Below are 60,948 nucleotides of genomic sequence, written 5' to 3'. Positions count from 1 at the left end.
AACCTACAAATTTTACTTCAACATTGTGGCTTAAAAAACAAACATCAGTATGTTTTTATGCTTTAATCAGAATTGACTGATTTTGAGTTTTAAAAGCTTTTCAGGTGAAACAGAGCAAAGTCCACCTCAAACCAAGGCCCAGACAAGCCTACAAAACTCCTCTTTGTTACACCTGCCAATCCGCCTCAGTGCACCAGTGACTTTTGAGCTTGACAACATCACTCCCATCCTTAGCTTCTAAAGTAAAAGACAGGAACAGTCATGTGAAGAATTCAGATCAAAAAGGAAATCTACAGGGGCACCTGGGAGGCTCAGTGGGTTAAAGCCTCTGCCTTCAGCTCAGGTCATGATCCCAGGGTCCTGGGATCGAGCCCCGCATGGGGCTCTCTGCTTAGCATGGAGCCTGCTTCCTCCTTCTCTCTGCCTGCCTCTGCCCACTTGTGGTCTCTGTCAAATAAATAAATAAAATCTAAAAAAAAAAAAAAGAAATCTACATATTCAGAATATCATTTTGAAAGAAAAATGAAATCTATACATTCAGAATGTCATTTTGTGCTTTAGAGTTTTCATTTGCTTTTTAGTCTGGAAATTCTCCATACTCCTAAGTGAAGCTTCTATATTTAGGTTCTGGGACCCAACTCAGAAAGAGCCAAGGAAGTTTTCCAGCTTTCTTAGGCTACCTCTGGTTCCTCACTTCTCAGACAATGAACATGAGACTATTTGCTTTCCTCAATGTTTTTTACTTTCACTAAGCTTCCTTGGGAAAAAAAAAAAAATTGAAATATTTGTCACCTTTTTTGCCAAATAAGAATTCCTGATTAATATATGCAGGAAAACTCAAGATTTATTTTCTTCTATTCTCAAAAAGGTGATAAGATGTGAATATTTATATTGGACCATGTTCCTTCTAACAACAAACCTTTAAATAAAACGTAAAGACAGAAAACCAGTCGACCATGAAAACTGAGATTGGAAGATACACACTCCACCAACTTTACCTTCTTGGTTTCTTTTTTCGTTTGTCTCTGCAATAAAACTCCGCATCATTCTTAACACTCAGTATTTTCCTCATGTCCTACTATTTTATTTGCAAATTACCATACAGCAATGTAGCTTCATCATGCTGGTCTGCTTCTGTGTTTTTCACATCAATTACCCACCACAAAATATCACCCACAGCCATTTTAATTTCACTTCCTCACCTGCCAATAACCATTGGTTCTCCGCTATAAAACTGCCAAGAGTCCTTGGGGATAAACTTATCAATAACTTAAAGCTAACTGGTGAAGGAGTTATGCAGGCTTGTTCCCTTTAATTCTCTATGACTCCAAAATTTACATAGGTACATACACCCACACATATAACCAATTTACATTGTCTGCAAAAGTGAACTGCAGATAAAATTCCAAACACGCATGTAGAGATTCACATTTTAATAGCAAACTTACATGCAGATATAAAGAAGTATAGTTTTATATTCTTAAATTACATTAGCAAGCTGAAATATAGAATGCTTTCATGTTTTAGATTTATTCTACACTATGAATCACAGAAATAAGCGAAAAGGAGACATAAACCTCTTACTATGTAGCATGGTCAGCCAATATGGTATTATTTTTACTGACACGTTATCCAACTTGCTTACTCTATACAACAGTACATAAACATACTATATACAAAACACAGAGTTAGAGCTAACAAATGGAAACTTTACACAAAATACTTGCTACTGTCAGTATTTAAGTTTGTGTGGGTTTGACCAAAAGACTCAGTCTGTACATAACTTTTCTGATATAAAGGAGTAGTAAGAATGCTATATAGCATTCTTAGCTACAGAAAGAGAATAATGGAGACCAAGGGACACAGCTGGAATACGAAAGTGCACTGTTGTAAATAGCCACACAATTTAACATAGAAACACACTTTCATATTATCTGAATTAATGTCTTTTGCATTGGGAAGTTTACCAGTAAGTGGTCCAGAATACAAAATATCATCCCAGAGAACTCAGTTTTCACACTTACTCCTTGGCAGAACTATTAAAAACAAACACTTGCAGCTAACACATTGCAGAGCTGTCAAAATACCTATCAGTGCTGAAGAACTTGAAGGCAAGAATCTGTTCCAACAGATTGAATGAAGAATAAGAACCACCAAAAGAAACTCATAGCTGCCCAAGAGTTTTACAAATTACACATATAACACTCAGCAAGTGTGTCAAAGCCATTTTTCATTTGCTCATTCAACTTGAGACTCCCAATAGCTGAATTACATGTATACTGATACCGAGTAAGTACAGCTGAACATAAATATGACAGGTATTTATGAAAAGCTACAATGTAAATGGTTAATACACTTACACTGATTTGTGTACTGATCTAGTGAGTCACAGAGTCACCCCGACACTTGTTTGACCTAGTAAATTTCTTGACATGCTCAGTGAACAAGTGTTTTACAACAATTCAATGTCCCAGCAAGCAATCAGGCCCATCGTCCGCTGGAGGCAAAGCTTCTGCTGAATGAGAAGTTGATTTCAGAGTTCTTGTACTTTCCCCACGCACCAAAAGGCACTACGACCACAGTACTATTATCTTCACTACCATATTGTATTGCCTATAAGGTTTAGCAGGAAGGAAGAAGAAAACATGGGAAATCAGAGTCTGTACAAAGAAAAATAACCAATACTCTGGAAGGCTATAATCTCATTTAAAATAGTTACCAGTGACTTTGCAATCATTATGTATTAATATGTATGAACTTGATACATGTTTATTAGATCATACACAGAATAACAGATGCCCCCCTTTCAAAAAACCATATTAATTATATTCCACTGGAGCAATTTTGGCAACAGAAATACCAATGGACTAAGATCAACGTATGTAGCTCTTGAAGAAGAAAAGAAAGCATTTAGCATAGGGACTAATACAAGGTAAAAAGTAATAACCTAAGGAAATGAAAGTGTGTAAGATGTAGCAACAATAAGGTTTATTATGCTCCCTACAAAATGAAAAGTTGCATAAACTAAATGTCCTACAGTGAGAGAACTGTAAATCAGTTTTAAGAACGAATTCAAATAGCAAATGATATAACACTGTAAGAAGTACTTGGGATTATACTGAACAGCAAATGTATTTCAAAAGAATAAACAGCCTGAGGCTGAAACTGTGAGGGAAACGGTTAATAAAAATATCTGCTGTAAAAAGCATCAAAATATTGGGATGCCTGGGTGGCTCAGTTGGTTAAGTGTCTGCCTTCTGCTCAGATCATGATCCCAGAGTCCTGGGATTGAGTACCCCATCTGGCTCCTTGCTCAGCGGGAGCCTGCTTCTGTCTGCTGCTCCCCCTGCTTATGTTCTCTCTGACAAATAAATAAATAAAATCTTTTAAAAAAATTTTTTTTTAAAGCATCAAAATATAAAAAAGTTTTACAAATAAATTGTAAGACACCCCCCCAAAAAAGGTCAGAACATCAAAGTACTAATATACTTAACATATAGAAAGTTGTTATAATAACCATGAAAAAGACAAACATGCCCATAAGAAAATGGGAAAAACACTATATACACAGACAAGAAATACAAGGGTCTAATGAACCTCTGCAAATGTTTAGTTCCACCAACAAAGAAAAAAAAAAAGCAAATTTAAAACATTAAAATTTGATTTCTCTACCTATCAAATTGGCAAAAAACAATGATCAGCATTTGGAGAAACAGAAATCTATAAACATACTAGAAAACAGTATAAATTGGAATAGCACTTCTGGAGGGCAATTTGGCAAGCTTATTAAAAATTTTTGAATAGGGAGCCTGAGCGGCTCTGTCAGTTAAGCATCTGCCTTCAGCTCAGGTCATGATCCCAGGGTCCTGGGGTTGAGTCCTGCATCGAGCTCCTGGCTCAGCACAGAGTCTGCTTCTCCCACTAACCCTGCCCACCTGCTCATGACCTCTCTCTCAAATACATAAACAAAATATTTTTTAAAAAAGGTTTTAGAATACAGTGTATCCTTTTACCTAGCAATTTTCTAAGAACTTTACCTGAGAAAATAATGTATGAAGGAAAAAGATGTCACAAGTAGATACAAGAATGTTTATACAGCGCTCTCCTTCCCTATATATTATGGGAAAGTGAAAGAAACTAAATGTGCTGATTAGACTAGTAAAAGAATTACAGCACAAAAATATAGCAGAATACAATGCAATCATTAAAATATCATTGGCAGTGTGAATGAAAACTACATATCTGAGAGAGGTAGGTGAAATTAGAAAAGAAGTGATCATTCAAAGGACTGGGCCCATTTCTGTAATCTCATGAACACACAGAGCAAACAAGACAATACTTCATGCTTGCCCATCTACTTTCAAACAAATACTGCTTTTTAAGTGAGGTCTTGGGGCGCCTGGGTGGCTTAGTGGGTTAAACCTCTGCCTTCAACTCAGGTCATGATCTCAGGGTCCTGGGATCGAGCCCCGCATCAGGCTCTCTGCTCAGCAAGGAGCCTGCTTCCCCCCACTCTCTCTTCCAGCTGCTCTGCCTACTTGTTCTCTCTCTCTCTCTCTCTCTCTGTCAAATCAATCAATAAATAAATAATCTTTAAGTGAGGTCTTAAATCTTAATTACAAATATTAGCATTTAAAGGTTTGGACTAAATATGCTTTCCCAGTTGCAAATGTAAAAATTGGGAAATAAAAAAAAGCTGTTAAATTAAAGCATGACTCTAATGATCAGTGATGGCTACAATGTCAAAGAGCTATCTATCCAAACAGAGTATTTAAAGAGCACATGGAGGGCGCCTGGGTGGCTCAGTGGGTTAAGCCGCTGCCTTCGGCTTAGGTCATGATCTCGGGGTCCTGGGATCAAGTCCTGCATCAGGTTCTCTACTCGGCAGGGAGCCTGCTTCCCTCTCTCTCTCTCTGCCTGCCTCTCTGCCTCCTTGTGATCTTTGCTGTCAAATAAATAAATAAAATCTTTTAAAAAAAAAAAAAGGCAACAATTTAATATTAAAAAAAAAAAGAGCACATGGAAATTCTACATTTTATTTACTGGGTATTACTGGGCATTCCCAATTTTAGCTCTGATTGACATATTTATACATGACCTATCCATACATCTTTCTGAATTTTTTTTCCACACACCCATTCTTTTTTTTTTTTTTTCTTTTAAGATTTTATTTATTTGACAGACAGAGATCACAAGTAGGCAGACAGGCAGGCAGGGGCGGGGGGTGGGGGAAAGCAGGCTCCCTGCTGAGCAGAGAGCCTGATGCAGGGCTCCATCCCAGGACCCTGAGATCATGACCTGAGCCGAAGGCAAAGGCTGAACCCACTGAGCCATCCAGATGCCTCTCACACACCCATCCTTAAAAACCAGACAAGGACTATGCTATAGTATTCCTAGACTGGATATTTACTTGCAGCAGTCTAGTTTAATGGTCTAGTGGTTGAATTTGGGAGCTTGGCTGTCTGGGTTTGAAGCCCAGTTCTGCAATTTAATAGTTTTGTGATCTTGAATAAGTTACTTAACTTTTCAGCCTCAGTGCCTTGGCTTTCTGTGGAAAGGGATAGTAGTAGCTCTAACCTCAGAAGGTTACAGTGATGATTACACGAATTAAATATATGTGAAGTGTCTGACACATAGTAAGTGGCATTACTATTGATTATTATAATTTACTATTGCTATTACTGTCATATCAAGCTGTGTACAAATCCAAAAAATTAACGTAGCACATTCCCTGCACACAAGTTTCTGAACTACTTGGGAGAACTGTGAACATTTTTAAAACTAGAACTATTACGGAGTCAAGTGTAAAATTCCTTGTAATACTGAAGCAAAACCACAATTTCAAAGGACTCTTAAGCCCATAGTAGCCCTGAGGGGCTGTACCGAGACCTGCACCTGGGTGTTCTCCCTGCCCCCACCTCCCCCGAACCCGTGCATGCTCCACACCCCCCTCCTTCCCCCGCACCAGCCTAAATTGGGACTTTTCTAGCAGAAGCTCTTGCTGCTGTCACCTGTTCAATCACCGCATGGGCTGCTTCGTTGGGATCATGGCACTGGTTGACAAAGTCACAGATCTCTTGACTATTCACCATGAAATTAATTCCATCTGTAGTGAGGACCAGGAAGCTGTCATCAGCATGCTGTAGCTGCAATCAGAACCAAATAGACTCAACCTTTTAAGAGTATTCAAAATTCAAAGATTTTATCGGTTTGCCAAGTGGTTTGTTTAAGAGCTTAACAGTGGGGGTGCCTGGGTGGCTCAGAGGGTTAAAGCCTCTGCCTTCGGCTCAGGTCATGATCCCAGGGTCCTGGGATCGAGCCCCGCATCGGGCTCTCTGCTCAGCGGGAAGCCTGCTTCCTCCTCTCTCTCTCTCTCTGCCTGCCTTTCTGCCTACTTGTGATGTCTGTCTGTCAAATAAATAAATAAAATATTTAAAAAAAAAAAAAAAGAGCTTAACAGTGAAAATGGAAGGCCAAGATCTTGGGCAAAATTAACATTTGTAGCATCGACCACCAAGGACAAACCTGGCATGTACTTAGTAACACCACAAAGGGAGAATCCAGACAGCCAAATGATGAGAGGCAAGCATGGTCCAATGGTGGTGGGCACTGCGGTCTCTGGAGTCAGGCTTCCTGGGTTCACAGTGTCCCTCTACTTTTTGGCTAGGCAAACACAGGTAAGTTCACCTACACTCTCGATTTGTCTTCTCTGTAAAATGGGGTGCTAGTAGCTATTCTGGACAGAGCCTGGCCCACAGTAAACCCTACTTAAGTATCTGTTAGACACAATAAATCTCAGTGGGGTAGCTCTCTGCCACCATGGTTGGGAGCCTCTATTATATAGGCCTAGGCGCTGGCACTTGCAGAGAAGGAAGTGTCAGCTCACAACTGGGTGTGTGTTGAGGGAGGTGCAGTGTTAACTGGGCCACTGATCGACAGCATGCAAAAGATGTCAGAGAGAGGGAGCGGCCAGGCGCTGCTTTCTCTCAGCTTGCCGAGATGGTGCTCGACCCCGCAGGGCAGCATCTCAGACATGTTGAAAAGGATGTTTTGATCCCTAAAATAATGAGAGAAAAAGCCCGAGAGAGATGTTCTGAACAGGTTCAAGATTTTACCAAATGTTGCAAGGACTCTGGAATCCTTATGGTAGTAAAATGCCGGAAAGAAAATTCTGCATTGAAAGAATGCCTAACTGCTCATTATAATGATCCAGCCTTTTATGAAGAATGCAAAATGGAATACCTGAAGGAAAGGGAAGAATTCAGAAAAACTGGAATTCCTACCAAGAAAAGGCTACAGAAGCTTCCAACAAGCATGCAGGCAAGTGTTCAGATACTTAGAAGCTCTGATACTCACGGAAATCATTATCACCTAAAATAATGGACTCAAGGAAGTGCTTGCTTTATTCTAAATTATGGAAATACTAATTTTATCTGAAATAAAGTTGTTTTTTAAAAAAAAAAAGATGTCAGAGAAAGGGAGGTGGGTGATTATTTAGTTTGGGGCACAAGGGAGGCCAAGGTCAGATTCCGAGTGGTGGTAATGCCGGATATCACGTGTCGGTGAGGAAGGACAGCAGAGCCATTCCACCAGGCCATCGCAGTACAGGGTAAAACAAAAACCAAGCACTTCATCCAGTATCTTATTTTATCTGAAAAGTTCATCTATCCTTCCATAAACTACTCCTTTTGAAAGTCATGTTGGCTTTAAGGAAGGCTTCTTAGCTGGAAGTAATCCTGCTTTCATTCCTTGCACATGTATCAGATGTTGCAGATTGTTACCTTAATCCTCTTTGTTTCTGGTTCTGCTATCACACCACTGGTTTTAAGATCCAAGTCACCAAGACTCCTTGTCATTGCAAGTCTGCCATTCACGTGAGGCTGTCCCAAACTATTCCAAGCCACAAAACCACCACATTTCTTGATCCTGGTCCAAGAAAAAAAGACCGACATGATACCCCGGAAATGGAGGCATGGTTATATTTAAGAGAAATCAGTTTAAAATGCAAGGTTTCAGGGCGCCTGGGTGGCTCAGTCAGTTAAACTTCTGCCTTTGGCTCAGGTCATGATCTCGGGGTCCTGGGATCAAGTCATGAGTCGGGCTTCCTGCTTAGTAAAGAGTCTGCTTCTCCCTCTCCATCTGCCCCTCCCCGCCGCTCATGCTCTCTCTCTCTCTCAAATAATAAAATCTTTCAAAAAAATAAAAATAAAAATAAAATGCAGGGTTTCATTTCTATCTTGAACTACAGAAACAGCCTCCTCATAGAATGATCAGTGGAGCTGGTACCTTTCTTTTTCATCTTTTCTTTCTGGAGTATGGTCAATGGTCAGCTTCATAGGTTTTCCTTTTCTACACAAAATAGCCCGGCTATCCCCAACACTGGCTACAACCAGTTCAATACCATCTCTCACCAGGGCTATTGTTGCAGTAGTCCCAGAGGTCAGAAGGGTTGCTGTAAACATTATGAAAAAGAGTGTAAGTCAGTGACAGTCAAATGATAGGTTATGGAATTTGTATTACAAAACACAGGCATGTTAAACTAGTGCTGAAAAGTGTCATTCTAATCTAACTAGAAGTAACGCAAATAAAATGCAAAGGAACTATGTAAGGAAGAGCATGCAGAGGAAGAAGTATTTAATTCAGTAACAAGGCTCCATGCAAACAGAAAAGGTTGGTAACCTAATTTGGTAAAAAATACAATACTGTCTCCACATGGCCTCTATTCATATAAACTAGAGCTGACTTGAACTGATAATTATGACACCCTTGTGTGTACATCAGGTGTCCATATTAAAAGTACTGTATTTTAATTGCATTAGCTAAAATGGCAGAATGATTTTTAGGTCTACTGAGCTCACTTAGGCAAGCTGACTTTTCTAAAATTTTTATGCACTTAGAAGGCTTTTTCTTCCATTTCTTAACTTCTATTTTGTGACTGCATTATCAGTTAATAAGCTAAGTAAGAATGCCAAGAGCGTATCATTTGCTCTTCAAGTGCTGTATTTTATATTCTTTCCTTCTACAATTGTTTTAACTTTACAAATGTTCACCAAAAAAATCCTAAAATGGTTAAAGGTCCACATTCGTTTCTATTTATCTTTGTCCTCCCCAGACATGAAACAAAGTTACAGCCATCGTTTTATTAGGAAAATATGGGGTGTGAAGAACGAAGTTCGTGCTGGTTTCCCAAACACTTAGTGTTAGTTCACACTTAATTTTCTCTGACCAGTAACAAAATTAAATGTCACTTGACTCGAGGTTGCCACTGCTTCCTTCATCCAATCCAAACTCCATTTTTGCCTCTTTCTTTGATTTATTCAAACTGCATCTGCCCTAAGTTCTTTACTACGCGTTAAAAATTTTGAAGATGCATTGAGCCTTGCTGAAAGTGAAACTACTGTGAAATTAAGGGCTAAAAAGTAAAGCAAACTGGAAGAAACTGAAAAAGATAATTTATTTAAAGCAGGTATTGTCTTCAGTAATACGGTTAATTCTTTAAAGCATCTAAATAAAATATTCAGGTGATCATCCAAAGATGATTTCTTCTTCAAAGGTAGATTTAGGAAAGTGCTACTGATTTGACTGATTGAGGCTCAATATTTCCAATTTTTTCTTTCCAAAAAGATGCTTTAAAATGTGTTTAAAAATTTCATCAGTAATACATTTTGGATGAAGATATATATATATATATACACACACACACACACATATATATATTTTCATATTCCAATTGGTGTATTAAAATGCCTGCTTTAATCAGAAATGTAAAATGAAAAAAAATTAATAAATCCTAATCTTTTTTGTCCATGCTGAATCTAATTTATTGAGAAATAGCATTTATAGCTGCACTATCTTCCCATTGATCTTTCGATTTTGGAACTGTTGCACAAGATAGTATCTCAGCAATGCTAAAACATATTACATATTTGTCATTGTGTAACGTGACTGTTTTAGCATAAGAATCAGTGATGTTCACATTATAAAAGTTAAATTTTCAGTTTCCCAAAACATTGTATCATGGAACAGTCAGAGTTTAACCACTGTGATCTTTTCCAATGATGGGAAGCACCAGGCAAGAGAGCACAGGCAGTCACTCACATGCTACCCGTCCAAGAAACTTAGTATTCCTCTCCTTTGCTTAAGTGATCAGCAGCAGCTTTTTAAACAAGTGCTTTTAATTAGCTATATCAAAAGAGTTAAAATTCCATAAACGAACACTTCTAAGTTTCACTCTTTAGGATTCTTGGGGAGGTTCCATAGTGTAGTGGTTATCACGTCTGCTTTACACTGTTTAGGATTCTATTGATATTTACGTCCACCTCGGCCACCCAGGGATTTCAAAGGTCTTGAGTTTTAACCAACCCAACTTCACAGTTCCAAAATCCCAGGATTTATGGGAAATTTTTCAAAACTAACTGTTGATTCTGGTTTGCTAAGGATCTAAGAAATGAAGATTAAATAAGCATTTATTTCATTTAACATTTAACATGGAAGTAAATATTCTCATTTTTTGCCCTAACAACAAAAACTATAAAACTAAGACATCTTTCAATAAGGTCTTAACACTCACTGGACATTTCCTACTGCAAGTCATCTCAACTAATGGGACAAAGAGGATGTGGGAACCTTCCAGTAGTCCAGGCTAGGAACCGCTGGACTCCTTCACCTGGGACAAAATTAAGCAGATCTCTCTTTCCACTGAAGCCCAGCATATAGTGTCCACGGGCTCCAGGTCTAGAGCTGCTGACCAGGCACAGTTCTCTGCCACAAATAACACGCACAGAGGCAAATAGGAAATTCACCCAGGAATTGTGCTCAAACATTACAAACCTGCAACACAGGGGAGGGCAGAGAAAGAGCTGCAAAATAAGGGGAAGCATTTTTATTTGGGTGAAATTTTCACTAGCAAATTACATAATATTTCAGGAGGTGCCAGATCAACGAATTCAAGACTTAGTTTGCCCAAGTTGATGGTATTTTGTAGCTGAATCCGTTTTTTCATTGCAGAGTAAAACCTCTTAGCTTCACAGCTTCCCATGGTTGGGAAAACTATATGCAAACTCAGGCATACCAAACATATATGCAGTGTTAACACAGAAACACATCTATACATTCATACTCTCTTTCACACATGCATACCACTCACATATACTTTAATAGTTAGTCCTGAGAAGTAAGACAGTAGCTCTACGGAGCTGGAAAAAAAAGACATTGTCAATTTGATTGGTATTAGCACCAGAACTGTCCCAATAACTAACGGGAAAATTCATGGGTTCTGCGGTGAATATTTTGTATCTAACAAGCAGTACATAATCAGAGAGGATGTTCACTACAGTATACCACCAAATTACTGGGAGTCAAATATATATTAAGAAGGAATTAAAGCACCTCCTGTACCAGATACAAGAAGTACACATTTGTTAATGACATTTAATTTTTCTTTTCAGTAGACTGATTAATTTAAATTAATTGTTTAACTATCAGCTAGTAAGGCTCTTGAGCTCTGGTGCATATTTTTAAGTTTATGGACGTCACAAAATGGGTATTTCTGCAGCTCTCTTCTTTCCCCGGTGTTGCAGGTCGACATATCAAAGAAAAATGATCAAGTTTTTGAATGGCAACATAAAAGTAAAAGCTCTACTTTTCACAGTATAAACAACCCCTCCCAGTAATTATTGTTTACACCGTAACAATTGTTTACGGTGTAAACAATAATATGTATAAACCAATATGGTTTCCAATAGTTATTAAACACGGGTGTCCAGACACTCAGGACTCATGAACATTGAAATGCAAGTAATGAACTGAAGCAGTAACAGCACAATAAGTATCTCTTCAGTGTCGTCTCTATTGTTCTTTTCCTTTGGCTGCGCCCCGTGTAAGACGGGTACTCAAAAACACCGGCTTTCTAACACTGGTTATTTTGTAGGGATCAAGTAATGTGAAGCACATGGACGTTTCCAATGGGACTCATGATGCTGCCACCAACATCTCACACTTCTCTTTCTGATCCATCTATCTTTTGGGGAACTTTGCTGCTTTCAAGCCTTAAGCAATCCAGAAACACTTGGAAGAGTTTATAGAATGTAAAGGATGTAATCTCAGTTTTCTACCACCCTGTTTGTTTTAAGTGAGATTTGCTCATAGACAGGAGCGTAATGGGAAATCATTTGAATTTGCTGGCTGGTTTCATTAGTTGTCAAAATACATATGACTGGCATGAATTGAATACAAAAATATTTGAAGATAATGAAATTAGCTTCATAAATAAGGGTTATTTCAAAATGTGTCAACAACAAATCCACAGGGGCGCCTGGGTGGCTCAGTGGGTTAAGTCTCTGCCCTCGGCTCCAGTCGTGATCTCAGGGTCCTGGGATCGAGTGAGCCCATTGGGCTCTGTGCTCAGCAGGGAACCTCTTCCCCGCCCCCCTCTGCCTGCCTCTCTGGCTACTTGTGATCTCTGTCTGTCAAATAAATAAAGTCTTAAAAAAAAAGAATCAATAAAAATAGCCAGCAACTTCGAAGGGCAAGATTCTTGCTGTTTTTGGTAAGTGGCATTCTGATTTTCTTCTCCTCAAACCATCGCATTTTTTTTTTTTTAAGATTTTATTTATTTATTTGACAGAGAGAGATCACAAGTAGACGGAGGCAGGCAGAGAGAGAGGGGGGAAGCAGGCTCCCTGCTGAGCAGAGAGCCTGATGCGGGACTCCATCCCAGGATCCTGAGATCATGACCCGAGCCAAAGGCGGTGGCTTAATCCACTGAGCCACCCAGGCGCCCAAACCATAGCATTTTAAATTGAAATAGTTAACTATTTTAAATGGTAACAGAATAATCTGAAGCATTTTATGCAAATGTGATGGCTTTGGACTAAATTCTTGAAAAGGAAAATGTTTTGTTTTGTTTTGTTTTTAAGATTTTATTTATTTATTTGACAGAGAGAGAGATCACAAGTAGGCAGAGAGACAGGCAGAGAGAGAGGGGGAAGCAGGCTCCCTGCTGAGCAGAGAGCCCTATGTGGGGCTCGATCCCAGGACCCTGGGATCATGACCTGAGCAGAGGCTTTAACCCACTGAGCCACCCAGGCGCCCCGAAAAGGAAAATGTTTTATGTTCACTTTATTTTGTTTACTTTCTCTCAAGAAAGCTAATATGGTATAATTGAGGGGTACTCCTCCCATTTATACCCCAAATTCTACCATTACTGATTCATTCCCTTGGTTTAACAAATCTCTTTTCAGGCTTCCCCTACTTAAAATTCAAATCCACACAGGATGACTCATTAAAACACATACACTGTATTAATAATTTCATTAGTTTGGCTCTAGAATAATCAAAGAATAAACTGTAATAACTTTGGTGAGAAAGAACAGACATGGCGATCAATCCAAATAATTGAGTGCCTTCCAGATTCTATACAGGGTGTTCAGCGATGGAGATTCAGAATGAATAAGCACAGTCCCTACCTTTAAATCCTTCACTGGAATGGATCAAGGAGAGAAAATAGGACTGATGGTGATAGAAAAGGCTAAAAAAAACCCACAAAAAACCTGGAAAGGGCAAACTGCACTTACTTCACAATTTTATTTAACTAGCCTGGCTCCTACCCATAGTTCTGCCAAAAGAACATTATCCATTCTTATAATGCTGACACAGCTTCAGTTCTTACTAAAAACAAAAACAAAAACAAAAAAAAGTTTTTAATTTAAATATTAACTTTGAAATCTGAAACATGTTTTTTTAATCCACAAATTGAAAAGGTATATAACTTACACCATCTATCTTTGGTGGCTTTAATATATTTTATAAAATGGGCCCCAAATATCAAAAGGCAGTTTTTAGCAACATTGAAAAGATTGGCAACTTACTAAGAATAAATTTTAAAGCTGTTCCCAAAATACTTATTTAAAAACACACACACAGACCAAGTGATCTCTAAGAATACATACAAAACAAGATTTAAGAACAACAATGTCATGGTAGACCTCTTTCTTTTAGCAGCACACTGGGTAACATTGTTGTGCTCCATTGTACTTGTAAACAAATGGCCATTAAATGAAAAGTAAATTTTAGACTACCTTATGAAATTTCTGAGATCATTAGCTCAAGGCATATGACAGATGAACTAAGTTAAATAAATTCAGTTTAAATTTATTATTAGAAAAATTATATTTTTATGATTATTTACTTTGTACAACTGTCTCTGAGTAAAACACTTTTAGAAAGTTTCTTTTAAGGTAGGCCAATTAAACAATTTTTTTCCTTAAGTTCAAAATTCCCTTTAATTAGAATTTATTATTTTATAAAATGAAAGGGATCCTCTTATACGCCAAATCTCAGTTTGCAGCATCTTTGTCGATTAGATCTTTTACCAAAAGGCTGACTGCACATGTTTGATTGTTGGCCAACACATTCCCCATTATAAGCTTGAGGGTTTTCTTCTGACAGGTAGAGCCCAGTAACAGCTGGGACACACCTCCCGCATTAGAGCCAATGAACACCATGGTGTGAGATACAGCCAACCTGGTTATGGATGAAACCAGAGCATGCCAATCTTCAGTCATAAAAATAAAACTACAAGAAAGTGTTTTTGACTCTTCTCTTCTACCTCCTATATTTGACCCATTAGGAACAAGAGTTCAATCATATACCTACAATTTACCTTCTCTCAACCTCTATTTTCAAAGGTGAGGAGCCAGCTGGAAGGAAAAAAGTCCAAAGGAATGAAGGAGAAGAGAAAATGGGCCGAATGATCTACAAACAAGAAAACAAATCCCTGAACAAAGAGAGTGGACTCTGATGCTTTTCCAAAAAGTATGACAATAAGGTTCTCAAAAGAAAAAAGAAAAAAGAAAAAAAAAGGAAGGAAAAATCTTGTAAGATGGTGAATAGAGCCATCTTACTCATCTTCTATGATCTTCATCATTAAGCATGCCCATGAGAGAGGCTACTGTGGGTGCCAGGGAAATCCCAGTGCTCACTCTGCAGCTGCCCATTGTCAGAGAAATGAGGAGAATTTCCATCCCTGTGCTCTCCAACTGAAAATTGTGAAATGTTATTTCTCTGGTGCTTTGACTTCCTTTAAATGAAAAGGTGAACCAAACACAGATTAATATTGTGCCATTCACTTTCAAATCAGGTATGAGGTATGTATGCATACATTTAAATGGTCATTGCGGAAGTTTTCCAGGAGCAAAAGATTTGGGGGTCAGCTAATTAGAAAACACAAGTTCTGTTTTTCTGAACACTTTTGATAAATTTGGTCAAAATCAGAAACATTCCACTTTCAAAATTTCAGGACATGCAGTAAATAAATTTAAAACTTCAGCTGACATGTCCTTGTGTTTAACAAATAAAAACAAAAACATCCCTGGTTACCACAAAGCTGCAAGACCAAACTCTTCCTTCTAATTAAACAAAACAGTGCATATTAGCCATTGTCTTTTCTTATTTAGGACCAGTTAGCAGTTTTCTTCTTGTCTGGACAGTTACTACATGGCTAAATGAGATCACCCTCCAGTGTCTTTCGGTACTTGCTCATCAGATTCATCTAAAAAACCCAAAACTGTAAACCCTCCCACAGTATGGACCTCCTGTCCATATAAAGAGCAAATTTTAAAAAATTTTAATCTTTTTAAAATTTAAATTCAGAACCATTTTAGAGCTTCAATTTTTGAAAAATTCTTCAAGATATTTCCTTTAAAAATGAGGTTCTAACATTAATTTGTATTCCAAACAGCATTTAAAGTTATTCCTACTATAAAACCACTTTCAACATAAGCATCCTCATAAATAAACTTACATTCCCACCCCAAAGGGCTTAAATTGTTTCCTTTAATTAGACAAGCCCCCTAAGACTCTAAGGAATGTGACTGTTCTACTTACCATCCGCAGACATGTGGGCGTGCCTTGAAAACGCTTTATCTATTTCTAGAAAAGCCAAGGTCAACACAGTTTCCAAGTTCTTCTCCTTAGGAAGCAAGTCCCTTTATGGAGAGGGAAAAAGAGTCCCAAACAACTGTTTTATAATAGTTTCTCTTCTTCATCCAGGTCCCTCTAGCTAGCTGTTAGTCCATACAATGGAACTCCATGGTTTGTCTTTCAGATGCTTAAAATCCATAGATTAGCAAATCAAATTAGGAAATAACTAGACTAGGAAATAAGCCATTAAGAACAATAAAAGTCCAAGTCTCCCTCCTTAAAGATGAATACTCTCTATCCACAACCCTGAGAGGTCAAAATTTCCTTCAAATAAATTTACATTACTGAGTTCAAAACATGAATAAATCAACTGATGAACAGAATAACTATACACAAGAAAACAAGAAATTGTCATGTTCTCCCTCTTTTAATTCAAGCCATATGATCCCCAAAAGACATTAATAACTGCAGTAAATAAACTTTTTTAAGAGCTCCAAAATACCCTCATTAAATGCATTTTCACCACACGACTGTCAATCATCTAAAGCTACGGGTACCACTTGGAAGAAGAATTACCATTTACTGAAAAACCGCAGGTCATGCACTGGTAGGAGTAAATGCTTTTCATAATACATGAGATCGTGCAGCCTGTACGACTCGGCTTGACACGATCACAAATCTAAGTGCTGTTGATCCTGGTCAGCGTCCCCACCAGGCGGAATGGTAATTACCCTCAGTAGTAACAAGCGGCAGGCTTAAGCTACTGCTTGTTCGTCAACCAACGGTATGGAACCACTCAATTAACTAGGGTAACCCCGAACATCTCAGCCAAAAGGCTGACGTTTCAAACCTGAAGTATAAGGTAAACTGCAAAGTCAAGAGTGAAAGCCACTGTACATACATGATGCAATTCTCCATGTGGGTGTGACAGAAATCCGCGGCTGCAGGTCCGCCGTGGCCGTCGTACACCGCGAAGTACAGGACCTCATCTGTCAGCTGAGCGCTGTCAAACCGGTCTTCATTCTCTTTCCGTTTCCCAATATGCGAGGCGCAGCCCACGTTCTCCAGGCTGATTTTGGGAATTGGCTTGCCATACTTAATGCTGGGCGGCAGCAGAATGGGCTCATCGATGCGGTTATCCCAGATCCCAAAATTATCCCAGGTGGCCGGACGCCCACTACCATCCGGATCAAACCGAGAACACCTGGGCTCCGACGTGGAGCTGTGGCAGGTGGGTGTCAGCCGCTTGTCGTCCTGCAGTAGGCGGGAGCTTAGCAGCACTCTCCTTCTCACGTGGTTCCCACCGCTTCTCACCAAAGTAATTAGGGCAGCTGTGGACATAACTCAACTCCAAAGGACTCGGGAATGAGGGAAAGACCAACAAAACAATAATGGAATGTCTTCAAGAAAAATGATGCAACTGAGGAGGGGGGGGGGGGGAGAGAGAGAGAGAGAGAGATTCCATCAGTAATTTCACATGTAACTGAGGTATTATTAGGTATTACCAAAATGTAGGGCATAAAGAATGTGGCACCTAACAGCCCACTTCTAAGAATAGTGGATCAAAACCAAAATTGACTTCCATACCCCTTTCACAGTGTTTAAATTCTATAAACATTTGACAATGTGTATGCATCATGTAGAACAAGTGTTTCTCAAACTTTAACCTACAGTCACCCCGGGAACTTGTTAAAACACAGATTCTGCTTCAGTCTGCCTGGGGTGGAACCCGAGATTCTGCATTTCGAGCCAGCTCCCTGGTGACAGCAAACAGCTGATCCTTCAGGCCCATACTTTGCATAGCAAGAAGGTAAAACACAGGTGTAAATAAATATTCTTCCCTTTGTTAAGGCCATTGCTCTGAAGAAAAGGTAGGGGCAAATATTGACAGTTCCAAAGTCTCTTAAGGAGGAAAGAAGTAAAAGTAATTGGTTATATAGAATAGTTAGGACAGGGGCGTCCGGGTGACTGAGTTGTCCAGTGTCTGCCTTCGGCTCAGGTCATGATCCCAGAGGCTTGGATGGAGCCCCACATCAGGCTTCCTGCTCAGCGGGGAGCCAGCTTCTCCTCTCCCACTCCCCCTGCTTGTGTTCCTCTCTTGCTATCTCTCTGTCAAATAAATAAATAAATAAAATCCGTTTTAAAAAAATAGGACAGTTCTGGGGCGTCTGGTAGGTTAAGCCTCTGCCTTAGGCTTGGGTCACGATCCCAGGGTCTCTCTGCCAGGCAGGGAGCCTGCTTCCCCCCCGCTCTCTGCCTACTTGTGATCTCTGTCTTAGATAAATAAATAAAATCTTAAAAAAAAAAAAATAGGACAGTTCTGTACTCAGAGTGCCCAAGTTTTAACAAAGATACAACCTTGGATCTAAATTCTGTTTTAAGAATTGTCAATTTAGGGACACTTGGGTGGCTCAGTCAGTTAAGCAGCTGCCTTCGGCTCAGGTCATGACCACAGGGTCCTGAAATGGAGTCCCACATCGGACTCCCAGCTCAGCAGGGAGCCTGCTTCTCCATCTGCCTGCTGCTCTCCCTGCTTATGCTCACTTGCTCTTTCCCTCTCTCTGACAAATAAATAAATCAAAATTTTTTAAAAACTGCCAACTAAACTTCACATACTTCATTGTTAATGAAGAATGGTTCATGCAAACACTCCCACAGGCACAAGGAAGAGACAGTTCTGATGTGTGTGATCACTGGGACTGGCGGACCCCACCCTTGTGAGTTATAAGCAACTGATTTATGCATTTACATTAACAGCTGCTGGTCTCCTATCTACCCATCCAGCAGCCCAGCCCTTGCGCGCCTTGCAGACTGGGAGCTACTGCCCAACACCACATTTCTTTTAACCTATTCCTCTGCACCCCCATTTCTGGACTCTGCCCCAAAGCTGAATCCTCCCCTGGGTGTTGTCAGGGGGAATTCCTACACCCTTGCAAGAAGGGCTGTGTTCCTGGCAGTTTTCCATACAAATAAGGTTCCAAGCAAAAATTCAACTCCACACTACTTTGTTCTGTTACTTAATGTATTAAAAAAAACAACTGGAAAAGATAGCATAATGTCAAGATTTGATAATGCTGGTGGAGGGTATACAGGTATTATATTACTCTCAATTGTATGTCTGAATTATTTCACAATAAAAAGTTGAAAAAATACCTCAACAAAAGGCACATATCCACACCACACACACAAAGCCCAACTTGAGTGAACCCGTAAGTACATGCACTGCAGATTTCAAATAAACATTTTCGAATAAATTTTTGAAAATCATTCTAGCTGTGTAAGAACAGTAAATAAAACAGTAGAAAGAAAAGATGACGTTTTAAAGAGCTCCCTTAGGGGGCACCTGGGTGGCTCAGTGGGTTAAAGCCTCTGCCTTCAGCTCAGTTCATGATCCCAGGGTCCTGGGACCAGGGTCCTGGGATTGAGCCCTGCATCAGGCTCTCTGCTCAGTGGGGAGCCTACTTCCTCCTCTCTCTCTGTCTGCCTCTCTGCCTACTTGTGATCTCTGTCTGTCAAATAAAATAAATAAAGAGCTCCCTTAGATATCTCTACAACAAAAAACATGTGTGCCCTGCCTTCACAGAATTTAGTATAAAGAAGGCCTCCCAAAGAATGAATGTATCGTGAAAGACTTAGGAGGCCATTCCTTCTTCGCCTTTTAGCTAATAGCATGTGTAGAAGATTGAAACTCCCTTCTATGACAGTATTAGGGGTGGAGGAGATGTAGTATTCTGGTTATCAAGTATCAAACAGAAACAACACATTAAACTACCCAAAAAAGGTGTTTATCTCTTTGCTTCTGACTGAAGGTGATCTTTTTATTCAGCAATAATAACTATGTTAAATAAAGGTAAGGACTTGGGAAGAATTTTCAAACTATAATACAATCTATGCTAGGGAACTGATTATTGATGGAGATACTTCACAAAGCAGCTTTATACCATACAGAAAAAAAAGAAAACTTTTAAGATACGCTTCTTACAAACCATTCATATTGAAGAGTGCAACAGAAATTAGTGAAGCACAATTCTTTTTTCTTTTACACTGAGCTGTAATTGACAATACAATACTGTACTAGTTTCAGGGGCACAATATAATGAGTCTGTTTTTGTATAAGCAAAGTACTATTCTTTTGGCTTCAGTCTGAAATCATGTGCGCTTTATTCAGCCTTGGGCCTTTTTGCACTTGTTCACCTAATTTAAACAAGAGTTCTAGAATTAGAAGCAAATAAATATTGAGTAAATTCTTTTGCAGCTCTTCTCTCTCTCTCCTCCAAAAACAAACAAAACCAGAGCTGCATTTTTAGCAGGCAACAAATATCCACTGGAACCATTATTTAAGAATGAAATAAAATGGGGGCGCCTGGGCCTGGGTGGCTCAGTGGGTTAAGCCGCTGCCTTTGGCTCAGGTCATGATCTCAGGGTCTTCGGATCGAGTCCCACATCGGGCTCTCTGCTCAGCAGGGAGCCTGCTTCCTCCTCTCTCTCTCTCTCTCTCTATCTGCCTGCCTCTCTACCTACTTGTGATCTCTCTCTGTAAAATAAATAAATAAAATCTTAGAAAAAAGGGGGGGGGCGCCGGGGTAGCTCAGTCGGGTGAGCATTGGACTCTTGGTTTCGGCTCATGTGCTGATCTTACAGGTTATGGGCTCCAGCACCACTGTGGGGCTCTGTGCTCAGCGTGAAGTCTACGCGGGGATTCTGAGTAAATTCTCTCCCCCTGCTCCTTCGTCCCCACACTCCGGCGCTCGCTTTCTCTCTCTCTCTCTCTCTCTCTCTCTCTCTCTCTCGCCCCCCTGAATTAAATAAATAAATCTTAAAAAAAAAAAAAAAAAGAAGAATGAAATAAAATGGAAGTTGGGCAGTTTTCTGTAAAAAAAGCCCCGCTAGGGGGCACTTGGGTGGCTCAGTGGGTTAAGCCTCTACCTTCAGCTCAGCTCCTGATCTCAGGGTCCTAGGAACTAGCTGCATTATCCCCACTCTGCTCAGCGGGGAACCTGCTTCCACCTCCCTGCCTGCCTCTGCCTACTTTCGATCTCTCTCGGTTAATAAATAAAATCTTAAGAAAAAAATAATAATAAAAGCCTCGCTAGACTAAAATCAATCATCAACCTTGCCTTCTTCCTCATTTATTATCTGCACAATCATCTCAGAAAGTAAGCAGAAGAGTCATAGGAAAACATTTACTTTGGGGGATACTTTCGGCATAGATGAAACGTGAGCCAGATATACAACTAGATCAGCACCACTTACTCAAGCAGGTGACTGTATATTTCCAAAGCAATATAACGAAATCATATTAATCTCCTTATTCCCTGGGGAAACATTCAAAGACGACCTGTGTTCCCAAGCTAAATAACTACTTTGAATTAAACCTGCACATCAAAAAAAGTTTCCTCCAGGGATTCGAGCTAAGAATTAGCCATCAGCTGCCCCCAGTTCTCCAAACGTCCACAGAAATGCCTACACACTGACTAGCAGACAAGAAAGTCTAATTTATGATGTGGGGAAGAAACCCAAAGTCTACAGGGAAAACAAAACAAAACAAAAACAAAAACCCAATCAATGTCCTTCATAACAAAAAGAGTGGAGAACAACCTGACAAACACCTAAGAGATATTTTTTTTTTTTAAAGATTTTATTTATTTATCAGAGAGAGAGAGGGAGAGAGAGCGAACACAGGCAGACAGAATGGCAGGCAGAGGCAGAGGGAGAAGCAGGCTCCCCGCCAAGCAAGGAGCCCAACGTGGGACTCGATCCCAGGACGCTGGGATCATGACCTGAGCCGAAGGCAGCTGCTTAACCAACTGAGCCACCCAGGCGTCCCCTAAGAGATATTTTTATTATTTGTCAGCTTGGCAATTATAAATTGGCATGTATTTATCATTCTGCCCTTCCCCCCCAAAAAGTTATTCAGGAATCTTTTATGTCAATCTCTCAGTCAGAAATCAAGACTAGGTTATTTTTGGGCGCCTGGGTGGCTCAGTGGGTTAAGCCGCTGCCTTCGGCTCAGGTCATGATCCCAGGGTTCTGGGATCGAGTCCCGCATCGGGCTCTCTGCTGAGCGGAGAAGCCTGCTTTCCTCTCTCTCTCTCTCTCGGCCTGCCTCTCTGCCTACTTGTGATCTCTCTCTGTCAAATAAATAAATAAAATCTTTAAAAAAAAAAAAAAGACTAGGTTATTTTTTAAACCATTTTAACATTTATATTCAATCTTTGAAAGTAAAAGTCATCCAAAAGAGTCAAAGGGCAGAATTCCACGTGAAAGCTAGTTGAAGACACAAAAATGTCAGAGAAAGAGTTAAATCAACCAAGAGCACAAGAATATATTACCCACACATCATACTCAACTAGCAAATATAAAATGCAAAAACAATCTTAAGAAAAAGATAAATAACTTGGCTGGAATCCTAGTGACAGAACAGGTTATTTATATCAACAACCTAAACTGTATTTTATATATATATAAAAATATATATATAATTTATAAATATATAAAATTTATATATAAATATATATATAAAAACCTATATTTTATATATATATAAAGAATATATATTTTAAGGAATTTTATTTATTTGACAGATCACAAGTAGGCAGAGAGGCAGGCAGAGAGAGAGGAGGAAGCAAGCTCCCTGGTGAGCAGAGAGCCTGATGCGGGGAAGGCAGAGGCTTTAACCCAGTGAGCCACCCAGGCGCCCTCAACCTATGATAGTCATAGACCAAAAGGGGGAAAAAAAGGACAATTTTCCTTCTAGACCAAACTGTTCCAAATTCCTTTTTATTTCCCAATCAAAACAAAAATTTATGACCCACAAATTTACGTTTAATCACATGAATATTTAACAATGTGAGTATGCACACATATATACACACACAAAGAAACCCTATATATTCTACATACTGTCAATAAATAAATGTCTGAAAACATTTTCCTTTTTCATCATTTTCACACTGATTTGTGTGACCGGGGGTTCTCCATCTTCCTCCTTAATGTTTTAACAGTTTAATAGGATACTTGAAAGTCCTGACACAGAACTCGTGACCAGTGAAAAATGTTGGCACCTGGTTTAACAATTCTGACTAGCAGGAGGGATTCTCAGCAAAGGGAGTTACATTGGAAGTAAGCTCTGACACAATGCGAGTAGGCACAGAAATTCTGCATGAGGGCACTGCTGAAGCCCACATACTGCGAGTAGGAAATCTCAGGTGAAATGCATCAGGAAGGAGAAAAAGATGCATTTGGTTTGTAGTGAACTTTTGAAATACATACTTGATTTAAAAATGAAAGACGGTGAAGAAAAACCACAATATATAGCTACAAGATTGCTATGCCAAGTTTGCATCTTCATATCATTCCCATTTTATAACCCCTCAATGGCTTAAATATCTCAAAGCTATCCAAATTTATTTTTGGATAAGAGAGTCACTCACTGTTTCTGGAAAGAGGATACACTTGGGATTTCAGTTAAACTGTTGACTGCTGAAAGCAGGTCAAAAGGGCAATTTATTGTTGAAATTTCAAGTGCATGCCAAAATTATTCAGTCATTCTATGGTTCAGTACTGCAGAAAGCTGTTTAGATCTATCCCTCCAGCAAAAAAAAAAAGTAAGAAAATATTCATATTTGCCCATTATAAAGCAAAATTCAGGTACCTTTACATCAGTAACTTGCACAAAGGATACACATGGAACTTTAATATTCTCAAAGCAAATATTTATCAACTTTTTTAAAGACAAACAACGCATCCCAGTAAATTCAACTATTTCAGGAAATGTGGGCTCCAATATTTTATCAGTACTCCGCTGGAAGGAAGGGAAACAAAGTATAATAATGTTCAAGAGGGAAAGAACAACAATAAAAACCCCAAATGATTCCCCTTGGGTTTGATGTGAACATGTTTAGATGTTTAGAGGAAGTAAAGTGAAAAGTGTTCATTATTCTAATTCCATAGATATATTTTAAAACATCTTTGTTAATGTGGATACAATTCATACACCACGTTCCAAACCTGTACCTTTATACTTCATTTAAGGATTTTCCTTGACATTCTATACTACATCAACAGCACATCTCCCTTCTTCTTTCCTCTTCTCTAAGAAAGATTCTAGTCAAGGGAGGGGCCTTTGTCAACAGAAAGTGCCTATGGTTGCAAGAAAAAAACATTAACAAGAACTCACTGCTCAAAAATTTTAACTATTTTATTACCCAGTGGTGCATCTGTTCTCTTCCTCTAATACCATGACATCACTACTCTTCTTCAAGACCATTATAATCCGTCACTTGTCACTCATTCTGACACCGGCGACAATCTCATTCCTTCCTCCGCACTGGTGGAGGATGAGTGCAAAGGGCTTAAGCGGCCTTGCTGCACGTTTTCAGTCTGAAGCTCAGAAAGGCCAGTGGAGCTTTAGGGACTCCAAATTCCCTGGCTATTTCCACCCGAAGTCTCGTCTTTGTCGCCTCCTGTGAAATCTCTCACCTACATGATGCGGTTACTAAAAAAAAAAAACACAAAACATCACCAGCCACAAGGCTTCTCCTAGCAAGGCAAAACCCACATCCTCAGATCGACACCAAACAGGGCTCTGCATCCTGCTCTATTCCGGTCCCCTGAAACGCTCACCCTCGGACAGTTCCTGGGCTCGCTCGCCGGCTGTGACACATCAGTAGCCAGTGTGATAACACGGCAGGAAGCATACCCTCCCGCCCGCGCAGCGCTGCAGATGGCTAGGCTCCCTCCAGCACCTTCCGCCGTCCGGTCTCCGCCTCCCAACCACCCTCTCGCGGCACAGATCTCGGGCGTCGCCACGTCTCCTTCACTCCGGTTCCATCGGCGGCGGCAACGCGACGCTGACCCCTGCAGCATCCTCGAGTCCGGAGTGGGCGACCCGGATCTTCGCTACGGGGTAACGCGAACCAGCAGCCCCCGCCCTTTCCACCATCCAGTTCGTGGTCCCTCCTGCCTTCCAACCCCGGCCCAGTCCACTCGCAATGGTGGCGTCTCCAGCCTGCAAGTCAAGTTTAAGGTCGAGCGTGGGAGGTCCCGGCGGGAAACGCCCACTGCCGGCAGCTCAGTCGGGGTGGGCCGCGACAGAACGTGCTACTCAGGACCTCCAAAGAGAAGGAAGCGGCGCACAGAGAACCCAGACGCTGACTGTGGGGCTAGGGATTCGGACTTACATTTCCCCTCCCCTCCCTGACGAACCCTCCGTTTCCCCTCCACTCCGCAGACTCCGAGCGCAGGGATGCGACCCCACCTATAAATAATATCATAAACTGTTAGCAATAAATGAAGTGCCCTCTCTAGGCTCTTACCTCGCGACGGGCACGTCCCTGGAAATTTTCTATAATTAACGGAGGGCGGGTAAGGGACTTCCCCGCTAAGCAAGTAAGATTGCTTTCCCCGATGTTTTCGATTTCTGGAGCAAGCAGCTAGCACAGCCACTGGCTCTCCGCTGGAAAATCTCCCCAGTTTTTCGCCCGCAGTGAGCCAGATGGAGAGGGGGGCGGAGTCTGTTCCCGCTGACTGACGGCAACTCTGGCCAATCCGCGCTCGGAGAAGCGGTGCGCCGGCCGCCCGCCCTCGGTCGCAGCCAATCATAGATTCCAACGGAACGAGCCTCCCCGCGACTGCAATTTGGTTTGGCTGACTTTTCGCAGCTCGCGGCAGAGGGACGTCGACCTGGGCCAGTAGCGGCTCGAGGTGACATTCCGCCCTCCCCGAAGGCCTTGACTGTAGGGCCAATGAAGGGGTGCCTGGGAGGTGGGTGGGATCGGGAGACTGCGTAAATCGCCCGCGGGTCGAGGAGGGGTGTGTGTCCCTTGTAGCAAGGGGGCAGAGGTTGTGACAGCTAGGAAACCGAGAACGAATGCCAGCACTTCGGCAGAAGGGCTTGAAAGCATCTGGTTTCACTGCAGTTCTTTGGAAAACTCACAGTGCAGTGTTCTCCGTGACTGCACAGACGTCTTGTGATTCCTTGGGAACGTCGATTCATTCTTTGACAGATACTTCCATGTTTATGGAGGACCTTTTGTATGCCGGATACTGCGCCAGGCATTGGCGCTGCAATCCGGACACAAATACACGGGATTTTTGCCTTCACGGAACTTACAGTCTAATAAGGCAAAGGGAGCAAACAAACAGGTAAACAAGCATATGAAACAAGAATCACGTCAAGGACCGAAATAGACGAAGTGTGGATATAGAGAATAAGAGGAGGTTGACATTAGAGAGGGAGGGTTGTTGTAAGAGAACTTTATAAGATCCCATTCAGTCGGAGACTTGAAGAGTAAGAAGGAAATCCATGGTCAGCGGAGGAACCTGGAAAGCGATAACTATTCTGGGCAGAGAGGACAAAGGTCCTGAGGGGCAAGAGTTTGACATTTTGGAGAACAGAAAGAAGAGCAGTCTGGCTGTAGCGCATAGGGCCGGGCAGAACAGCATGACATGAGGTGGACTGAGGTCAAACCACATACCCAAGTCTTCGAGTTTGCATTACGTTTTAAGTGTAATGGCATTCTACTGAGGGATTTCAAGCAAGGAAATAAAGGGATCTAGTTTAAACTTGACATCGCAGGTTAATGTGTAGAGAACGGGTAGAACAGGTGAGGAGACCATCTTGGATGAAATTCAGGGTGGGAGATGACCCGGCTTAAGCTACGGTGATACCATTTAAGGGAGGGGAAGCAGACAGATTCGAGATATTAAAGGGAAACTATTAGCCTGTTTTGACATATTAGGTATCCTGCTCCTGGGACAGCTGTTCTGAATCCAGTTTGTTAACTACTCTATTTAGAGACTGATTCTTACATTGGTGACCCACAAATTCTGGTAATGACCTGAGGGATTATTATGCTGGGTTGAGATTCCATTTTCATGGGCTTCCTAGAATTTTCTTTCTTTCATTAACTTTTTATTGAATCATAATATATATGCAGAAAAGTACACACATTCCAAGCAATGTGTGCACCTCAATGAATTTTCACATTCCAAACACACCTTTGTTGTATCCAACACAGATCAAGAGACAGAACATTATTAACACCCAGGAACCCCATCATGCCTTCCAGTTGCTGCCTGTCCTGACTGTCAACAACACAGACTTAGTTCTGCCTGTCTTTGTACTTGACATATATAAAATCATTAAGTATGCATTCTTTTGTGTTTGGCTTCCTTACTCAACTTTATACTTACGAGATTCTTCCATATTGTTGCATGTAGTTGTAGATGATTCATTTTATTCCATTTTGTGACTATACTGTAATTTATTAATTCATTCTTTTGAAAGACACTAGAGTAGTTTCCAGTTTGGAGCTATGACCCATAGTGATAATATGTACATTTTAGTACATGTCTTGGCCTTTTATATTGATGGAGCATTTTGGTGGCCGAAGTTTAAATACAGTTAAGTTACTTTTTTTTTTAAGATTTTATTCATTTGGGGCGCCTGGGTGGCTCAGTGGGTTAAGCCGCTGCCTTTGGCTCAGGTCATGATCTCAGAGTCCTGGGATCGAGCCCCGCATCGGGCTCTCTGCTCAGCAGGGAGCCTGCTTCCCTCTCTCTCTCTCTGCCTGCCTCTCTGCCTACTTGTGATTTCTCTCTGTCAAATAAATAAATAAAATCTTTAAAAAAAAAAGTATAAAAAAAAAAAGATTTTATTCATTTATTTGACAGAGAATACAAGAGGGGGGAGCAGCAGGCAGAGGCAGAGGGAGAAGCAGGCTCCCCACAGAGCAGGGAGTCCAATGTGGGGCTCGATCCCAGGCCCCTGGGATCATGACCTGAGCCTCAGGCAGACACTTAACCAACTGAGCCACCCGGGTGCCCCAACAATTACATTATTTTTGACTGTTCATCAATAATGTAGTACCATGTATTGTAATATCTCAAACATTCAGACCAGGTAATGAAGGACTTTGCTCTCACGAATGTGAAAACTTTTGGCAACAACAAGAACTGTTGATGTAGGAAATTTTAAGTTTGGAAACCTAAAACATTTTGAATTATGCATGGCATTTTGACCTTCTTTTTAAGTTCTTACAAACTGCATGCCCACCATTTGAGAACATCATGACGATGCCATATCCTTTTATTCTAATAGACTATAACCTACAGTCATATGATAAACAAGATCAATTAGGTGGCCCTGAAGAATATGTGTATGTTTGATGTTATTGCAGTCCTTGGAATTACATTTGAAAACCTTACCACTGGGACATCTGGGTGGCTTAGTCCATTAAGCATCTGCCTTTGGCTCAGGTCATGATCCCAGGCTAATGGGACTGAGCTCCCCGTAGGACTCCTTGTTCAAGGGAAGCCTGTTTCTCCCTCTCGTTCTGCCCCTCACCTGTTGATGCTCTCTCATGCTCTCTCAAGTAAATGGAAAAAAGAAAACCATACCACTCTGTATCTTACCACAGTTGGTAACAAACAACACCAGTAGTTTACTTCTTTTGAATTTTATGCTAAGGCTGTTTGAATCTCTGAAGTTAAAGGCAGTACAAATGTACATGAACTCAGCATGAGGGACCATTCTATAATGTCCCAAAGAATCAAGTGAACACAACGCTCTATGCCTTCATTAAGGTGAGCTCCTTTGTATTTTACTTTATATTTTAAAGAATTCAGTGGTTTGGTAGTAGTGACTATCGGGAAATTATTCCCAAAACAGGTCATGAGACTTAGGGCAAGTGGGTGGCATGGGGACTTATAAAATATAAAGTGAGGACATGTGAGTCTTGAGAAAGCCATTCGAGATTTGGGCTAATGAACCACCAACATGGAACTGTTAGAAGGTAAACAGAGGCATAGTAAACATTTTAAGAGTTTATTTGAGCAAAAATCAATTGGAATTGGGCAGCCCCAAACCAGAAATCGTTAGGAGTGCTCCACAGGTAGGAGCTAGAGGCAAGACTCTATAGAGAAAAGAGGAGAGCAACGCAAGGAAACTATCTGGCTCTAACTTAAGCACCTACTTTATTTGGCAAAGTCTGATTTGCTGTTTGTGATTGGCTTTCCTTAGGTTTTTATTTCTTAACCTTCAGGCAATACCGACTTGGGTTTTGATTTGCTAGTGTTACTAAGGCATTAATGCCATCTCACTCAAAAATAAAAACAAAAAACACACAACTTCTTTTTCTTCTTGTTAATTTGTCTTTTGTCAGTTTAATTTTTAGGTCCCCAGAGAGTAGAGGGAAAACATTCTTTCTTCTCCTATTTAGAATCAGCAATTTTCCAGGTGACTGTCTCTATGCTACTTCTGGCCTCATGCCTAAGCAGGAGCCTGGAATAATACCAGGATGTATTTTTCCACAGTTCAGCCTACTCTCTCTGTTAGGTCCCCCAATAATGGGTCCGTGATTAAAGGAGTGAGACTGATACAAAGCAAAGGTCAAGCAAAGCTTTATTTTGCGCCAAGCATCAAGAATCAAACCAAACGTTTGGGGCCGCACCTCTTACAAGAGACTAGATTTTAAGGGCAAAGGCCATGTGGTTGGGCCTCGCCATGCACAGGTGGCCAATGAGATTGTAACACACATAGGAAACTCCACAGTCATGCTAGGTCCCACTTAAGTGACCAATTATATTACAATTTACCCTATAGTAGACATTTGACCTAGCCTATCACCTTGGTTAGAATTGGAGCCCAAAAGGTGCCCAAAGGGCAGGGCCCGTACTCTTTGGTAACTAGGGAGACAGTATGCAGTATCCCCCCACTGATCGGATGTCTCCACCTGGCATGACCCACCCTTGTATTTGGGCTTTGTTACCTGAGGCTGGTTTCCGGGAATTGTTTTTCCTGAAGCAGGGCAGGGACTTTTTAAGGGTTAAACAAAAAAGGCTATTGTTTAACAGATGGATGGAAGCGCTCTGGCTAAATATAAGGTCCTTACACTCTCCAGAATTTCTAGCCCAGATGTCCTTTCTCTGTGTTACCCGAATAGCTTCCAAAACACTGACCCAAAGAATTTTTTTTTTTTTAAAGATTTTATCCATCCACTTGACAGAGAGAGATCACAAGCAGGCAGAGAGGCAGGCAGAGAGAGAGAGGAGGAAGCAGGCTCCCCGCTGAGCAGAGAGCCCAATGCGGGACTCGATCCCAGGACCCCGAGATCATGACCTGAGCCGAAGGCAGCGGCTTAACCCACTGAACCACCCAGGCGCCCCCCAAAGAATTTTTTAAATCATTATTTATTGGGGCACCTGTGTGGCTCCATTGGTTGGGCTCATGTCATGGTCCTGAGGTCCTGGGATTGAGCTCTGCATTGGGCTCCCTGCTCAGTGAAGAGGCCTGCTTCTCCTCCCTCTTCTTCTGTCTCCCGTTTGGCCTGTTTGTGCTCTGTCAAATAAATAAATAAAATCTTTTTTAAAAATTTTTTTTAAAAAATTATTTATTTATTTATTATTAAAGGGGGCGGGTACAGAGGGAGAAGAAGAGAGAAAATCCTAAGCAGACTCCATGGTTAGCACAGGGCTCCCCTCACCCCAGGCTGGATCTCACTCACTGAGCCACCCAGGCGCCCTGACACAAAGAATTTGTAAGTTTTTTCCTTGGACCCAGTGAAAATTGCAGCAATGATTTTACTTTACAATATAATGTTGCTTCCCCCCCCATGTATAATTTTCCTCCACAAATACAGAATAAATGAGCTTCATCTAGAACTAGTAGTATAGAGATTTGAATTACCTTTCCATTTCCACCTCTGACTTTTCTATTTGACCTTATTTAAGTATTTAATTTCACCATGCATCATTATTATTTTTTTAAGATTTTATTTACTTATTTGACAGAGATAGACGGCGAGAGAGGGAACACAAACGGGAGGGAGAGAGGGAGAAGCAAGCTTCTGAGCAGGGAGCCAGAAGTGGGGCTTGATTCCAAGACCCTGAGATCATGACCTGAGCCTAAGGCAGACGTTTAACTACTGGGGTGCCCCACCATGCATCATTCTTATACAGGGCCATTATGAGGACAATTATATTTTATAAATATATTGCAGGAAAGGTTACAGCAAAATTGGACTTTATTACTTAAATCACAAAAGCTCAGAATCAAGGAAATAAATTTGGTAGTCATTAACACCACTTGTCAAATATTTCTCCCTCTCCACCATGCAGGGGCTTCTAGCACCTTTGTGGGTGGTGCTATGGGAAGGGGAGGTACCTGTGACTAGTTCAGGTCAATGAATTTGTAAGCAGGGTTTCTGAGTTAGAGCATTAATGTTCCTTGGCAAGACCCTCCAGGACCCACTTCTGTCTGCCATTGCAACCCACACTGTTCTAGATCATGTCCTCTTCCTCAGTCTGGATCACTGAGTGGTTATGAAGAGCAGAATTCTGCTCCAATATATAGCATGAGCAAGAAATAAACCACCATTTTTAGCCACTGATTTTGTTTGTTATGGCATCTTGAGCTAATTTAACCTAGTCTATCCTGATGGATGCAGAGAGTAGCTCCAACTTAAAATCATTTGACTAGGGCACCCTACTGGCTCAGTTGAAAGAGTATGCAGCTCTTGATCTTGTGGTCATGAGTTCAAGCCCATGTCATGTGTGAAGATTACTTACATAAAGCTTTTTAAAAAATAAGATAAAATCATTTGGTTGAGGTTTTCTTGGGGCAATTACAGTGAAAGAGGAATTTGTGTTCCTTTTTTTCAGTAACCTTTTCTGAAGTTCCAGCTGTACATCAAGTACTATGTATATTAGGCTCTGGGTTTATAGCAATGAATGAACAATATGAACATGATCTCTGCTCTTATGAAAATTAGGAGGTGGGAGAGTAAATAGTACACATGTATCTAAGTATAATGAATGCTAAAATGAGAAAAGTATGGGGCATCTGGTTGGCTCAGTCGGTTAAGTGTCCAACTCTTGATTTCAACTCAGGTGTTCATCTCAGGTTTGTGAGTTCAAGCCCCATATTAGGCTGGGCACAGGGCCTACTTAAAAAAAAAATGTATGGCATTCTCTGAGTATTATCCTAGGAGTCTTGTGGCTTATTGTCTTTCTGTCTCTGCCTCCCTTTTAACTTAGGGATATTCAGTTGTGAATATTATACAAGTCTACCTAGAAAGAATAAGAAGGAAAAAACAAATTTCTAACTCTTGAGAAGTATCTTGTAATCAAATAAAATGTTCCTTGCATAGGTCCTGAGCCTAGACTCCAACATCACTTTTGACCAGTGTATGGCCTCAGGTAAGTAGCTAACTTCACTGTGCCCATTTCATCAGATATAAAATAGCACTAAATATAACCTGTCCTGGCCAACTTAGGTAACAGCTGCAAGAATTAAATTAGGTAGTGAATGTAAGTGTCCCCAAAATAATAAACAGTGTTATAACTCTGAAGTTTTTTTTTTTTTTTTTTTAAGATTTTATTTATTTGAGAGAGGGAGACAGTGAGAGAGAGCATGAGCGAGGAGAAGGTCAGAGGGAGAAGCAGACTCCCCATGGAGCTGGGAGCCTGATGTGGGACTCGATCCCGGGACTCCAGGATCACGCCCTGAGCCGGAGGCAGTCGTTTAACCAACTGCGCCACCCAGGCGTCCCATAACTCTGAAGTTTTAACAATACATTGGAGGAGGCTATAAACAGCCAGTCTAAAAAATAATAATAATAATAATGAAAACATTTGGTCCACCTATAAAGCAACCTATAAACAAATTAATATGGCACCCTTCTAGCTATGGGAAATGGTACAGATTAATGCAATGAAAGTATACCTTCAAGGGGTACCTGGGTGGCTCAGTGGGTTAAGCCTCTGCCTTCGGCTCAGGTCATGGTCTCAGGGTCCTCGAATCGAGCCCCCATCAGGCTATCTGCTCAGCAGGGAGCCTGCTTCCCTTCTTCTCTCTCTCTGCCTACTTGTGATCTCTGTTAAATAAATAAATAAAATCTTTTTAAAAAATTGTATCTTCAAGAATCTAAAACTCAGTGTTTATTGCTGAGTAGTAGCCGCTAATGTCCTGTTATTAGGATATGGCTGAAACAGGCCAAAACTTCCCTCGTAATCTTCATAAAGAGCATTCAATACATTTATTGTCAGTGGAATGAAATGAACACACAAATTAGTAGATTTATTCAAGTGGATAAAATCCACGCAGTATTACAAAAAACTGCCATCATCTTCAAAATCTGTAACGACAGAAGTGTGTATGCTTATAAGCTACTAGAAATCTAATTTCTTAAACTCATTCCTCTTTTCTGAGTCTCATTTAGATTAAAGTTCGGAATCTTAGGGTAACATTGTAAGAGATGATGAAAGGCACACTTGTCACTGGTTGTGAGGCAACCAAGAGTATGAGTTATTGGCATGTACAAACACACCTCCCTATTTTGTACAGAGTGGGTGTAGGTGCTGAACTGCTCCTCTATTGGTCAGTTTCTCCACCAATGGCAGCAAAGAAAGTATTCTTTTTCAGCTAATTAGCATATACTGGGAAAGTACCCAGTGGCATTTCTCTCCCTGGCAGTGTTAAATATAGACTAAAACCAGGCTTAGCATTTACCACTTAAAAGTTACTTTGGCTTTGGGTGATCTAGATTTTACAAACAAAAATTCTGCGGGAAAAGTTTTTCAAACTCAAATAAACTAATAGCATGTAATGGTTCTGCTATAGAAAGAAAGCAAAAACACATCTGTTTTTGTTTTTTTTTTTTTGAAGATGCTTTAAAGAAAGAAAATAGGAACTCACACTCCTCCAGGTTGAAACCAGGAAAAATTTCCAAAGGTCAGAAAGGACAAAAGGGGGGGAAAAAAAAAAAAGGCGTTCTCTACGGCCACCCTACCTTCACATAGACCAGGGAACTTGCAGGAAGCTGGGAGCTGTGAGGAGAGCAGAGTTATAGCAAAAGGAAAAAGGGGAAGGGAACTGAGAGAGGGACATAAGCCTGCTCACCTGAGGAAGGACCATATGGCCTAAAATGTGACCTAATGAAAACAGTAAGGACACAGGTGCTAATGCTCTTTGGTGATGAACTGTAGATCACAGCGTTATGCAAGGTCACATAATATTTTCTACCTGTTCTCTGTTTCCCTGGATTCTCCCTCCTCCTGATGAATCCCACACCACTGTTGAGTGTTTTCATCTTACCGCGCTGTTTTCCCAAAGTTTGGGTAGCTTTCCACTTCCAACAGGGGGAAAGAAATCCTGAGCTTCCAAGGCTTGTATTCAGACCTTTCCATGGGCTGCCCCTGCCCTTCTCCAACCTTATGACCCACCACTTCCCTAAGTGGACCCTTATTCCACCCAAACACATCATTTTCTGTACCTGCCATGAGTGTTCTTAACTCCTTGCTTCCTTGCCTTTTTAAAAGGCAAATCTTTATTTTCTCCTCTTAGTTTTCTTAAATCTTCAGAAGTGGGAGGACTAAAGCGAAAGTTTGCCATGTGATTACTCTCACTGAAGAACCAATATAGACAATCACTTCAGGCTACATACCCAAATCATCATTGCTTGCCGTAGCAGGGTTCTCCAGAGAAACGGAACCCATAACAGGGGTGTGTGCGTGTAGATGGAGGGAGAGAGACTGAGATTTAAGAAATCTCATCTCCTGATGTGAGGGCTGGCAAATGCAAATCCGAAGGGAGGGAGCAGACCATGGATATAAGTGAAGGAGGAGAAGTCAGGGCAGAAGAAAGAGTAAAGCACCAACGTCCTGCGGTGCAGTGGCAGGCTGGAGACCCAAGGAGGAAGTAAGGTTGCAGCACAAGAGCCAAGGCAGTCTGGATGGAGGCAGAATTCCTTCTTCCTTAGGGGATGTCAGTGTTTCTTCCTTAAGACCTTTCACTGACTGGATGAGCCCCCCCCCATTATGGAGAGGAATCTGCTTTACTCAAAGTCTATTGATTTAAGCATTAATCCCATCTAAAAATACCTTCAACAGAGACATGGAGACATGATGTTGGGCCAGATATCTGGGTACCTTGGCCTAGTCCCACTGACACATAAAATGAACCATTGCCCTTGCCGATGCAAATGTTTATTCTGTCCAGGAACTGTTTTAAATGCTTTACATGTAGTAATTCACTTAATCTTAATAAGCCTAGGAGGTAGGGTTACTATCATCATCCCCATTTTACAGATGAGGCACAAAGAGGTTAAGTAACTTACCTGAGATCATATAGCTTACAAATGACAGTGCTGGAACTTGAATCCTTGCAACATGGCTCCAAAGTTCGTTAACAGCTATGTGATTTATCTCTCAAGAAAAAGAAAGTGAAAGCACAACTCATTGAGGCCTTGTATGTTCTTCCCACTGGCCCCATCAATGGCTTTGTTTCCCTCCCATAACATCTGTTAGGTGCCAGTGTTTACAGAAAACTCAAGTATGTTCACAAAGCAGCCCTTTGATGTAGGTAACATTATCCCTATTTTACAGATGGAGTAAATTTTGAGGCACAGAAGGGTTAAGGACTTGACCTCAGCCACACAATATTGAGAGGAATAGCCGGGATTTAGACCCAGGAACCTCTGTCTTCAAAGCATATCCCCTTCCCACGCTGTCTGTACATAGTTCATTGATGTGTTAAACATGTTCCTACTCACCTCTGTTTTGAAAACTTAAATTATTATTATTATTATTTTTTAACTTGACAGAGAGAGATCACAAGTAGGCAGAAAGGCAGGCAGAGAGAGAGAAGCGGGGAGAAGCGGGCTCCCCGCTGAGCAGAGAGCCCGATGCGGGGCTCAATCCCAGGACGCTGAGACCATGACCTGAGCCGAAGGCAGAGGCTTAACCCACTGAGCCACCCAGGCGCCCAAAAACTTAAATTATTTTAACAAAAATTGGCTTTACCGATTGCTTAACAAAAATTAGTCTTCTGTTTTAATGTGTTCCACAAGTGAAATACACCATACCTATGAGCATAAATTTCTGACTAATAAATTTCTGACTAAACTTCATGCACCAGGGAAGAACAGAGATTACAGATAAAGTAAATGGAAAGAAAAGGCAGGGGAGGGTGAAGAGCATTTTCTGTTTCACCAGGTAGAGATTATACAGTATCATCTGCTGGGGCCTTCCATGTTTAGAAAAAGTACAAGCGGAGAACAAAGCACTCTGTGGCACAGAAAGGGGAGAAAATGAGCAGTTCAAGTAGAATATAAATTGAACCTGAGGGGTGAATTTACTTAAGACTAGCCAGCTGGCAAGAGCTCCCATTGGGAAGGAAAGCATAAAACAGAAACCATCCGTTTTGCAATGTTGGCTCTCTCTGCTGGATTTTTAGCTGAATTTACTTTCCGTCTGTTTTTCAGTGACTGATGTAGAAAGTTTTATTCCAGAAGAAGGCTTGATTTCCTAACTGGGCCCAAGAGCAGGCGGAGCAGCCCACAGGTTTACTATAGAGAAGGATCACAGTAGAAGAGTGCTGCCAGCCAGGACCTTTCACCTCTTCCTTCTTAACTCACTGACTAAACGGAGCTCGGGAGAGAGAAGGACCAGAAGTCATTTTGCCCGACCAGCAGTCAATGTGTCAAAGAATTTTGGAGCTGGGAGGTACCTTTGGATTTATTTCCTCCTCTTCGTCTCCCCTTCATTTTTCAGAGAATTCAGTGCAAACTCTGAGAGGCGATAGATTTTGCCCAAAACCACAGAGCTGACAACTACAGACTGGGAGTAACTATAGGCCAAATTTCTAGCATCCCAGTCAAGTGCTAAGTGCATCTCTTCACACCATGTGCAATCATAACTCCTAAGAACAGGCAACAAAGCCAGAGATCTATTAAGGATATGCCAAATGGTAGAAAGGTTGTGCAAAACTAACGTGTTTCTTTTTTTTTAAAAGATTTTATTTATTTATTTGACAGACAGAGATCACAAGTGGGCAGAGAGGTGGGCAGAGAGAGGAAGGGAAGCAGGCTCCCTGCTGAGCAGAGAGCCCGATGCAGGGCTCGATCCCAGGACCCTGAGATCATGACCTGAGCTGAAGACAGAGGCTTTAACCCACTGAGCCACCCAGGTGCCCCAAAACTAACATGTTTCTTTATAATACCTGTAGGAAAGACACCAAGACTGTAGGCAGGATTGGCTCTAAACAATATTGTGAAGTAATTAAAGTATGAATTCGGTGGCCTCATACTCAGCTTGTCTGAGAGGCTATGTATTACAATAGTGGAGAACAAGACCCTGAAGATAGCCAGCTTGTTTCAGTTCTGGCTCTCCATTTATGAGCTGTGACCTTGGGCTTGTTTCTTAACCTCCCTACACTCAGTTTCCTTGCATGAAGAAGGAGATGGTAGTATTTCTCAAATCATGGTTTTAGGGAGGATTCCAAAAACTAACATGTGGGAAGTACGTAGAGTCATTCCTGGCTTTAGACAGCCTCGTAAATGCGAGGAATTTTGACTAATCGCTGCCATTACCTGTAACATCCTACCTTGCTCTAGGCTTGCTGGTCTCTGGCAATGTCCCAGCTCACAAAATTTCTCTGTTCTTCCTCCTCTTTTCTATTGCAGCTCTCTCCTTAGTTGTTCAGTAAATGGCTGTTCACTCATTCAAATAATACATATTTAGCACATCTCCTGATGTACCAGAAACTGTTCTGAGAACTGAAGATTACAGCAGTGAACTCAACAGACAAAATTTCTGTCCTTGGGGAACATACTAGAGAAAAGAAGATAGAACAACAGAGATAAATATATTCTTTGCTTTCTGTAACAATGAATGGTCTGTAGAAAAAGAACAGTGAATAATGGGATAGAGCAGGGAAAATGTGCTATTTGAGGTGAGAAAGCCAGGGAACACTTTTTAGAGTCAGGGGTACTCGGGGGAGAGACGTAATAGAAGGGAGGGAACCAAGTACACATATCTTTGAAGAAAAAGTACTCCAGGCAAAGGAAAGGACAGGACAAGTACAAAGGCTCTGTATCCAGGTGGCAAGGAAGCCAACATGACAGGAGCATGGCTAGTGAGTAAAGTTAAGCAGAAAGGCGGCTGAAGAAATACTGGAATCTGTAAGGCATTATACACTAAGATTAGAAATTTGGATGTTACTCTCATAGTTGAGAAGACCTGGGGAAAGAGAACAGATGAGTGTCAGGAATGGATTTATGATTGAAAGGGATCACTCATGTTGTTAAACTGCGGGGGCCCAAGAGGAGCAACAAAGGGACAAGCGAGAAAGTTCTCCAGGTGGAGTTGAAGAAGAATCAAGGGTCTTACTTTGGGGGAGTTAAATTTGTGGTGCCTAGTTGACATGTAATGAAGATTTTGCATAGGCACTTAAATACATTCATCTCTTCTTCTAGGGAGACATGATTGTTGGAGTCATCAGTGTGTGCATGGAACTAAAACCCACAAGGATCAGACCACCTAAGAAGTAAGGAGAAGAGAGGAGGCGGGAGGCCAAGGTACTGAGATTTTGCAGGATGTAGAAGTTGGGAAAAAGAAGATGATTGAGCAAAGAGACAAAAAAGGAGTAGCATTGAGGTTGGAGGAAAAACAACAGAAACTGAGAGAAGGGCAGTATGGATTTCAAGAAGAAAGGTGTCAGCAGCTGTTTCAAATGGAGCTAAAGATAGGTGAGCTGAGGCCTTTGGTATGCAACAATAGGTAAATGATACATATGTCTAAGCTCAGAGTCAAGAAACTAGAGAGGTATACTTGGCATCAGACATGTGTATAGTACCCAAATTTCAATTCCTTAAAATGTAGGTTGCTCTTTAGTTATTAGTGGCTTCTGTATTTTAAATCTGTTTTCTAGTTCCCAAGCAGTTCTATCTTTGTGGTAGCTTATCTCCAGTTCTTCCCTTCCTACATTCACAGGTGGTTGCCCTATCAAGGGTAGAGTCTATTTCTGTGCACCCTTGAATCTGGGCTGGGCCTGTGACTTCTGTTAACCACTAAAATACAGGGAAGCAACATTGTCTCGGTTCCTAGCCTTTTAGAGAACGGGCAGTTTGCATGTCCTGCCTCCTGGAAGCCTACCATCATGTAAGGTACATCTACGGAGAGAAAACAAGTTTTTGACATTTCTTATTGCAAATAGCTAATCACTTGCATATGTTTTATAAAGTTCCGTTCTGCATTTTCCATTTTTTAAAGATAGTGGGTACAAGGTTTTGTTTATTCTTCCGTCAGCTGATGGACATCTAGGTTAGGACATTTGGGGCTATTAAAAAGAATGCTGCTATGAACATTCATGTACAAGTTTTTGTGTGGATTTGTGTTTTCATTATTTTGAGTATGTACCTACAAGTCAAAACGCTGGCCGTATGGTAGCAGCTACACATCTTTGAATCACTTTTCCTGAAAGAATTTTTTTTTTTTAAAGTCTGCATCCATGACACAAAATTTATAGGGCCAGACTTCGTGGAAAATATAAGTCATCTCTTCAAAATACAGCATGTTGGAGCAATTACAAACACACTAGCACATCGTTGAAAAACTTATCAGTAAAACCTATTGCAGAAAGCATAAAATAAAACAGAAAGGAAGCTAGGAATAGAAAATGTGTTGGGTTAATGGAGACGATGATATATGCGTATGCCTGGCTCCTCCCCTGAACACCGTCCACTCTCCCCAGGTTATCTCTGCTCTGCTACTCTGGCCTCTACTGGAGACAGCTCAGGGGACCACTCTCTCCTGTCCTGCAGGTCTCTAGTTACTCCGCAGTACATTAGGGGAGTCTCCCCTGACTACCTACCTAGAATAGCTCTCCCTCTCCTCTACCCGTTTGCATCTTCAGAGCACGGATCCACACATTGGAAGTTTACCCATTCATTCATTTAGTTATATCTGCCTTTCCCCAGACCTCCACGGAAGGTGGATTTTTGTTGAAGTTGTAATATCCCCCCAGGCACCTGAATGGCTCAGTAGGTTAAGTGTTTGCCTTCTGCTCAGGTCCTGGTCCCAATGTCCTGGGTTCGAACCCTGCATTGGGCTCCCTGTTCAGTGGAGAGCCTGCTTCTGTTTCTCCCTCTGCTGTTCCCTCTGCTTATGCTCTCTCACTTTCTTTGTCAAATAAATAAAATATTTTAATAAATAAATAAATAAACAAATAAATTGTAATATCCCCCACACTTAAAGCAGAGCAGTATAAATCTGTCAAATGAATGAATAAATGAATGAATGGATGAATGAATGAATGAAGAATCCTCCATTTCCTGGCAAAGCCTTTGCTGCATTGAGCACTGCCCTAGGGGAAATTATATCAAGCAAATACCATGCGTGCAAAGTTGGCCACCATAAGAAAATCCCAGGGAACCTAAGTGGGTCTACTGCCAGTCATGCAAGCAGAAAAGGAAATAGAACTAAAAATTACCTAAATACATCTGTTCTCACTTTGTGGCATGGTTTCTGCTGCTTTCCCCTTCATCTGTCTTGGTCCTTCATACCTCTCAGCGTTCGCTCCTCTTGACTCTGTTTCACACATTGTGTGGCACAGAACAGTGTGGCTGATGTAAAAATCCCAAATCTGAAGACTTAATGGTTGATGTGGAAAGAGCTCTGCCTGATTAGCTCTAGGGCAGTGCTTTCAAAAATTCTACATTTTTAGGGCAGGTTCCTACAGAATTTCCCCTCCAGGTTTTCTTCCTGAACACTGGTCTCCTTGATCTGTTCTTAAAGTCTTTCTTCTCAACTCTCTTCATTTCTTTTACATTTGCCTTCACTTTTTCCATCTTCTGCCCCAATTAAAACTCAAGGACTGATGTAGACAGCTGTAGCAGGAGATGTCTGTACTTTTGTGTCACTTTCTGTATTCTGCCACATCTTTGACTTCTGTTCTTACCTCCTCAGTTCAGTTATATCAAGCAAATGTTTGTGGAGCCACCTGTGGCAGACATTTGCTAGACCTTGGAGACCCTTCTGCTTCTAGTATTTCACAGTTTTAGCAGCCACCATACCACTCATTTATGTCATAACTGTAAGCTTCTTGAAGTTTTTCCACTCTGAGAATAGCTTGCACATAGATGGTTGTGGTTAATGTGGGAAATGAATTAAATTGAATTGATAATCAACCTGGAATCTGTTTTCTTTCTTCATTCCTCTTCAATGCAACCTATGTCTGTGATACTCTAAGAGATACATATTTGGTCTTTGTCCCCAGTTCTTGAAACAGAGCTCCTAAATCCATTAGAATTTCCCGAGTAATAGGGGTCACCTCTTGTCTGATGAAATGACTTTTGGTGGGCCCCTCCATAGTTTCAGACCAAGATTTGATTTGAGGGTTGGAACTTTCAGTCACACTTCCAGACTCCAAGGAGGGGAGAGAGCCTGGGGGCTGAGGTAATCATCTATGGCCAATGATCTCATCAGTCATGCCTAGATAATTAAGCCTCCATAAAACCCAGAAAGTTGGAGTTTGGAGAATTTTCAGGCTGTTGAACACATGGAGATCAGAAGGAGTGGTATGCTCCAAAGTGGACTGGAAGCTCCATGCCCTTTCTACCACACCTTGCCCTATGCATCTCTTCCAGCTGACTCTTCTCGAGTTATATCCACTTATACTAAACCAGTAACCTAGTAAGTTAAATGTTTCCCTGAGTTCTGTGAGATGCTTTAGTAAATGAACTGAGCCTGAGGAAGGGATCATTAGAACCTCCCATATAGGGGCTCCTGGGTGGCTTTGTCAGTTAAGTGTCCAACTCTTGATTTCAGCTCAGGTCATGAGTTCAGGGTTGTGAGATCGAGCCCTATGTGGGGCTCCATACTGAGCGCAGAGTCTGCTTGAGATTCTCTCTTTCCCGCTCCCTTTGTCCCTACACTACTCTCTCTCTCTCTCAAATAAATAAATAAAATCTTAAAAAAAAGAGAACCTGCCATCTCTAGCTGATTGGTCAGAAGTACAGGTGAAAAGCTAAAGTGAGGGCAGACTTGGGTGACTGAGTCCTTAACCTGTGGGGTGTGTGCTAACTTTGGGTGGTTCATGTCGGAACTGAAATGAATTGTAGGATACCTACTTGTGTCCAGAGAGTTGGAGAATTCACTGGTATGGAGGGGAGCCCACGTATTTGGTGACAGAAGTATTGTGAGAAAAAAATCACAAAAATGTGGGTAGTGTTGGCAGCTGTTACATTTTTTACATCAAAGCTAAGCTAGAAGGCAATTAGCCCAAGAAAATACATAGAATCAGAAATTTAATAAGAAACTTGTATTCAAAATATATAAAGAACTCTTGCAACTCAAAAATAATTTAAAAAACCAATTGTAGGGGCGCCTGGGTGGCTCAGTGGGTTAAAGCCTCAGCCTTTGGCTCAGGTCATGATCCCAGGGTCCTGGGATCCAGCCCCACGTCGGGCTCTCTGCTCGGTGGGGAGCCTGCTTCCCTTCCTCTCTCTCTGCCTGCCTCTCTGCCTACTTGTGATTTCTGTCAAATAAATAAATAAAATCTTTTAAAAAAATAAAAATAAAGGGCGCCTGGGTGGCTCAGTGGATTAAGCCGCTGCCTTCGGCTCGGGTCATGGTCTCGGGGTCCTGGGATCAAGTCCCGCGTCGGGCTCTCTGCTCGGCGGGGAGCCTGCTTCCCTCTCTCTCTCTCTGTCTGCCTCTCCATCTACTTGTGAGTTCTCTTTGTCAAATAAATACAAAAAATCTTAAAAAAAAAAATAAAAATAAAGTAAAAAATAAATAAAAATAAAAATAAAAATAAAAAATAAAAAAACAATTATAAATGGGCAAAAGGTCTGAATAGACATTCCTCCAAAGAAGATATACAGGTAACCCATGAAAATTACATCATGAAAAGATGCTCAACAGCATTAGTCATTAGGAAAATTCAAATCAGGGCATCTGGGTGGCACAGTGCGTTAAGCATCTGACTCTTGGTTTCAGCTCAAGTCATGATTTCAGTGTTGTGAGATTGAGCTGCGTATTGGGCTCAACACCCAGTATGGAGTCTGTTAAGACTCTCTCTCCCACTCTCTCTACCCCTCCCCAACCCCCCTTCTCTCTCAAATAAATAAATAAATTTTTAAAAGGGGAGGAGTTCAAATCAAAACCACCAGAAGATACCACTTCACACCTACTAGGATGGCTGTAATAAACAAAATGGACAATAACAAGTGAGACAAGGTTATGGAGAAATTGAAACCTTAGTACATTGCTGAGAAACGTAAAATTGTACAGTCACCGTGGAAAACAGTTTGGCAGTCACTCAAATTATTATTATTATTTTTTTTTTTTTTAGTCACTCAAATTATTAAACGTGAAGTTACCCTTCTTAGCAGTTCTTAGGTATATACCCAAGAGAAATTAAAACATACCCATACAAAAGCTTGTACATGAATGTACATAGTAACATTCTTTATAACTATCAAAAGGTGAAAACAACCCCAAATCCATCAACTGATGAATGGATACAGAAAATGTGGTACGTCCATACAATGGAGTATTATTCAGCAATAGAAAGGAATGAAGTACACATATGTGCTCCTACATGGATGAACCCTGAAAGCATAATACTTCGTGAAAGAAGCATCTCAAAAGTCCATGTATTGTGTGGTTCCGTTTATAGGAATATCCAGAAAAGGCAAATCTACAGAGATTTGTAGATTCATGGCTGTGGTGTATGAGAGTTTGGGGGGACGATGGAGAATAAATGCTAATGAGCATAGGGTTTCTTTCTGAGGTGGTAGAAATATTCTAAAACAGTGGACACCTGGGTGGCTCAGTCAGTTATGTGTCCAACTTTTGATTTCAGCTCAGGTCATGATTTCAGGGTCACAAGCTCAAGCCCTGCCTCAGGCTCCATGCTCAGCAGGAAATCTGCTTAAGATTCTCTCTCTCTCTCCTTCTGCCCCTCTTCCCACGTCTCTCTCTTTCACTCTCTCTCCCTAAAAAAAAAAAAAAAAGAGTTACAGGTAACTGCTGATACATTTTTTTTTCCTAAAGTTTTTTTTGTTTGTTTAAGATTTTATTTATTTATTTGACAGAGAGAGAACACAAGTAGGCAGAGCGGCAGACGGGGGCGGGGGTGGGGGGGGCTGGAAGCAGGCTCCTTGCTGAGCAGAGAGCCTGATGTGAGACTCCATCCCACAACCCTGGGATCATGACCTGAGCCGAAGACAGATGCTTAACAACTGAGCCACCCAGGCGCCCCCGATACATTTCTTAATAAACATTTGCTGTACATATTTTTATTTATTTTATTTTTTATTTTTATGGTTTATTATTATTTTTTAACAAAGAAATTGAATGTTTTGTTATTAAACTATCTTCATGCAAGGTTGTTGCTTGTTGTGTGAAAAAACACCAGCAAGTATAGTATATTGCAAAATTAAGGTAGTTTTGTTCTTTATCTGATGCTATACAGCTAGCAAACCTTTCTCTACTGCCCATTGTTTCCAGTGGAAAGATTAATATTTCAAGCCCTATCCAGGAATTGATGTAAGCGAGTTATAATACTCCCTAAGGCTTAGGGTAACAATGTTATCCTTGAATTACACAATTTTTATGGCTAGTTTTTTTTTTAAGATTTTATTTATTTGACAGAGAGAGACACAAAGAGAGAGGGAACACAAGCAGGGGGAGGGGCAGAAGGAGAAGCAGGCTTCCTGCCCAGCAGGGAGCCCGATGTGGGCCTTGATACCAGGACCCTGAGATCAGGATCTGAGCCAAAGGCAGACGATTAACAACTGAGCCACCCGGGCACCCTTACGGGTAGTTTTTAACAGCAGATCATTTCAGGATTCTGAACATCAGAACTGGAACATACCAATTAGAGGGCATTGCAAAACAGATGCATATTGTGTTTTTCTGCAATCATTATAAAGTTAAGGGGTATTTTCTTCCATTAGCATTGTTGCAGGTAGTTTTTTCCCACTGGTATTGCTAATAGTTGCTATTTTAAATCCTCCGTGTACCACTAATTTAAGACCACTGTGTTAGACTAAGTTGTTTATTTAGGGGTTCTGTTTTCACGCCTCAGTAGATTTCATGTATTTTTCATATGCTTCTTCACTCATTAATTCATCCAATTCTGATGGATTACGGAGAGCTATCTTGATCAGTCAACCATCTTCATAACAAGATTGCTGGCAAGTCCTGGCTTTTCTGCAAGAGTGTCATTAATTTTGGTGACCTCTCCTGGTAGAGGACAATAGGGTTCACGAGCACTTCCACACTTTCCAAAGCACCAGCCCCGTCTCTTTGTTCAGTTTTGTCCCAATTTCAGTCAGACTGCAGTAAACAACATCCCCTAAAAGTTCTTGTGCAAAATTGCCGATTCCCACTGTTCCAATACCATTTTCGGTTGTTACTCATTCATGTTTGTCTGTGAACTTATGCTCGGAGAGCAGCCCAGAGCTGGTGTGTGTGTGGGGGGGGGCAATGGGTGCCCACCCTCAGCCCCCAGGGCCAAGGCGGGTGGTGGTGGTGGAGTGACGTGCGGGCTGCCTGCCCCAGCCAGCATGCTCCACACTGCCCGCATCACCGTATTCACAGAGATGCCTGTTTATTTTATTTTTTATTTATTTTTTTCAGAGGAGGCAAGGGGCAGAGGGAGAGGCAGAGAGAGAATCCCAAGTAGGCTCCACACCCAATGCAGAGCCCAGCTCGGGGCTCAATCTCACAACCCCGAGATCATAACCTGAGCTGAAATCAAGAGTCCAAAGCTTAACTGACAGAGCAACCCAGGCACCCTGCTATAAACATTTTTTTTTTTTTGATGTTCTAAAATTGATTTTGGTGTTGGTTGCATGACTCTATGAATATGCTAAAAACCATTGACCTGTGCACTTTACATGGATGAGTTATATCTCAATAAAGCTGTTTAAAAATGATATTGGCCTAACCCAGGGAACGGAATAAGGTATGCAAGAGAAACCTGAAACAGCAAGATCAATCTTACCCTTCTCAGCGTATCAGCTTCACTGTGGGCTAGTCAGTTATATAGACACGAGTGGATAGTACTCAGAGAGATGCAAACAAAAACATTCCCAAGGATATCACTTTATACCTTTCAGGCTAACAAAAAATGAGAAATTTGGATCTTGCCAAGGTTGGAAGTGATGGGGGAAAAAGGAACATACTATTCTTCCCTGCTGATGGGCATCTACCTGACGCAGCCATTCTGGGGACCAATCTGGCATGATTTGTCGAATGAAGCATACATATATCTGTGACCCAGAAATTCTGCGTCTAGAAAATTTTCCGAAGAAATTTTGACACGGGTTATACGGGAATGGGGGCAAAGTTGTTTCCTGTGTCGTAGCCAACGGTGGACAGGAGTTGAGTTTACACCGGGTTCTCATCCCTGTGAGAGAGGAGACAGGTAAGATGTGAGGCACACGCCCGAGTCTGCAGCCTCTGTGACTAGTATCAGGTTAGATGGAGGCCAAGCTACGTGGGTAACTCTTAAGTACATAGAGCTGAGTGGGAAAATATAAACACCTGAAGGAGATACGTGATACAATTCTGTTCCCATAAATAAAAATTTGCACACATAAACTATTTTGCAAGAATACATTCAAATAAAAAGATAGCCCACTCCAATAAAAGCAGCAGTTAGTTCTATGCCTTATGAAAGGTCAGAATTTATTGAGCTAGAAAGGATATGATTGTAGGGGAGATTCCTGCCTTGCCTAGAAGATCGTTTATCAGATGACCTAAAGTTACATAAGCCAAGAGAACTCTCTCCTGCAACATTAAGAACACAACCTGAGGGCGCCTGGGTGGCTCAGTGGGTTGGGCCGCTGCCTTCGGCTGGGGTCATGATCCCGGGGTCCTGGGATCGAGTCCCGCAGCGGGCTCTTTGCTGAGCGGAGAGCCTGCTTTCCTCTCTCTCTCTCTCTCTCTCTTTGCCTGCCTCTCTGCCTACTTGTGATCTCTCTCTGTCGAATAAATAAGTAAAATCTTTAAAAAAAAAAAAAAAAAAAGAACACAACCTGAGGGGTGCCTGGGTGGCTCAGTGGGTTAAGCCACTGCCTTCGGCTCATGTCATGATCTCAGGGTCCTGGGATCGAGTCCTGCATCGGGCTCTCTGCTCAGGAGGGAGCCTGCTTCTCTCTCTCTCTCTCTCTCTGCCTGCCTCTCCATCTACTTGTGATTTCTCTCTGTCAAATAAATAAATAAAATCTTTAAAAAAAAACAAAAAACACAACACAACCTGGGAGGAGTTTGTTTCTTTACGATTTTAAGGCTCAATAGCTGGGGATGATTTCTCGGAGAAGGGATTTGAACCTGGGTTCTCTGGAATTCAAGATGGTTGGTTTTGCTCTAAACTGAGGTTGAACCACTGATTCCCCAGTGGTTCTTGGTGTGCCCCCCTCTCCCCACCACGCCCCCCACTCTCCCACCAACGCAGCAATGAAACATAGCCTGGTTTCCTTAAAACAAATGTACCCCGTTCACTCCACCACCCCAGTTTTTGCATCATTGTGCCAATGGCTTCCCGCATTCCCTCACAGACCTTTCTACCTAATATTAAAGAGAACTAAGCCGGGTTCCATGCCAGACAAACTTGGTTACACTCTAGGCTTCACTATTTGTAGCTGATTGTTCTTGGTTATTTACCTTGTCAGTTTCTGTTTTCCCCACATAATCAGGGATAATAATAAAAGGTGTTGTAGTATTTTCCTTGCACCTATCAAACATACATATTACAGTTCAAATTATGTCCTATTTATTATGTATGTTCTTCTGCTGATTTTCTTTTTACCCAATATCTATTATGGATAGCTTTCCATGACAGTATATATAGATAATAGCTGTTATGCATATAGGGGGGCAGAGGGTACACAGGAAATCTCTCCTTTTACTCAATTTTGTGGTACACAGAAATCTGCTCTAAAAATAATCTATCTTTGAGGCACCTGGGTGGCTCAGTTGTTTGAATATCTGACTCTTGGTTTTGGCTCGGTCATGGTCTCATGGGTCATGAGATTGAGCCCCCCATTGGGCTCTACACTCAGTGGGCATCTGCTTAGATATTCTCTCCCTCTGCCCCTTCCCCTTGCTTTCTCTCCTGCTCTCTCTCTCTCTCTCAAATAAATAAATGAATCTTTGAAAGAAGTAAAATAAAAATAAAAAATAATTTACCTTTTTAAAAATATTAAAGTTAATTCAGCAATATACTTGAATTATTTAAAATACATGTTAAGGGGCACCTGGGTGGCTCATTGGGTTAAATAAAGCCTCTGCCTTCCGCTCAGGTCATGATTCCAGGGTTGTGGGATTGACCCCCACATCAGCCTCTCTGCCCAGCAGGGAGCCGACTTCCTCCTCTCTCTCTCTCTGCCTGCCTCTCTGCCTACTTGTGATCTCTCTCTGTCAAATAAATAAATAAAATCTTTAAAAAATAAAATAAAATACATGTTAAAGAATTTCACAGTATGATCATTATGAAATCTAGGATTGTACAATTAGATTATATTAGCAGTATGTTATTTTTGTATTTAAATAGTGTACTCAGGGGACGCCTGGGTGGCTCAGTTGGTTGGACGACTGCCTTCGACTCAGGGCGTGATCCTGGAGTCCCGGGATCGAGTCCTGCATCAGGCTCCCAGCTCCATGGGGAATCTGCTTCGCTCTCTGACCTTCTCCTCGCTCGTGCTCTCTCTCACTGTCTCTCTCTCTCAAATAAATAAATAAAATCTTTAAAAATAAATAAATAAATAAATAGTGTACTCAGTGAGAGAAATGATCACTTTTTTAAAGATTTATTTCTTTATTTTAGAGAGAGAGAAAAACCAAGGGGCAGGGAGGGAGAGAGAGAGTCTCAAGCAGATTCCATGATAAGCATGGAGCCCAGCACAAGACTCAGTCTCATGACTCTGAGATCATGACCTGAACCAAATCAAGAATTTGATGCTGGGACGCCTGGGTGGCGCAGTTGGTTAAACGACTGCCTCCGGCTCAGGGCGTGATCCTGGAGTCCCGGGATCGAGTCCCACATCAGGCTCCCAGCTCCATGGGGAGTCTGCTTCACTCTCTGACCTTCTCCTCGCTCATTCTCTCTCTCACTGTCTCTCTCTCTCAAATAAATAAAATAAAATCTTAAAAAAAAAAAAAAGAGTTTGATGCTTAACCAACTGAGCCACCTAGGCCCCCTGATAGAAACGATCTTAATATGCACATTTAATAAATAATTTTAGATAATACCTGTCCGTGTCAATATATGCTTTAAAAAGTAGACATTGATTTTTAGAGTAGTTTTAGGTTCACAGCAAAATTGAGCAAAAAGTACAAGGAGTTCTCATATATACCATGGCCCCCTCATACATGCACAATCTCCCCCACTACCAACATGTCTCACTGAAGTAGCACATTTGTTATAGTCAGTAAACCTCTATTGACACATGATTGTAACTCAAAGTCCATGGTTTTACATTAGAGTTGACTCTTCATGCTATACACTCTACGTTTTGACAAATATATACTTTTATTTTAGTATAGTTGACACACAATGTTACATTCATTTCAGGTGTACAACATAGTGATTTGTCAAGTTTAAACATTATGTTGTGCTCACAACACTATTAAAGTATCATTGACTATATTCCTTATGCTGTGCCTTTTATTCCCATGATTTAAACATTTCATAACTGGAAGCCTGTATCTCCCCTCCCTTACACCCATTTTGCCCATCTCTCCCACCCCCTTCTCCTCTGGCAACTATCAGTTTGTTGTCTGCATTTATAGGTCTGATTCTACATTCTGTTTTCATTTTTTAAAAAATTCCACACGTGAGTGAAATCATATGGAATTTTTCTTTTTCCATGTGACATATTTATTAGCATAATACCTTCTAGGTCCATCCATGTTGTCCCAAATGGCACAATCTCATTCTTTTTTATAGCTATGTAATATTTCATTACATACATATATACAGCATCATCCTTATCCATTTGTCTATCAGTGGACACTTAGGTTGTTTCCATATTTTGGATATTATAAATAATGCTACAATAAACATAGGGGTGCATATATCTCTTTGAGTTGTTTTTATTTTCTTTTGGTAAATATCCAGTAGTAGAATTACTAGAACATATGGTATTTCTATTTTTAATTTTTTGAGGAAACTCCATATTCTTTTTCATAGTGGCTGTATCAATATACATTCTCACCAACAGTGTATGGAGGTTCCTTTTTCTCTACACCGTTGCCAACACTTGTTATTTCTTATTTTCTCATTCTACCTGTTTTGAGTCTGCCTATTCATAAAGTGATAATCTCATTATGGTTTTGATTTGCACTTCCCTAATGATTGGTGATGTTGAGCATCCTTTCAAGTGTCTGTTGGCCATCTGTATGTCTTCTTTGGAAAAGAAGGTCCTCTGCTCATTTTTAATTGGATTGTTTTTCATTGTTGAGTTGTAGAAGTTCTTATATATTTTGGTATGAACACCTTATCAGATATACCATTTGCAAGTATCTTCTCCATCCAATAGGGTTTTGGGGGGGAGTTTGTTTGTTTGTTTGATGGTTTCCTTTGTGGTGCAAAAGTTTTTTATTTTGATGTAGTCCTGATAGCTTACTTTTGCTTTTGTTTCCCTTGCCTTGCTTAGGAGACTTGTCTAGGAAAATGTTATAGCCGAAGTTGAAGACATTACTGCCTGTGTTTTCTTCTAGGATTTTTATGGTTTCAGGTCTCACATTTAGGTCTTTAATCCACTTTGATTTTATTTTTACTTCTGGTGTTAAAAAATGATCAAAGTTTTATTCTTTTACATGTAGCTACCCACTTTTCCCAGCACCATTTATTGAAAAGATTGTCTTTTCCCCCATTGTATGTTCTTGTCTCCTTTATCATAGGTTAATTGACCATATAAACATGGGTTTATTTCGGGACTCTCTATTCTGTTCCATTGATCTATGTGTCTAATTTTGGGCCAGAACCATAGTGCTTTGATTACCACAGCTTTTGAGTATATCTTGAAATCTCAAATCATGATACCTGAAGCATTTTTTTCTTTCTTAAGATTGCATTGTCTATTCTGGGTCTTTTGTAGTCCCATACATATTTTAGTATTATTTGTTCTAGTTCCGTGAAAAATGGTGTTGGTATTTTGATAGGGTTTGTACTGAATCTGTAGATTGCTTTGGGCAGTGATAAATACAAATATAATGACTGCATGGAGTACTATGCTATGGATTTGTCATGCATACTTTAAATAATTGTTTGAAAATAAAGTTCATTTTGATTTTTTCCATTATATATAATATAGATGATGCAATGTTTATTAAAGCCCTCGCTGTTTTAACTTATCAATCAATATGAAAATAGGATTGATGCAAAGAAAAATCAGCAGAGAAATGAATAAGCAATTTATAGAAGACATATAAATGGCCAATATAAAATAAGAAGTTGCTCAGTCTCAATGATCAAAGAAACAGGGATTGGAACAAGACATCATTTTCAAGGGACATAGATTGGTGAAGATGAAAAAGATTTGTAACATTAGTGTTGTAAACTGGGGGTAAGAGAGTAGATTATTACACCCTTATAGGAGGGCAATATAGTGACATGTTACAACAATCAAAATGTACAGTCTTTCAGATTATTTTTAACTTTTTAAAATCTGTGGTGATAATATTATTCTTATATTAGATAGTCCTTATCTTTTAGAGATAAAATATTGAAATATCATGAATGAAATTTTATAACTTGAATTTCTTCAAAATGGTCTGGTGAGGGGGTGGAGGTAAAGTGGGAAAGGGCATAGATGAAACAAGACTGGCCACAAATTCTCATTTGCTGAAGCTAAATGTGACAAATATATATTTGATCTTTGCCCTTGGTTCCTAGAACACAGCTCCTAAATCCCTTGGAAAGTCCTGGGAGCATTTTTTGTTCTGAAGAGGCTACTTTTGGTGGGCCTCTAGTTAGCTTCAGGATAAGTACTAGTCACCAGAAAGACCAAGGCATGATTAGAGGATTGGAAGTTTTACCCCAACTCCTTGACCTCCAAGGAGGGGAGAGGAGCTAGAGAGGGGCTAGAGATTGATCTGCCGATTAATCAGCATTGACCAGTGATTTGCTCACTCTTGCCTAGTAAAGGAACCTCTAAGTCAGTAAGCATATTACTGCTTCCTCTTCTCTCTCTCTTCCTGTCTCTCTGCCTACTTGTGATCTCTGTCTGTCAAATAAATAAATAAAAATCTTTAAAAAAAAATAGTCTGTAATCCAGAAGAGGGCTTTCACTAGAACCTGACCATGCTGACACCCTGATCTCAGACAGCCAGCCTCCAGAACTGTGGGAAATAAACTTCTGTTGCCTATAAACCACTCAGTCTATGGTACTTTTTACAGCCCAAACAGACAAAGACATACTTTATAATAAACTGAAGATTAAGTAGAGCATTTCCTTAAGTCGGTGAGTTTTCTACCAAATTACTGAGCCTGAGGAAGAGGTCATGAGAACCCCTGATTTATGGCTGGTTGGTCAGAAGTTCAGGTGGCTACCTGGGACTTGTAACTGCCATCCGAAGTAGGTGCAGCCTTGTGAGACTGAGCTCTTAACCTGTGAGGTCTGTGCTAGCTCCAGGTGGCTACTGTCAAAATTGAGTTAAATTGTAGGACACCCATTTGATGTCAGAAGGGTCTGAGGGGTGCCTAAAGGGTGCCTGATTGGCTCAACTGGTTAAGCATCTGTCTTCAGCTCAGGTCATGATCCGAATGCTGGAATCGAGCCCCACATCAAGCTCCCCGCTCAGCAGGGAGTCTGCTTCCTCCTTCCCTTCCCCTCCTTTCTTTCTGAGAGTGGTCTCACTCTCACTCTCAGAAATAAATAAATAAATAAAGTCTCTAAAAAAAGAACAAGTGTTGTCTGAGGGGTTCTTGGCTGGCTCAGTTGGTGCAGCATACAATCAAATCGACACCTAAATTAATAATCACAATTCGTTCTCTTTTGCTGCACCACAAATTACTCCAAAACTCTGTTGCTTGAAGGACAACATTTATTAGTTCACATAATTCTGAGAGTCAGGAATTTGGGAGCTTCTTAGGGTCTCTTCTTAGGTCTCTCATGAGGTTTCAGTGAAGGTAGCAGTCAGAGTTGCTGTCATACGATGGTTTGGCTGGGGCTGGAGGTCCTCTTCTAAGGTAGTTCTCTCTCATGGCTGGTAAGTGGTTGCTATGGGAGGTTTCAGCTCCATAGCACAAGCACCCACATGAGTATCCTTGTGACCTGACAGCTAGTATTATCCAGAAGAAGTGATCAAATAAGGCAGAAGCCTCAATGGGACCCAGCCTCAGAAGCCACCCTCTAACACTTCTCCAACACTTCTTGCCTCTTGATGCAAGAACCACTGGGGGCTACTTGGGAGGCTGGCTACCACAGTCAGTGATGGAATGAGCATTAAAGGAATGCAGATGAAAGTGATTTTATTCTACTCTTTATTTGCAGTTTATTATCAGTGCTCTTGCTTTATATCTTCTTTTGTCCCTCCAAATCTACTCTAGCCTTTCCTGTCCCAAGATGCTCACCTGTATGGACCATACCAAAGGGTTCCTTTGCCCTCTGGTTTCAGTTAAGTTCATCCGATGGGGAACCCTAGAGGCTTTAGGAAGGAAGGGAATAGGAGCATTAACTCTCTTTGTTCCCTTCCTCAGTCTATTTCTATCGCCCAAATGTCACAGTTCTTTTCTGGGAAGTCCTTGCATTCCTTTCAATAACCACTCCCTCCCCTCATCCCTTCAGGCTGTGGGGTGCTAACCACTCTGCTGCTGCTGACCCCAGGTTAAGGCATTCTCTTGTGGTGATGCTACACAATTTGTACACAAAATTGTGCACAAAGATCACTTGCTCAAATGATCTAACTTGAGTGAAACCCAGTTTTCTGTTGAGATTCTGACAGTGCTTAACAGTCAAATGGCAAATTTATGTATAGCTCTTTAGCATAAGCCCAAATTTATGTACAGGGATTTGGTATAAACCCAAATAGCCTCCAAAACAATGTCTCTGATGTTTGGGGTTATTTTTGCTGCTTCATAGAATTTTGGTTTTTTTTTCTTCCTCCTTCCTTCTTCAGCTCACATCTGACATTCACTTGACCTCTTAGCTTGCCTGGTGGCTCAGACTGGTCTTCAGTGGCTCATCTTGGAGAGTTTAAAGAAAAAGGAAAGTAAGACTTCTAGATACAGGGGAATGCCCTAGTCCTAAAGCTTTTTACTTACTATCTTTCGCCCTTTAGGTGGACCCTGGAAAATCTGTGAATGGGTGTTCCCTACCACTTCGATGCCCACATGATTTTGAAGTTGATATTCATGTGCTGGGATAATGGGGCAGAAAAGACAAAACGGATCTGACTCTTTGATGACCGTGGAGACTCCACATAGGCACTGCCTACCTCCAGACTTTTTTGAGCACAAGAGAAATGAACTCTCTTGGTTAAATCACTATCATTTCAGTGATATCATATCATCACATGCAAGTGAGCTTAATGCAAACCAATATCATGTACTTCAAAGAGAACATCTTGGTGTCAAGAAAATATCTAGCTATTCCAGTCATTGCAACAAATCCACAGAATGGTTACACCCAATCTGCACCTGCACCTCATTAAAAATCTCCACAGGGCACCTGGGTAGCTCAGTTGGTTAAGCATTGGCTCAGGTCATGATCCAGGGTCCTGGGATCAAGCCTCACATTGGGTTCCCTGCTCAGTGGGGAGACTGCTTCTATCTCTGTCTCTCAAATAAATAAATAAATAAATAAAATATTTTTTAAAAAATAAAATAATAAAATAAAAGTCCTTTACAGACTGCATGTATCAGGGACAGACCAAGCTGTGAGACTTCGCTCTGTCCTTCAGTGGCTTATAGAGGAGAGAGACTCTTGTCCACACAAGATGGTGATATTAAAAGGGAAGCAGGCAAGTCCATGTTAGAATTTATAGAAGAAAAAAAATGTGGCAAAGCCTCAGACTGACAGCAATGCTGAGGGTTATAGCTTCAGAGTTGCAGACCTCAGAGTACCTCATCTCCAACCAGAGATCATCAGCTTTCTGCATCTTCTTTTCCTCTAAGTATATCTTGCTCAGGCTGTACTCCAAGCAGCCTGAACAGCCAGCACTTTTGTGGGGAATTCCCGACACCACTTCCCAGCAATAGAGACCTTGAGAGACAACAAGTCCCAAGTCACATTCTCTTCTGACTGAGCTGGCCAGTATCCCTGCCCTTTGCTTTCTTTTTCCATTTTGGGGTTCAAACTGGTGGACTACCATGATGTAATATTTCCTATTCAATTTTCTCTTTCCTTAAAAAAAACCAGAGCTGGGGGCATCATAATCCTGGATTTCAAGCTCTATTACAAAGCTATAATCATCAAGACAGTATGGTACTGGCACAAAAACAGACACATAGATCAATGGAACAGAATAGAGAACCCAGAAATGGACCCTCAACTCTATGGTCAACTAATCTTTAGAAAAGCAGAAAAGAATATCCAGTGGAAAAAAGACAGTCTCTTCCAAAAATGGTGCTGGGAAAATTGGACAGCCACATGCTAGAAGAATGAAACTGGACCATTTCCTTACACTGTACACAAGGATAGATTCAAAATGGATGAAGACCTCAATGTGAGAGAGGAATCCATCAAAATCCTAGAGGAGACTACAGGCAGCAATCTCTCAGACTTTAGCTGCAGCAACTTCTTGCTAGACACATCTCCAAAGACAAGGCAAACAAAGGCAAAAGTGAGCTATTGGGACTTCATCAAGATAAAAACTTTTGCACAGCAAAGGAGACAGCTGACAAAACCAAAAGGCAATCAATAGAATGTGAGAAGATATTTGCAAATGACATATCAGATAAAGAGCTAGTATCCAAAATCTATAAAGAACTTATCAAACTCAACACCCAAAGAACAAATAATCAATCAAGAAAAGGGCAGAAGATATGAACAGACATTTCTGCAAAGAAGACATTCGAATGGCCAACAGACACATGAAGTCAACTTCACTTGGCATCAGGGAAATACAAATCACAACCTCAAGGAGATACCACCTCACACCAGTCAGATGGCCAAAATTAACAAGTCAGGACATGACAGATATTGGAGAGGACGCAGAGAAAAGGAAACCCTCTAAGACTGTTGGTGGGTATGAAAGCTGGTTCAGCCACTCTCAAAAACAGTATGGAGGTTCCTCAAAAGGTTGAAAACAGAGCTACCCTGCAACCCAGCAATTGCACTACTGGGTGTGTATCCCAAAGATACAAATGTAGTGATCTGAAGGGACATGTGAACCCGTGTTTATAGCAACAGTGTCCACAATAGCCAAGCTATGGAAAGAACTCAGATGTCCATCGACAGATGAATAAAGAAAATATGGTATATGTAACAATGGAATACTACTCAGCCATCAAAAAATGAAATCTTGCCACTTGCAATAACATGGATGGAACTAGAGGGTGTTATGCTAAGCAAAATATGTTGATCAGAGAATGACAATTATCATATGATCTCATTGATATATGGAATTTAAGAAACAAAACAGAGGATCATAGGGGAAGAGAGGAAAAAAATAAAACAAGACAAAACCAGAGAGGGAGACAAACCATAAGAGACTCTTAAGCATAGGAAACAAATTGAGGGTTGCTGGAGGGGAGGGTGTGGGGGATGGGGTAACTGACTGATGGACATTAAGGAGGGTATGTGATGTAATGAGCACTGGGTATTATCTAAGACTGATGTATCACTGACCTCTACTTCTGAAACCAATAATACATTATATGTTAACTGAATTTAAATAAAAATAAGTAAATTTAAAACTTTTTTCTCTTTCCTTAGGCTTTTTTGAATAGTAAATAGTGGAGACCAGAATATGTCACCCCCAAATATTCCTCTTTAACATAAAAATTATTTCAAACTTAAGGCAATTAAGAAGCAGCAAACTCTTCTCTCTGATTGCCCTCTTTCTGCTTACAAGCAGGATATAAATTCTCCTTTTTCTGGCGGCAGACTTCAGCTCAAGGACAATAAACAAGGAATTTACAAACAAACTACTCCATTAGCCTCCTCCCATCTATTTACCTTCCCTCAGTTTGCCACCCTTGGAAGCCTAAAACTACTTTCCTTTGTCCTGTGATTTCTCTATAAATGTATTGTTTTTTGATGAAGATGCTACATAAGCCAGAGTTCTAAGCCACTACTTTGAATTACTCTTCAAGTTTTTCCCATGTGATGAACTGCACTGTATTAAATTGTTTTTCTCTCATTAATCTGTCTCTTTGTTAAAGAGCCCAGCTGAAAACCCAAGACGAGTAAAGTTTTGCCTCCTCTATGTAAAGAAGCAGGTCACCTGATGAATGTTTTTTTCCTCACTCTGGCAATACATATGCTGCAATTAATACATATGTTTTGGTATCTGGAATTCGGGCCTTTGGGAGGTAATTAAGTCATGAGGGTGGAACCTTTGGCCAGAGAGCTGGCTCTCATCCTCTGCCATGTAAGATACAAAAAGTCAGCAATCTAGATTAGATGACCTTTGCCAGAACCCAACTCTGCCAGCCTCCAGAAATGTGAGAAATAAATTTCTTCTTTTTTGTTTAAGACTTTATTTATTTACGGGACGCCTGGGTGGCTCAGTTGGTTAAGCAGCTGCTTTCAGCTCAGGTCATGATCCCAGCGTCCTGGGATTGAGTCCCGCATCGGGCTCCTTGCTCAGCAGGAAGCCTGCTTCTCCCTCTGCCTCTGCCTGTGCTCACTCTCTCTCCCTCTCTCTCTCTGACAAATAAATAAAATAAAATCTTAAAAAAAAAAAGACTTTATTTATTTATTTGACAGAGAAAGAGACAGCAAGAGAGGGAACACAAGCAGGGGGAGTGGGAGAGAGAGAAGCAGGCTCCCCACTGAGCAGAAAGCCTGATGTGGGGCTTGACCCCAGGACTCTGGGATCATGACCTGAGCCGAAGGCAGATACATAATGACTGAGCCACCCAGGCACCCCAACAAATAAATTTCTGTTATTGACACATCACCCAGTCTATGGTAATTTGTTATAGCAGCCTGAACTAAGACATACCCCTTACAAATCTCATTTTGACTCTATTTCTATAATGCAGTATCAGTTACTAAAGCCAGCATCATCTAGTCTGGTTGCAAATAGGTTTGCAAATCTTTATTTATTTATTTATTTATTTATTTGACAGAGATCACAAATAGGCAGAGAGGCAGGCAGAGAGAGAGGAAGGGAAGTAGGCTCCCCACTGAGCAGAGAGCCTGATGTGGGGCTTGATCCCAGGACCCTTGGATTATGACCTAAGCTGAAGGCAGAGGCTTTAACCCACTGAGCCACCCAGGTGCCCCAGGTTTGCAAATATTTAAGGTTTGATTTTTATAGATCAAACCAAGGACCAGAAAATGTGGCTTCAGGGTTACCTGGGTGGCTTAGTTGGTTAAACATCTGACTCTTGATTTCGGCTCACGTCATGCTCTCAAGGTCATGAGATCAAACTATGTCAGGCTCTGCACTCAGCATGGAGTCTGCTTGAGATTCTCTTGCTCCCTCTCCCTCTGCTCCTCCCCCCACTTGCATTCACTCTATCTAAGTAAATTAAAAAAAAATTTTTTTTTAAAGTTGTTTCAGCAGGTCATGGGTCCATGGGCTACCGAAGAAAAAACAGGCTTCCCTGGCTCTTAATGTCACTCCTTGTATATACAGCATCCCTTTCCTTTTCAGTGTCTTTAGAGAGAGCACTGTGAATGAGGTGGGCAAAGTTCCTGTGAGGGTAAATGAAAGATTCAGAAACTCCAGGGCCACCTTGTCATCTAGGCCAGTGGTGAGGACCTGAGGTGATTTGGCGATATCTTTGTTCTTGACACAAAGAACACCTATTTGTTCTAAATGCACCCCTATTTACCTTGTGTGGGGTTTGGTTTTGTTTCTCTCTTTCTCTTTTGTTTTCTTTTTTTATTACTTTGATATTTATTCAAAAAATCCTTATTGAGTGCCTATTGTATATGAAGCACTGTGGCTGTCAGGAATTAAATGGTAAAAGTCAGAACATAGCCCCTACTTCTCATGGAGTTGTCAGTGATTCTCCATGATCAATAACAACAATAATCATTAATACATATAGAATCATTACTATGTGCCAGGTCTTGCTGTCAGCACTGTACATTTGTTATTTAATTCAAACAACTAGAAATGTATTATTGTCACCATTTTATAGATGAGGAAGCCAAGGCACAAAAAGTCAGAAATTTGCCCATGGCCACAGCAGTGGAGCTTGTATCCTACTTGTCACCACTTTACTGTCTTTATTGTCCTACCCAAGGAGATGTCACCTGAGGTGTTTTACTAATCCATTGATTTATTCACTCATCCACTCACCACACTGTTATTAAACATCTTTGATGTGCCTGGGATACAGCTGTGGTTTTAGACAAAGAATTAAGAACAGTCCCTCTCATTGAGTAGATCACAGTTTACTAAGAAGGATCCATAAACACGTAATTCCAGCATAACCTGTTAGGTACAAAAGCAGGGCTACATACCAAGTGAAATGGAAACAAAGAAGTGGAAGTGACTCACTTTTGCATGTGATTGCTGAGAAAGACTTCACAGAAGGGAAAATCTTTTAACAGTAGTCTTGAAGGCTTAATAGCAACTCATTAGTTAAAAGTAATAGAGAGTATAATCCAAAGAAAGGAGAGAACATAATGAGAGGCCCAGAGTCATGCCCGTGCCAGGTGTGTGGGCGATGATGATATAGGTGGGTGGTGGGAAATAGCAGGACTTAAGGATCAGATGTTGAGTTGGGGCCCCATCACTCAGTAGCCACCGCCCAGCTGACACCACTGCCACTGAGCCAGGGGTGGCTGTGCCTCCCTTAAATGCTCATCCTGGCAAATCTGTCAGGGATGTCTTCCCCAAGAGCTATGGATATGGCTTCATAAAATGTGATTTGGAAACAAAATCCTAGGGTTATCAGCTCAGGTCATGATCTCAGGATTCTGGGATGGAGCCTGGCATCAGGCTCCTTGCTCACAGGGAGTCTCCTTCTCCCTCTCCCTCTGACCTTCGCCATCTGTTCATGCTCTCTCTCTCTCTCTTTCTGTAATAAAATCTTAAAAGAAGAAAAAGAAGAAAGGAGGGAAGGAAAGAAAGAAGGAAGGAAGGAAGGAAAGGGAAGGAAAGAAGGGAGGAAGAAAGGAAGATAAAATCTGAGAATAAACCGGAATGTACAAACTTAAGTTCATCCAACGCTGAAACCAACCACCAAAGTGAGGGTTAGCCTGGAAACCAAGTAGATGCACCAAACATGGTCTGATGTCTATGGAGAAATGAAACACTGTGAACATACGAGGTGTGGAGATCTTTGTGGAAGATCAGCTTGCATGTGGACTGAAGTTGACCTTTGATTCATCCTCTCATGGGGGACAGTGACAGGTTGCCAGGGAGAGAGTGGCAGTGAAGGGGTGGGATGATAAAATCAGGACAGGGCATAAGCGAGAGTACATCAATCTGGATGTGGATTTCTACATGGCTGGGCCTTCAGTCTGGCATGTTCAGGTGCTGGTTCAATAAGACTGGCTGGCTGGCTAGCTCCCAGATGAATCCTGAGACCACAAAGTCTGGGGGGTACCCAGAGCAACTTTGCGGTTGGCTGCAAGACTGATGAATTGCAGCTTCGCACTAACGTAAATGACAGGATAGAGTGTAGTGGCTTCATTTATCAGAAGGTGAACAAGAAGTTGGAGACCAATGTCATTCTGGTCTAGATAGCAAGTAACACTTGCTGGACCTGATGCCCTTTTTCCCGACTAATGTGAACAACTCCATTCCGATGGGTTTAGGATACACTCAGATCCTAAAGCCAGGGGTGTTGGACACTGTGAGCTCTGCTGGATGGCAAGAATGTCAACACTGGTGGCCACAAGCATAATTGAATACTGTACAATTGTTTAATTTTAAACTATTTTGCAGCATAGCTACCTTCAGAATTTAGGTACCTTTGTCTGGGATGCTGCATTGCTAAATATCATCTTAGACCTCCACACTAAAGATGATTCTGCTTGGGGCGCCTGGGTGGCTCAGTGGGTTAAGCCTCTGCCTTCGGCTCAGGTCATGATCTTAGGGTGCTGGGATCGAGCAGGGAGTCTGCTTCCCTTCCTCTCTCTCTCTGCCTACTTG

The 60,948-nt window shown here is 41.1% G+C and overlaps 2 protein-coding genes and 1 pseudogene across 6 annotated transcripts; 2 read left to right on the top strand and 1 right to left on the bottom strand.

Annotated features, from left to right (window-relative positions):
- Positions 1 to 455: 455 nt before the first annotated feature.
- Positions 456 to 25,412, bottom strand: PPM1K (protein phosphatase, Mg2+/Mn2+ dependent 1K). 5 transcript variants are annotated; one of them, XM_044224538.1, is made up of 8 exons: positions 25,239 to 25,407; positions 24,129 to 24,418; positions 16,823 to 17,341; positions 15,886 to 15,986; positions 8,287 to 8,452; positions 7,782 to 7,926; positions 6,012 to 6,146; positions 456 to 2,613 (listed from the first exon to the last, which is right to left on the bottom strand). In XM_044224538.1, the coding sequence occupies exons 3-8, from the start codon at positions 17,260 to 17,262 to the stop codon at positions 2,482 to 2,484; spliced, it is 1,119 nt and encodes a 372-aa protein (XP_044080473.1). In that variant the 5' UTR covers positions 17,263 to 17,341; positions 24,129 to 24,418; positions 25,239 to 25,407; the 3' UTR covers positions 456 to 2,481. The 5 variants fall into 5 exon arrangements, with proteins under 5 accessions (XP_044080473.1, XP_044080474.1, XP_044080477.1 ...); XM_044224539.1 differs by lacking the exon at positions 25,239 to 25,407 and adding an exon at positions 24,547 to 24,616; XM_044224542.1 differs by lacking the exon at positions 6,012 to 6,146 and having other exon boundaries at positions 25,239 to 25,412.
- On the top strand, positions 6,903 to 7,402 carry LOC122889425 (COX assembly mitochondrial protein homolog). Its single transcript, XM_044224543.1, has one exon. It carries the CDS (start codon positions 7,000 to 7,002, stop codon positions 7,378 to 7,380), a length of 381 nt encoding a protein of 126 aa, XP_044080478.1. The 5' UTR covers positions 6,903 to 6,999; the 3' UTR covers positions 7,381 to 7,402.
- A 380-nt stretch (positions 25,413 to 25,792) lies between the features above and the next one.
- On the top strand, positions 25,793 to 60,704 carry LOC122890288 (annotated as a pseudogene).
- The last annotated feature ends 244 nt before the right edge of the window (positions 60,705 to 60,948 follow it).

Source organism: Neovison vison, chromosome 11 (assembly GCF_020171115.1).
Source record: "Neovison vison isolate M4711 chromosome 11, ASM_NN_V1, whole genome shotgun sequence".
Classification (NCBI taxonomy): domain Eukaryota; kingdom Metazoa; phylum Chordata; class Mammalia; order Carnivora; family Mustelidae; genus Neogale; species Neogale vison.
Note: the sequence above shows the minus strand (reverse complement) of the source record. Positions and strands in the feature narration are given on the sequence as shown.

Coding starts and splice junctions, on each gene's coding strand:
- LOC122889425 (XM_044224543.1), top strand. CDS start 7,000: ATGGTGCTCGACCCCGCAGGGCAGCATCTCAGACATGTTGAAAAGGAT.
- PPM1K (XM_044224538.1), bottom strand. CDS start 17,262: ATGTCCACAGCTGCCCTAATTACTTTGGTGAGAAGCGGTGGGAACCAC. Junction 7,927..8,286: donor AGAAAAGATGAAAAAGAAAG/GTACCAGCTCCA, acceptor TTCTTGGACCAG/GATCAAGAAATGTGGTGGTT. Junction 6,147..7,781: donor CAGAAACAAAGAGGATTAAG/GTAACAATCTGC, acceptor TTCTGATTGCAG/CTACAGCATGCTGATGACAG.